The sequence below is a fragment of the Benincasa hispida genome, chromosome 6 (genome assembly GCF_009727055.1).
Source record: "Benincasa hispida cultivar B227 chromosome 6, ASM972705v1, whole genome shotgun sequence".
NCBI lineage: Eukaryota > Viridiplantae > Streptophyta > Magnoliopsida > Cucurbitales > Cucurbitaceae > Benincasa > Benincasa hispida.
The window spans coordinates 18,265,988-18,338,076 of record NC_052354.1 but is presented as its reverse complement, the minus strand read 5'-3'; the positions used below and the strand labels follow the sequence as shown (position 1 = coordinate 18,338,076).

The 72,089-nt window shown below is 34.4% G+C and overlaps 3 protein-coding genes, 1 long non-coding RNA gene and 1 other non-coding gene across 8 annotated transcripts in view; 2 read left to right on the top strand and 3 right to left on the bottom strand.

Annotated features, from left to right (window-relative positions):
- The first annotated feature begins 22,762 nt into the window (after window positions 1–22,762).
- On the top strand, window positions 22,763–26,475 carry LOC120079042 (reticulon-like protein B22). Its single transcript, XM_039033226.1, has 4 exons — window positions 22,763–23,071; window positions 23,320–23,461; window positions 25,737–25,806; window positions 26,135–26,475. Exons 1-4 carry the CDS (start codon window positions 22,836–22,838, stop codon window positions 26,248–26,250), a joined length of 564 nt encoding a protein of 187 aa, XP_038889154.1. The 5' UTR covers window positions 22,763–22,835; the 3' UTR covers window positions 26,251–26,475.
- Window positions 26,476–30,970: 4,495 nt separating this feature from the next.
- LOC120079833 (probable inactive purple acid phosphatase 2) lies at window positions 30,971–33,858 on the bottom strand. Its single transcript, XM_039034251.1, has 2 exons — window positions 32,956–33,858; window positions 30,971–32,554 (listed from the first exon to the last, which is right to left on the bottom strand). The coding sequence occupies exons 1-2, from the start codon at window positions 33,640–33,642 to the stop codon at window positions 31,262–31,264; spliced, it is 1,980 nt and encodes a 659-aa protein (XP_038890179.1). The 5' UTR covers window positions 33,643–33,858; the 3' UTR covers window positions 30,971–31,261.
- A 2,222-nt stretch (window positions 33,859–36,080) lies between these two features.
- On the bottom strand, window positions 36,081–36,944 carry LOC120080358. The gene is made up of 2 exons (XR_005482486.1): window positions 36,624–36,944; window positions 36,081–36,384 (listed from the first exon to the last, which is right to left on the bottom strand). It is a non-coding gene; the product is annotated as an uncharacterized LOC120080358 (long non-coding RNA).
- Window positions 36,945–42,568: 5,624 nt separating this feature from the next.
- Window positions 42,569–42,675, top strand: LOC120080689. The gene has a single exon (XR_005482638.1). It is a non-coding gene; the product is annotated as a small nucleolar RNA R71 (small nucleolar RNA).
- A 19,272-nt stretch (window positions 42,676–61,947) lies between these two features.
- The window catches only part of LOC120079500 (WAT1-related protein At1g68170-like), an 11,648-nt gene continuing 1,506 nt past the window's right edge, over window positions 61,948–72,089 (bottom strand). The window contains exons 3-8 of one of the 4 annotated variants that reach the window (XM_039033705.1): window positions 70,262–70,378; window positions 68,859–69,120; window positions 67,012–67,170; window positions 65,665–65,816; window positions 63,572–63,662; window positions 61,948–63,065 (exon numbers count right to left, since the gene is read on the bottom strand). In XM_039033705.1, coding sequence (XP_038889633.1) covers window positions 63,575–63,662; window positions 65,665–65,816; window positions 67,012–67,170; window positions 68,859–69,120; window positions 70,262–70,378 — 778 coding nt within the window. In that variant the 3' untranslated portion in view covers window positions 61,948–63,065; window positions 63,572–63,574. Of the gene's footprint in view, window positions 63,066–63,571; window positions 63,663–65,174; window positions 65,555–65,664; window positions 65,846–67,011; window positions 67,171–68,858; window positions 69,121–70,261; window positions 70,379–72,089 lie in introns of those variants that run through there. The other 3 variants (XM_039033706.1, XM_039033704.1, XM_039033707.1) reach the window with 3 other exon arrangements.

Genomic DNA, 72,089 nt, shown 5'->3' with positions numbered 1-72,089 from the left:
TGATCCTGTGACACTTAACGGAAATATGATGACCCTCAAATCTCAACGCATTTGCTGGAGGATGTGGCGCACTGTATTTTCTACTTGGCGCAACACTACCTCAACATATGTGCGTTTTTTGCTAAGAAACTAGGCGAAAAAAATTACATACGATGGTGCAACATCACCCCTGCAAGCGCAATTGCGTTTGGGTAAGAATGAATGTGCCAAAGTGTATCTGTTGGTGTAACGCAGATGCACTGCATCAAGCAAATGCACACCGATTTTTAGTTTTTTTCTTTTTGAAATTTCAATCAAACACGCAAGTCTAATGCAGTACCTTGCGTGTGTTCAATCGTTTTAATTCAAGTCATTCAATGGTAAAAAATTTATGAATCAGCACTATCTAATTGCAAATTAAAGTTAAAGAAATAAAACATTGACATGGAAGTACTCAATTGTAATAAATGAAAAAATGAATCAATTAACTCAATAAAAGCTTAATTTAAAGAAAGCAATAAATAACGTAATTGGCACAAAAGCAATTAAAGAAAGCATTAAACTATTAGATTTTTAAGAGATGTGATGAAGAAATTTACACTAACATGATTATTCGCATCCCACAACCTCTGCATGGCGTCCAAATGTGAAGGCTTATACCTGCACAATGCCATCAAGGACAATTGCTCACCTCTTGCCTCAATCCCACAGTGTGTACGGGAAGAGATATAGATTACCTAGTTTCCTTCGGGAGTAACACTATATTGTATGGTAGAATGTGCCAGACATATTTCTTTCCTGATGTGTTCCTAACGCAAAAATCATTTTGATATCTGGGTCAGGCTTAGAATTTCTGGATCAATTCGCAGTATTCATAAACCATCAAACTGCTCTTCGCGAATAAACAGCCAGTAACAAAGAGATCTGTCCATGCAAAATATCAACAAAAAATACTCAACACCTAAACCATTACCAATCCCCGGACAACCGGCGCCAAAACTTGTAAGCGCTAAAAAGAAGTGATTTCCTTTTATGCGGACTGTGCATAAAACTTGAACAAGATGTTTTTATATCCTTTAGTCTTTATGCGATACTACTATCTGGAAATAATGCATTGTTAATGATATGCCTTTGTAGTATGGCAATTGGAGTAATGCATGTACAAGTTTTTCCTTAGGCTGAAAACGAAAGTATAATTCCAACACAAGTTTCTGAAGAATAATCTGAGGTCGAAACACAGGTGATTGTTTTCCGTAATGTGTTACTCATGTGATATATGTTGACCAGTTTTTTTACAATTTGAATAAAGAAGGGTTGTTTTAACAGCAAATGTAAAATTGCGATGAAAATAAAAATTGGCATTAATAAAATAAAGTTTGCGTTGAATAAAAATAAATCCTAAACTAATATGATACAAGAATACAAGATATATATACATGATACTGAGGTCAGACTGATTGTGAAGTTATACAAAGATTGTGGTATGTTGATAGCAAGTCGCCCTTTATGGGATTAATCAAAAACTAGAAGGATTTAAATAGTAAAAAAAACATCAGCAAGTTTGCTAATTGCCGTTAAAAGTGTCAACTAGGTTCCAAAGCTTTTTCTCCTTGCGTACCCTCCTCAAAGTGATGCCGCGTTCCACATTATCTCTATGGTGGAAACAGGGATGAACGTATGGTAACGCAAGGTTGCTTCCATCTCTGTGAAGTACTATCTCGCTTTAAGGACGTATTTCTGTCCAAACTCTCTCGATAGGTGGCGGAATCATACCACTTCATTCTGGGCTCTCACAGGTGAAGATCGCATTAGAATGCTTTACTTAAATTAATTATTTTCTTACCACAAATTAATTTACTTGTCTTAATTCATTGCTAATTACTCCAGGATATTAAGAAAACATAGTGAGAGAAAGGTGGATAAATATGGATGAACGGAAATAGAGCAAAAGGTAGATATGATCTGAAAGATAGATGGAGATGAATCATAACAATTTAAATCTTATAGATTAACCATTGATATCATGGTGATGAAAAGTCTAAGAAGATGGAATACAAGTTTGATGAATAAGAGAATAGAAAAAAATTAACAGAAGAAGTGTCAACATGCTTGTCACAGATTCTGAGCGGGGTTTTCTTTGCCGAGCGTGTGGAGAAAGACTAGAGTGCGTACCCTCTCAGGCTTGCTCGTCTGGTAAATGACCTTCATACATTGAGCTTCAGTGCGGGATGGAAGGATTTTTTGCCCTGAAGACTCACCTCTCGCCTTTCTTATATTTCCCAATCTACTCTGGAAATCTACGTCTTCTCAGAAATCAGATATATATACTACTCCTTCCTATGGTATTCCAAGCATAATTTTTCAGTGGCAATTGGCCTAGCTTATTTATAGGCTGAGCTCTCTTGACTTCTAGTGTCCCCACTTATGTTGGTAATCTGCGAAACATGGTGGAGTGAATTATTCTTTTTGTTTACGCAATAATGCCGTTCAGAAATGCAACAACTGAAAGGCTGTAATTGATCATGTAGAATCCTCCGAAATTGCGTTGCTCTTACATCTTCGATCGATCGCCGTATTGCGGTGGGTTATTTTTTTTTATAACCGCATGCTGTTGAATTGCGTTGATCGCTAAGCTCTTGATCAATTGTCGCATACGCCGTCCATTGCATTGATCATCTCTTACATTCCTGGATGATGGGCGGCAATGTTGACGTAGAGCGTTGTTTATATTTAATCCTTGAGCGCATTAACGCATTGCGGTGACTGATTTCCTGCAAAAAGAATTGAAATACTCTATTCTACCATCGCAATGGTGGTAGTGGGTGTATCGACTAATAATTATAATTCTCGCATGTTCTTTAGCCAATATTCCGTATACCTATCTGACGTAACTTTTCTTTCTTTTACATGCAATATCTAAATAAAACAGTAATAAATAACTTGTATTTCTAACAAGTATAATCAACACCCTCAAATTTAGATATATGCTTGTCCTCGAAGCATATCTTCTACTAAAGCAAATATTGTTCAGTTCTTATCCCTAAATTTTGGCGTCGAATTGGTTGGCTCTGAATGTCCCCTAGGCAAACATTACTTAACAACAACAATTCCCTTTTCTATCCTTGATAATTCAATAAATAAGCCATACTTTATTCTTCTATATCAACAATCTCTACTCAAAAATTCCTTTCTTGTGTTTTTGAAAAAGAATGTTTACCTCTCATACAAAAAAACAACTTGATACGACTTGAATGCGGTGTCGAGTTGCGTTATTTATTAGAAACTGTTGATCATGGTTACACCTTCCGTTTCGGAACTTGTTCCCACGGGTGTCTATGCGAACATCCAAACTACGGTTCTCCAACTTCACTCTTGAATTTTTAACTAAGTTTAAGTTTTTGCTGTCAGAGGAGTTGTCTCTTATATCTTTTATTTTTTCTGCTCAATCATAAATTTTTTTCCTTCATATTACGTCGTTTCTTGGAACGCCACCTTCGTTTTTCGCTTGCTCCGCACAGGGTGTCATGCAAACATCCAACTACAGGCAAGGTTTCCTTTCACAACTTAACTCTATGCAGGTTTGGAATTGGTTTTTGGAATATTCCCTTGCGCTGTTACATTGGAGTCTATATAGATTTTTTTTTTTTGGCAATGAAACATTTTTCTAAAATGACCGCATCCACTTGATCGGCATTCTGCTCAGACCTTTCCTACCCCCGAAATTTAGAGAATACGCAATGTCCCTTCATTGGCATTGTTTTGGACAGAAAATAGACAAAAACACTTAGTCAAAATTTTGAAAGAAGGTTTGAGCGAGTTTGAGGATAAAAGGTAAAGCAGTGTTATTGCTACGAATTGTCTAAGTGTTAGTCAAAAAAATAAAAAAGTGTGGGAAAAGTTTCTAAAGGTATGCAATATAACTCATCATGGCAACGCAATGAATTAACGCAAAAAAAGAAAAGATAAAGAACATCGCATAATGACAAAAAAACGATGATAAAATAAGAGGCTAAAACGCATAATGGAAAGAACTGTTATACTTAGTTGTATAAACAATTAACGCAAGTATACAAAGAAAAATTACAAATAACGCAATACAAAATTTGAGCATGTACAAAGAAATCAAGAAAATAAGTTTTTAAACATAGAAATTAAATTATCGCTTATTTGTAATTTGATTCAGACGGGTGCACGGTTAATGAATTACACTATGCATCCATTACCCCCCCCACGCCAAAATGCATCTTATTGTAGAAGGACGGGCAGACAAACGCATGTATGCAACGCAACACACCCCTGCAACATGCAACGCATTTCTGGAAGGATCGGGCACACTGTATTTCTAGCTGGCGCCAACACTACCTCAAGCATAGTGCGTTTTTGCTAAGGACGGGCGAAAAAATACATACGAGTGCAACACATCCATCAGCGCAATGCGTTTGGGTAAGATGAACGCAAAAGTGTATCTTGTTAGTAAAGATGACTCATCATAGCAATGACACCAATTTTTATTTTTCCTTTTGATTCATCAAACACGCAAGTCAATGCGGACTTTTTGCGGTGTTGCAATCGTTTTATTCAGTCATTCATGGAAATTTTAAAGAACAGAACTACTAATGCATAAAAGTAAAGAAACTAAATGACATGGAAGTAACTCAAATGAATTAAAATGAAAAAAATCCATAAATGCAAATAAAAAGCTAGTTTTACACCGTGAGATTCATGGCGACGCTTCGTGTCCACTCTGAAGTTGACCTTCAATTCGGAAAGTATTTGCATGATCAAGATCAAGGGAATGAGGAAAGTTTTCAATGTAAAATCAAATATACTGATATATTGATTTCACTCTGCACGTCCCTAGAAAGGTTCACCCATGATGATTCATATACGCTTTAGATTCGGCAAGTGTTTTGTAATGGGTCAATATCAGGGTGAAATGGGGGTAAGTGGTTCATAGTAAGTGGGTGAAGGATATATGTCAACGTGTTTGGGCCGTGAAAATTCCTAATGTTGCGCCCTACTTGTTGTCCCTTTAAAGTCAGCCTTGCTAGTCGTTTAACAAACGATTATCCTCTCCGAAAGGTTTGTAACATAGGATGTTCGAAACAATCAAGCTCCAAGAACATGGTATAGGATTTTCTAAGGTCGTTTTCCAACCTTGACTTTTCAATTTGGTAGCAATCGTTGGGCCGACCTCTGAAGGTCCTAACAGTGAAGGGTTACACTTACGGAGTTACTAAAGTGGTTAGTAAGTTCTGAACAAAAAAAATGGTAGCTAAATGACTATCAGAATATGAGTTATTCTGGAGATACTATTTAGTCAAGATTGTCTTGCTTTAGTGAAGGAGTAATTTTGACTGCCCCTCGATAGCACTTATTCTGTCTCACTATAAGTATCCGTTTGCAAAAATAATGATTTGGTCATTATTTACTTTGCTAAAAAAACATGATTGGGGTTAAAAGTAATTCACTAATAATTGGTTTATATTTTCAGAAATGACGAGTTCTTTAAGTAAACATTGCTTCTGAATATACTTTTAGGGGAATAACTATACCTAATGTGGAAATCAAAACTTAAAATACAAATACTAAGTGAATAGAATGACCATAAGGTCAATTATATACAGAGGAGTCCCTCCTCCCATTCCTAGCTCAAATGCAAACGGAAATGTTCAGGATGTAACGACAGACGGTTTAGGGCTAAATGGAAAAGTCTGTGCCTAAATTCCCTTGCCATGCATATCTGATGTTATTGGTCAAAAACATTGAGAGCATGAAGTACTGACAGACAGATTTATGGAATCTTTGTGTGGGATGTTTGGACAATCGTTCTCTCCCTGAGAGGCATGATGCAATCAAAATATTTTTATATTCCAAATATGAAGAAGGGGCCCTCTGTTAAAGAACATGTCGTGGACTTGATGTCCCATTTTCAAACGTGGGCAGATAGTAAGTTGGTGTTGTTGTTTGGATTAGAGGAAGTCAAGTTGGTTTTGAAGGAACTCTTAATAACAAGGAAATAAGTACTCTGAGCAGAAGCGGTCCAATTCCAAACTCATTGTGACAGAATTACCACATTTAGCATTTTAACAGATAAATATGCATAACTATAAATATCGACTTACTTCAAACATCCAATAACAAAAAAGAAGGATACGTACTTAGTTGAAGAACACTTCTCCATAGAAAATCTCATTCTTCCAAAGGGACTGCTCCTCTCGCTCTCGCTAAGAAATGTCCAAGCAATCGTTCACTCAAATCTCCTGGTTGTCTACTCACTGAACGGCCTCCACCGAACACGAGAACAAGAAGGATGACCACCTGAAAGGAAAATCGAACACGAGATTTCCATGAGCAGCGGAAAAGATCATTCCAAAATTACATAATCATATATTGAACTTTTACAATTACAGTCATAACACAGAAAACATACAGTTAATGCATTAATTAACAAAAACTTATAAGCAAATGATAAATACAAATGAATCAAGGAGAAAATGCTACACACATTTTGTAGAATATCACAAAGCTCCTTGAATCAACGAACCCTCGAACACAGCACACCAGATAAACTGCGTTAAACGCTCATTCAACAACAACTGCTACACAGCCACGACACCACGCACTTGAACTCAGCGATCGCGCTGCGGTCAACGAACACCTCGTAAAACCAACACGAACGACCTCCACAGAACCTCGACGGTGGGTCGAGTTGGGTAATGACACCAACAAGAAGGCTACCTTTGGTATTCTCGGTGTGGGAATCCAGATGGTGGGCTCTATGATGGACTTGGTTTTGAGGCAGAAGAACGGAGGATAAAACAATCTTGGTAAAAGATGAGCAAGTGGGAGAAGGTTGAACCTATCCGTATAGGTCGATGCCCATCATTTAGAAAAAGCTAAGCAATCGGTTTAGCAAAAAAGCTAAGCGATCGTTTAGGCAAAGCTATGTGATCGTTAAGCTCATGCGGTTCATGCTAAAGTGTCTGTCGCCTACAAACATTACACGAATCGTTTTACCTTAATCCAAGCTGTCGCTTAGTAATCCTAATTTACCGTGACAAACGTTTATAAAAGCTCTCACGGCTAAAGTGTTTGAGGGTCATCTGGAAAGTCTGGGTCTACGGGACATGCGGCATCTTGTCTAGGTCAAGTGGGAGATGATATTGGGATATAGAGTATGCCCTAGTTTATTGTATATTGTACTTGTATTTTTAATGTATTGTATATTAGTCTCCTGAGGCATTAGGACAAGTGGGAGATTGTTGGGATTGGTGTCCTAATTCTCCCGGAGTCTCGTAGTTTGTAAACTATACTCATTGTTATGAATAAAATAATAGTTATTTTATTTGGCATTTACTCATATCCAATAAACAAAGCTCCATGGTATTGTATGGATCATGCCTTAAGTGATAACCTAAAAAGATCTGTAGTATAAGAATTAAGGACGGATACCTGATCCTGGTGACACTACGGATATGATGACCCCTCAACTCAACGCATTTCTGGAGGATGGGCGCACTGTATTTCTACTGGCGCAACACTACCTCAACATAGTGCGTTTTTGCTAAGAACAGGCGAAAAATACATACGAGTGCAACACACCCCTCAGCGCAATGCGTTTGGGTAAGATGAATGCAAAGTGTATCTTGTTGGTGTAAGATGCACTCATCATAGCAATGCACACCGATTTTTATTTTTCTTTTTGAATTCATCAAACACGCAAGTCAATCAGACTTTGCGGTGTTCATCGTTTTATTCAGTCATTCATGGAAATTTTAAGAACAGCACTACTAATGCATAAAAGTAAAGAAATAAAACATGACATGGAAGTACTCAATTGAATTAAATGAAAAATGAATTCATAACGCAATAAAAGCTAATTTAAGAAAGCAATAAATAACGTAATGCACAAAGCAATAAAGAAAGCATTTAAACATAGATTTTAGAGATGTTGATTGAAAGAAATTTCACACATGATTATCGCAATCCACACCTCTGCAGGCGGTCAAGCTTACCTGCACAATGCCATCAAGGACATTGCTCACCTCCTTGCCTCATCCCACAGTGTGTACGGGAAGAGATATAATCTAGTTCCTTCGGGAGTAACACCAAGTATGGAGAATGTGTTGCACATTTCTTTCTGATGTGTTCCTACGCGAAAAATCACTTGATCTCTGGGTCAGCTTAGAATTTTTGGATCAATTCCAGTATTCATAAACCATCAAACTGCTCTTCGCGATAAACAGCCAGTACAAAGAGATCTGTCCTGCAAAATATCACAAAAATACTCAACACTAACCATTACCAATCCCGGACAACGGCGCCATAAACTTGTAACGCTAAAGAATGATTTCCTTTTATGCGTGCACTGTGCCATAAACTTGACAAGATGTTTTTATATCTTTAGTCTTTATGCGATACTACTTCTAAATATGCATTGTTAATGATATGCTTGTAGTATGCAATGGAGTAATGCATGTCACAAGTTTCCTTAGGCTGAAACGAAGTATAATTCCAACACAAGTTTCTAGAATAATCTGAGGTCAAACACAGGGATTGTTTTCGTTAATGTGTTACTCATGTGATATATGTGACCAGTTTTTACAATTTAATAAAGAAGGGTTGTTTATACAGCAATGTAAATTGCGATGAAATAAAATTGCATTAATAAAATAAAGTTGCGTTGATAAAATAAAATCCTAAACTAATATGATACAAGATACAAGATATATGATACATGATACTGAGGTCGAGACTGATTGTGAAGTTATACAAAGGATTGTGGTATGTGATAGCAAGTCTTTATGGATTAATCAAAAATAGAAGGATTAAATAGTAAAAACATCGCAAGTTTGCTAATTGCGTTAAAGATGCAACTAAGGTTCCGCTTTCCCTTGGCGTACACCTCTCAATGATCGGCCGCGTTCCCATATCTCTATGGGCGAAACAAGGGATGAACGTGATGAACGCAAGGTTGCTTCATCTCTGGAAGTACTATCTCGGCTTTAAGTTACGTATTCTGTCCAAACTTCTCCTGATAGGGGCGGAATAACACTTCACTTTGGGCTCTCACAGGTGAAGATCGCATTGACGCTCACTTTAGCTAAACTTAATTATTTTCTTACACACAAATTAATTTACTTGTCTTAAATTTCTTGCTAAATTACCCAGGGAATTAAGAAAACATCAATGAAGAAAATGGATTATGGATGAACGGAAATAGACAGAATAGATGAAATAATGGTAATGAATCATAACATTTAACATACTAAGATTTAAGCATTCGATACATGGGGTGAATGAAAGATTAAGAAGATGATACAAGTGATGAATATAGATTAGAAAAAAATACAGAAGAAGTGTCAAATGTCTTGACACAGATTCTGAACGGAGGTTTTAGCTTTCCGGCGTGTGGTAGAAAGGAGAGGAGGCTTCCCTCTCAAGGCTTGCTTTTCTGGTAGAATGACCTGCACAGAGCTCAACGGTGGGGATTGGAAGGATTTTTTGCCCGAAGACTCACCTCTCAGCTTTATCTCGTAATTATCCCGGATCTACTCTGGAAATCGCTTCAGATCAGTATATATACACAGTCTCTATGTATTCAAGCATCTCTTTCAGTGAATTTGCATAAGCTTATTATAGGTGAAGCTTGGCTCTTTGACTTCGTGTCGCCCACTTTATGGTTGGGTAATTCTGAAATGGCGGAGTGAATATTCTTCTGTTACGCAAAATACCCGTCAGAAATGCACAACTGAAAGCCTGTACATTGGTCAGAATCCTCCGCAAATGCGTTGCTCTTACATCTTCGATCGATCGCCGTATTGCGGTGTTATTTTTATAACCGCATGCGCTTGAATTTGCGTTGATCGCTAAGCTCTTGATCAATTGTCGCATCGCCGTCCATTGCATCGATCATCTCTTCATTCCTGATGATGGGCGCAATGTTGACGTAGATGCGTTGTTTATTTTATCCTTGAGCCATTAACGCATGCGGTGACTGATTTCCTGCAAAATAGAAATTGAAATACTCTATTCTACCATCGCAATGGTGTTAGTGGGTGTATCGACTATAATTTATAATTCTCGCATTTCTTAGCCAATTTCTATACTATCGACGTAACTTTTCTTTCTTTTACCTGCAATATCTAAATAAAACAGTATAAATAACTTGTATTTCTACAAGTTATCACACCCTCAAATTTAGATATATGCTTGTCCTCAAGCATATCTTCTACTAAAGCAATATTGTTCAGTTCTTATCCTAAATTTTGCGTCGATTGGTTGCTCTGAATGCTCCACCTAGGCAACATTACTTAACAACACAATTTCTTTCTATCCTTGATAATTCATAAATAAGCCATACTTTATTCTTCTATACAACAAATCTCTACTCAAAAATTCCTTTCTTGTTTTGAAAAGAATGTTTACCTCTTCATACAAAAAAACAACTTGATACGACTTGAATGCGGTGGTCGAGTTGCGTTATTTTATTAGAAACTGTTGATCATGGTTACACCCTTCGTTTCGACTTGTTCCCACGGGTGTCATGCGAACATCCAACTACGGTTCTCAACTTCAACTCTTGATTTTTAACTAAGTTTAAGTTTTGCTGGTCAGAGGAGTTGTCTCTTATATTCTTTTATTTTTCTCTCATCATAAATTTTTTTCTTCATATTACGTCGTTCTTGGAAACCCACCTTCGTTTTCGCTTGCTCCCACAGGTGTCATGCAAACATCCAACTACGAGCAGGTTCCTTTCACAACTTAACTCTTATCAGGTTGGGATTGTTTTGGAATTTCCCTTGCGCTGACATTGGAGTCTATATGATTTTTTTTTTTTGGCAATGAACACATTTTTCTAATGACCGCATCCACTTGATCGCATCTGCTCAGACCTTTCCTACCCCCAAATTTAGAGATACGCAATGTCCTCATTGCATTGTTTTGGACAGAATAGACAAAACACTTAGTCAAAATTTTGAAAAGAAGGTTTGAGCAGAGTTTTGAAGGATAAAAGGTAAAGCAGTGTTATTGCTACGAATTGTCTAAGTGTTAGTCAAAAAATAAAAAGTGTGGGAAATGTTTCTAAAGGTATGCATATAACTCATCATGGCAACGCAATGAATAACGCAAAAGAAAAGATAAAGAACATCGCAATAATTGACAAACGATGATAAATAAGAGGCTAACGCATATGGAAAGAACTGTTACTTAGTTGTATTAAAAATTAACCAAGTATACAAAGAATTACAAATAACGCAATACAAAATTTGAGCATGTACAAAGAATCAAGAAATAGTTTCTATACATAGAAATTAAATTATCTTTTGTATTTGATTCAGACGGGTGCACGGTTAATGATTACCACTATGCATCCATTAACGCAAATGCATCTTTGTAGAGGACGGGCAACAACGCATGTATCAACGCAACACACCCCTCAACTCAACGCATTTCTGGAGGACGGGCACACTGTATTTCTACTGGCGCAACACTACCTCAACATAGTGCNCACACCCCTCAACTCAACGCATTTCTGGAGGACGGGCACACTGTATTTCTACTGGCGCAACACTACCTCAACATAGTGCGTTTTTGCTAAGGACGGGCGAAAAATACATACGAGTGCAACACATCCATCAGCGCAATGCGTTTGGGTAAGATGAACGCAAAGTGTATCTTGTTAGTGTAAGATGCACTCATCATAGCAATGCACACCAATTTTTATTTTTCCTTTTGAATTCATCAAACACGCAAGTCAATCAGACTTTGCGGTGTTCATCGTTTTATTCAGTCATTCATGGAAATTTTAAGAACAGCACTACTAATGCATAAAAGTAAAGAAATAAAACATGACATGGAAGTACTCAATTGAATTAAATGAAAAATAAATTCATAATGCAATAAAAGCTAGTTTTACACCGTGAGATTCATGCGACGCTTCGTGTCACTCTGGAAGTGACCTTCATTCGGAAAGTATTTGCATGAGTCAAGATCAAGGTGAATGAGGGGAAGTTGTTCAATGTAAAATCAAATATATGATATATTGATTTCAACTCTCACGTCCCTAGAAAGTTCACACCATGAGATTCATATGACGCTTTGATTCGGAAAGTGTTTGTATGGGTCAATATCAAGGTGAATGGGGGAAGTGGTTCATAGTAAGTGGGTGAAGGATATATGTCAACGTGTTTGGGCCGTGAAATTCCTATGTTGCGCCTACTTGTTGTCTTTAAGTCAGCCTTGCTAGTCGTTTAACAACGATTATCCCCTCGAAAGGTTGTAACATAGGATTCGAAACAACTCAAACTCCAGAAATGGATAGGATTTCTAAGGTCGTTTTCCAACCTTGACTTTCAAATTTGGTAGCATCGTTGGGGCCGACCTCTGAGGTCTGAAAGTGAAGGGTTACACTTACGGAGTTACTAAAGTGTTAGTAAGTTCTGACAAAAAATGGTAGCTAAATGACTATCAGAATATGAGTTATTCTGGAGATACTATTTAGTCAAGATTGTCTTGCTTTAGTGAAGGAGTATTTGACTGCCCCTCGATAGCACTTATTCTGTCTCACTATAGTATCGTTGCAAAAATAATGATTTTTGGGTACATTATTACTTTGCTAAAACATGATTGGGTTTAAAAGTAATTCACTAATAAAATTTGTTTATATTTTCAGAATGACGAGTTCTTTAGTACAACTATTGGCTTCTGATATACTTTTAGGGGATAACTATACTATGTGGAAATCAAACTTAAATACAATACTAGTGATAGATGACCTAAGGTTCATTATAACAGAGGAGTCTCCTCCCATTCCTAGCTCAAATGCAAACGGAAATGTTCAGGATGTATACGACAGACGGTTTAGGGCTAATGGAAAAGTCTGTGCCTAAATTCTTGCCAGCATATCTGATGTATTGGTCAAAAAACATGAGAGCATGAGTACTGACAGACAGATTATGGAATCTTTGTGTGGGATGTTTGGACAATCGTTCTTCTCCCTGAGGCATGATGCAATCAAATATGTTTATAATTTCCATATGAAAGAAGGGGCCTCTGTTAAAGAACATGTCGTGGACTTGATGGTCCATTTCAACGTGGCAGAAGTAAATGGTGTTGTTGTTGATTAGAGGAGTCAAGTTGGTTTTGAAGGAACTCTTATACAAGAGTACCTCTGAGCAGAAGCGGGTCATTCCAAACTCATTGTGACAGAATTACCACATTTACATTTTAACAGAATAAATATGCAATATACTATAAATTATCGACTTACTTTCAAACACAATAACAAAAAGAAGAGATACGTACTAGTTGAAGAACACTTCTCCATAGAAAATCTCATTCTCTCCAAGGGACTGCTCCTCTCGCTCTCGCTAGAATGTCCAAGCAATCGTTCACCAAATCTCCTGGTTGTCTACTCACGAACGGCCTCCACACGAACACGAGAACAATGAGGATGACACCTGAAGGAAATCGAACACGAGGATTTCCATGAGCAGCGGAAAGATCATTCCAAATTACAATCATATATGAACTTTACAATTACAGTCATTAACACAAACATACAGTTAATGCATTAATTACAAAAATTATAGCATGATAATACAAATGATCAAGGAGAAATGCTACACACATTTGTAGACTTATCACAAAGCTCCTTGATCACGAACGCTCGAACACAGCAACACAGTAACCTTAAACGCTCATCCAACACAACTGCTACACAGCACGAACACCACGCACTTGAACTCAGCGATCGCCTCGGTCACGAACACCTCGAACAACACGAACGACCTCCACAGAACCTCGACGGTGTCGAGTTGGGTATGACACCAACAAGAAGGCTACTTTGGTATTCTCGGTGTGAGAATCCAGATGGTGGGCTCTATGTGGACTTGGTTTGAGGCAGAAGAACGGAGGATACAACAATCTTGTAAAAGATTGAGCAAGTGGGAGAAGGTTGAACCTATCGTATAGGTCGATGCCCAATCATTTAGAAAAAGCTAAGCAATCGTTTAGCAAAAGCTAAGCGATCGTTTAGCAAAAGCTATGTGATCGTTTAGCTCATCGGTTAGCTAAGTGTCTGTCGCCTACAAACATTACACGATCGTTTACCTTATCCAAGCTGTCGCTTAGTAAATCCTATTTACCTGACAACTTCCATGAGAATTTTTCCGAGATTGGAAATCTCAAATCTTTGCTTTTACTTTTCTTACTAAAATTAGGAAAACATTTTTCCTTTTATCTCACCGTTACCATGAAACCACCAATAACCTCCCATTCAATTGGTTATTAGAGAAAAAGAGTTAATTATCCAATAGTTAATATTATTATAAATATAAATGATAACCAACTTATCATACTATATTTATAACTTATAATTTTAATATTTCATCTCATGAAACATATAAACCATAGCTCTTTTCTATTCAATAGCACTTAATGTAAATCTCATTTACATTAATCCTCTACTAGATGTATCTCATACATCATACCGATTATATCATATATAATCGAATTTGAACATTTCAAATCAACACCAAGAACTGATCCTAAACTGAATCCATTGAACTACCAAGGGGACCTTATGGACCTGTAAATCGAAGCTCCAACAGTATGTAAACAACTGACTAAACTCTTTAGTCATGGGATCCACCATCCGTTAACTGTCAGGCACTCCACTAAAGACCGATAGCTGAACTCTTCTACTGTAGATATATTATGTGTCCATCTTAACCAACCAGCAGTGCGACAACCCTTCACAGATCGCTCGTAAGTACAGCTGGGCCAATAACGTTATGCCCCTGTAGTTACATCTAACTCTTTAAGTACCACTGAATCCTCTAATGAACATAATTCATAGTCCTACTATGACTGAGTCCTCTCTTCCAAAAAAAAAGTTGTGGTCACTATGTTCAAACCTCGGAATCAGTTCTTAAGGGAGTAATCTCTCTACTTATCCCTGCTTTGAGAAAGAAGTGAATTCCATCTTGTGGATTGAGTTCCCAGCTCCCAGATCAGACAAGTCCCCAAAAAGGTATGCATGTTGAGTTGGCAATCTGGCCACTCTTACCCATACTAATCAAAGGACTGCCTTCAAAGGCAGGAGTTTGCAAAACACTTAGGATTAAGATCGTGTCACCTATGGTCGTTTAGGTGAGATGTAAGTCTCTAGTATCAACGACATTATATACAAGGTCTAGTCATATCGTGGTCTGGTCTTATACAAACTCTTTGTATAGGACACCCCCGCTCGCATCTCGCCACATGAATGGTCAGGATCTACCATCTTAGTAGTTTACAACACTTACAAACCTCTACCAAGCGGGTTGTATCCGTAGTGTTATTAGGATCATGTATCCCACCTTAATCCTTATACTACAGACTTATTTAGGTTATCACTTAAGGCATGATCCACTTGTATATCACATATACATGTTTAAGTTTACATAAGATAACCATGGAGCTTTGTTTATTGGATATGAGTAAATGCCAGAATGAAATAAAAATTATTTTATTCATCAAACAATGTGTAACATTACAAACAACAAAACTCTGGGAGAATTAGGACACCAATCCCAACAATCTCCCACTTGTCCTAATGCCTCGGGAGACTAATGTACAATACAATATAAAAATGTACAATATACAATAAACTAGGGCATACCCCAGTATCATCTTCCACTTGCCTTAGACAAGATGCCACATGTCCCGCAGACCCAGACTCTCCATGTGACCCTTGAAAACTTTAGCCGTGAGAGCCTTTGTAAAGGGATCAGCAACGTTGTGCTCCGATGCGTTGTGACTATCACATCACGCAATGCACAATCTCCCTTATCAAGTGATATTTTCGTTCTATGTGCTTACCCCAACGATGAATCCGAGGCTCCTTCGAATTTTCCATAGCCTCATTGTTATCACAATAAAGTTTGATAGGCAAATCCATATTTGGAATAACTACAAAATCTGAAAGGAAATTCCTCAACCAAACAACCTCCTTAGCTGCTTCACAAGTGGCTACATATTCGGCTTCCATAGTGGAGTCTGTGATGTATTCTTACTTAATGCTTCGCCAAACTACAACCCCTCCATCCAGAGTGAAAACTGACCCCGATGTCGATTTGCAAGAATCTCTATCGATCTGAATATCAAAGTCTATGTATCTTGTAAGGATCAAATCCTGGATCTCCATACACGAGCATTTAGTCCCTCATTCTCCGAAGATACTTGAGGATTGTTTTGACCACCATCTAGTGATCAAATCCTGGATTGGACTAATACAACTAACAATCCCTACTGCATAGCAAATGTCGGGTCTGGTACACAACATTGCATACCACCATTTAGAACCCTCGATATTCTCAGGGTGAGAATCCAGTAGGTGTGGGCTCTGTTGGAATTTGGTAGAGGGAAGGAGGAAAGAAAGATCGTATACAACGACCAAGCAAGTGAGAGAAGGCTGAGTCTATCGTATAGACAATTCTTGATCGTTTAGAAGAAGGTACACGATCGTGTAGTAAATAGGTTGCAATCGTATGGACAATCGTTTAGAAAACGCTCAGGCGTTAGACGATCATTTAGTAAAAATTATGCGATTTTTTTAAAAAGAGGCACGTGTGTATACGATCATGTAAAAACTTTGAGCTATCAAGTAGTCTCTCGGTTTGCTATGTGATAGGCTGTATACAACTCATGAGCAAATTATGTGATCTATTAAAAAATGAAAACGATTTTCATTTTATTCTTCAATTACCAAAACTGTATGAAACCTCCCACTAACACACGGTTACGGAGAAAACGCTAGCACAATTATCCTATTATTAACCTATAGTTTAATATCACATATATATCATAGTGTTTCTTCCTCCACTAGATATAAATCATATTTATATCTATTTTCCTCTGAATTAATGTATCTCATACATAAAGTCAATCATATCATATATAATCGAACTCCCTCTTGTCAATTTGAACACTTCAAATTGACCCAAAGACTTATTCTCAACTTGAATCCATTGAGCTACCAAGGGGACATTATGAACCTATGGCTCGAAGCTTCAACGTTACATGAATAGCTGACTAAACTCTTTAGCCACGAGATCCACCATCTATTAACTGCCGGCATTCCACTAAAGACCAAAAGCTAAACTCTTCTCACCACAGATATATTTTTGTATCCATCGGATATAACCAATCAACAGTACGATAACCCTTCACAGATGCTCATAAGTACAGCTAGACCAATTTACCGTTTTGCCCTTGTAGTTACATCTAACTCCTTAAGTACCACTGATCCCTCTAATGAACAATACAACATAGTCCTACTAATTTTGGACACCTCTCGGGCCATGAAAAGGTGTGCGATGTCATATCATTCAAGCCCCGAGATCATCCCTTAAGAGACCAATCTATCTACTTACCCCTGCTTTAGGGAAGAAGTGAATTTCATCTTGTGTACCTGAGTTCCCAGCTCCCAAATTAGACGAATCGCCAAAATAGTAGGTTTGAGTCAACGATCAGGCCACTCCACCCATGAAAATCAAAGGACCGCCCTCAAAGACAGGAATTCCTAACTCACTCAAGATTGAGGTCATGTTACCTATGGTCATCCTAGTGAAGTGAAGTCTCTGTCATGAACGGTGTTATATAACGAGACATTAACACTTCGTGGTCAGGTCTTATACAAACTCTTTGTATAGGACGCCCCCGCTCGCATGTCCCCTACACGAATGATCAGGATCAGACTATCTATGACAAGTCACAACACTTGTGACCATTTCACAAAGTGGGCTGCATCTCTAGCGTTACCAGGATAAGGTTTTCCACCTATATCTATATACTACAGACCATTTTGGTTATCACTTAAAACATAATCCACTTGTATGTCGCTACATACATGCTTAAGTTACATCTAGATAACCAGGGATTTTAGGTTTATTAGTTTGTGGTAAAGCAAATAAAACATTCAACTGAGAAAAATCAAGAAGTGAAGTAAAAATCATATATTATACATCACAAGCGTTCGTACAAACTGTTTACAAACTACAGAACACGAGAGTTTAAGGCATCATCCTCAACAGGTTTTATTCTTAAATCTCTTCCGAAGAGGTTCTTGCAGTTATGTACGAACGCACTGATGAATAAAATAGAGTATAACTTGACTCCGCTTCTCAATGAGCTACAGACTTACCAAACCATGATGAGAGCAAAAGAACTTGAACCAGAGGTAAATGTTACTATAGCAGAAAAAGAGGACCGCCTTTTAAAAAGCCTGATATTGCTTCTTCTTCAAAGAATAAAAGTATTCCAGTAAAAAAAAACAGCGGGAAAGGGAAAAAGAAACCTACTGGCCGCAAAGGCAAGATGAAAGCTGCAGATAAAGGAAAATGTTTCCAATGTAGTGAAGAAGGACACTGGAAGAGAAACTACTCACAATACCTTGCGAAGAAAAAAGTAGAGAAAGCAAGACAAGGAAACTAATTCCTGGTAAACTCCAAGTTTTGGACAGGGGAGAATTTCTTAGTACAACCAATGGGAGATGTAGTTGTTGTTGAAAGATAAACTTGTTTACTTTTGTTATTGTAATGAAAGTTATTTTATCTTTTGTAAAGCAACTTTTGTTAGAACCAACTAAGTTAAAAGTCATTTGCAAATATTAGATATTTAAAAACAACTAGAAATCAATAAAGGCAAATAGTTATTTAACCTGAATAATAAGTTTAGAATACTTGAAGAGTTCAATGTGTATAAAACTTGTTAGGTAAAATAAATTCGAAATACTTCGATTCGATCAAAGTAAAGAAAATAGAGAGTTTGAGATTTCGGCTATTTTGATAGAACATGAAATTCAGTGAAAACTCTCTACACCTCATTGCCTTAATTATTTTGAACATCATTCCAATTTTAAGATCTTTTCTGAAACTTCTTATGAGATGTGGGGAACTCATAAAAGCTGTTTATGAAATGTAAAAGATGTTTACATAACTCAGAAATCTAAAATAGATCAGCATATATGTTAGTGTCGAAACCTTAAGTATTGGAATACCGTTCAAATAGCATGCTTATCTGTAGGTAACCCAAAAGTAGTATATTTTTCAAGAAGATGAAAATCAAATGTTTGTGTTGACAAATACTAAATTCTGTGGAAAAATATTCGAGAACACCATGTATTATTTATATTCCATAAAAGCAAGTGTATATCAATAAGAGTTATTGATCAAAGCTGGTACTGTAACAAAAGTTGTTTAGACAAGTCAAATGCATCTCACTCAAAGAGTTGAGGGTACCTTGATGTAGTGGAAGGAATGTATGATAGCCTAGCCATTATTTGGGTTTAGTGAAAACTCAAGTCATCAAGTCTCGATGACAGTATAAAGAAACAAAGAGTTGTGAAAATAAGATGCATTCTCTATATAGTTTAATAAGAAATTTATAGTATAACTAAAGTGTTTACAGCAATCCTCTTGGCTAAAGTATTTGAGAATCACCTAATACAACTAGGATTACGAGTTAAATAACCTAGGGCAAGTAGGAGAAAGACCTATGGGTATATGATACCTAAGTTTGGGTATGTGAAACCTAAAAGAAAAACCATTGGCATGTGATGCCCTAGTTTATTGTATATTTCTCCGTAAAACTCAAAAACTCAGCATTATATATTCATATGTATGTTACCACTAGAGTTTTAGTCCAAGTGGAAGTTTGTTGGGTTTGATGTCCTAAAACTCATGGTTTGTAAATAATAAACTCATTCTATAAATCAATAAAGTTGTTGTTGAAGTTTGATTCAATAAAGTTGTATTAACTATATGAATTGCTTATTTCGTTTTAGAAATAAATCAAATAAACTAAAAGATTCATGACTATTACATGAGTACTTGAACTTTATGTAGAGACATAAGAGTGGATCAGGTTCAAGTAAATAGTCTAAATGATCTATAGTATATGAATAAGGTTGGGTACCTTATTCTGGTAACACTATTGGATGCATCCCACTCTGTAGTTGTTACAAGAAGTTGTAAAGTGCTATAGACGAAATGATCTTGATTCGTACATGCAGTGACATGATGAGTGGGAGTGTCTTGTGCAATGAGTTTGTCTAAGATCGGACCAAGAAATAAGTCACTCTTACTTTATAAGTTGTTTACTGTTTAAGACTGACTATTTCAAAACGATGACCTAGGTAACTTGACCTTAATCCTGAGCTAACTATGAATTCCTATTTATTCGAGATTATCCTTAGATTTTCATAGGTGAGGGTTGGCTCAACAACGGCGACTCAATAAGCCTCCCATTTCAGGGATAAGATCGGGTAGATAGCTGGGGCATAGGGTGCAAGATGAAATTCGCTTCTACCTACTTTCAGGGGTAATAGAGAGGTTCCCTTAAGTGCTAACTCCAGGACTTGAACAAGGGGCCCCACCCTCTCATTGGCCCAAGAGGGACTCGGTTTGATGATCGGATCACAAACCAATTATTCATTAGAGGGATCAGTGGGACTTAAGGAATAAGAGGTAATCTCGAGAGGTAAAACAGCCATTTGACAAAGTCGTTATTACAAACAACCTGTGAAGGATTAGCTTACTAATCATGGTTATATCGAGTGAACACAATATATCTATACAGTGAAGGGAGTGCACTCTGGGCTTTAGTGGAGTGACCCAATAGTTAACAAATGGGGATTAATTGGTGTAAAGAGTTTAGCCAATTAATCTCGGATCGTTAGAGCTCATGATCTGCAGGTCACTAGGTCCCCCTACTAGTTCCCAAATGGATTAGCCTTAGAGTAGTGTGATAAGTTGATTTGAAACATTCAAATTAGAATCAAAGGAATTAATAATTATATGTGATATAATTACATGTTTAATTTTGGAATTAAATAAAATTGGAGAATCAATTAATATTTAAATATGATTTAAATATTAAATTCATGAATAGGGATTCATGATAGTGAAATTGATGATTAATTAATTTGATATTTGATATTAATTAATAGTAATTAATTAGATTGTTTAATTAATTATTAATTATTAATTTTATTAGAAAATTCATTATTAAGTTATTTTTTTGTAAAATTAATAAAAACTCAATTTTAATAAAATATTTAAAATTGAAAATTTAATTTTTAATTTTAATTTTGGAAAAGTTTCAAAATTGAAATAAAATTTGAAATATTAAGAAATTGAAAAAGTGGGAATTTCCCCCTTCTTCAACCTAGCAACTCATTCATGGTTCTACAATTTTTACAACTCAAATTCTCAAGCATGAGCTAGAATTCATGTAAGATATTGATTTGCATGAAAGTCATGCAATATAACAATGAGATCTGAGTGGAAATGAGGAGGCAATCAGTTGCAATTTGCTAAAAAAAGTGGTTGAAGAAGTGTTCTTCACATTGCTGAAAAATTCTTCACCTTCAATTTCCCTAATTCAAGCTTATTTTGAGTCCCACAACTCAATCTAAGGCTCTAAGAGAATAGTAGGGAATACTTTGTGGTGGTTCACAACCAAAGGAAAAGGAGATTGTAGCAAGAAATCGTGATTCAAAGGTATCTTCAAAGGTTAGTATTGAAACTCTGTTTTTTAGTTTATGAGCATGCTGAATTTGAACTCAAAATTAATGAATTAGAATATTTAATGATCCTATTTTCTTCTCTGCTTGTTTCCTTAATCCAACAAGTTTCAAGCCATAGTAAAGCCAATAAAAAGACAAATCCTGGAGTCTAGAAAAAACAAGATCAAGAAAGAATATAAGACACTAGAGACTTAGATTGAAAGACAAATAAAGCACCTTTCTATATTGAAGATTTCTATTAAAGGATGGAATCTCATATAAGTTTTATTTTAAATTTGAATTATTCTAATGCTACATTGGAAATTAATAGCAATTCTATTTAAATTTTGCTCATATTATTCATTTATAACTAAATATGCCTGACATAAATATTTTGTTATAATCTTTTTTTCTTCGGTATGAAATTGTGTGCTTTAGAAAATAGTACTCCCAAGTTGATCTTCAAGTATCTAGCTTATATTATATAATAATTAAAAAACTAAACTGTGAATTCTAACTTCGGAGTGGAGGCCAATGTTGTTGGTGAATTTGGACCTCATGAAATAAGTCAAAAAATCAAGAAAAGATAAGTAAAGATAAATACAAGATATAGTGGAATTAATTCAAATAAGCCAAAGTGCTAGCTAATCAGTTATCTTACCATATCTAATTCTAACTTCTTAGGATTAAGAAAGATCCATCTCATCTTTGTCATAAGAGGAAAAAGAAAACTCTTTCTTATTCTCCCATAAATACATCAATATAACTTCGTATAAGGGAAAAAAAACAAAAAACTTGATTTGGAATCTAGATTTTAATCTAAGAACTTCTAACTTTTTCTCTCTTATTGACTTAGGCATCAAAGTTTCTTTTCTTTGTTTTACATGTCCTCTCTTCCCCAAATTACAAATTCAATTGATAGTGTTATATGAGGGTCAGATGCGTTCCCCTTATCCCAAAATTTGCATCAGTATGACCTATTGATGAAACTATAGATCTGCAAATCCCCAGCGGACTCGTTTCAATCATAGATATTGTTTTGTGGGTATGAATATTAAGTATCTAAGATAGTAAATGTAAGGGAGTATTTAACGTAGTCATAAATATTATTGAATATATTATAATATTAATTAATTATTTAATGACTTAAAGAAAAGAATATTTTTATATTAAGCGATAGATGAAATTTAGCTAAGTAAACTTGGAGAATTAAAAAAAAGAATGGAAGGAAAGAGTGGGCATTATGAGTTTGACGAATCATAGAATTTCATATTGGTAGCGTATAGAGGGAGGGTGGAGGATGAGTCAAATTGGGCGAAGGAACGAAGGTTTGAGAGAGACAGAAATGGCGAATCGAACGATCAACTGCAAGACAGAAGTAGGCAAACCCTTTGTAGCTCTGATTTGCGGTTCATTGATTTATTACCATTGCGCCTATCGAAATTCCAGTCTCCTCTCCCTTGTTGCTGATGTTTTCATCGTTCTCCTTTGCTCTCTCGCCATTCTCGGCCTTCTCTTCCGCCATATGAATGTCTCGTAAGTTTTTCCTTCTTTTTCCGCCAAACTAAAGTGTTTTCTTTGAATCGTTTGTTGGATAAACAGATTATCCCGTTCCTTTTGATGCCTATGTGCTTCTAGGGTATTTACTTGATTTGAGAACTTCTTTTCTTGGAGATTGTCTTAAATGGTTGGGATTTTGATAACAGTTCAATGCCAACAATCGTATTAGTCTCGTAATGGTCTTGAATTAATATATTTTGAATGCTAATTCAAATTATCTGTAGGGTACCAGTGGACCCTCTTGAGTGGCAAATATCGCAGGATACTGCTAATTCTATGGTTGCTTGGTTAGCCAATACTATAGGTGCGGCTGAGTCTGTTCTGAGGGTGGCAGCAACAGGGCATGATAAGAGGCTTTTTGTGAAGGTATTGTTCTTCGATTATCATTAATTTGTACATTAGTGGCCTCCTACACAGTTTTGATTGGTATTAGCTAAGCTTCTTTCAGTGAGTTTTTGGGTTATTGTATGAACTCACTCGAATAGGATTTTTTCTTTTTTTACTTTTTTTTTCCTCTTTGAAACATAAATTCCTTCGTTTCAATGAATGTATGAAAGTACAAAAAGAGAGGTTTCCCGTGTATCATACCGAAGGAAATTACAAAAAGCACTTTCACTGGACTTTAAGAGTAGTAAAGACTATAGGTATCCAACAAGTAAGGCGAGAATATACAGTATACACCAAGTAACAGCAAGATTGGAAAGATGTTAAAAGAGCAATCAAAGTCCTTTTCCTTTTCCTCCAAAGTAAAATTTTTTCTTTCAGTCCACCTAATAGACCATAGAAAGGCCCTAATGAAATTCAGCCATATAACTTCCCTTTCTTTCTTGAATAGATGGCCAACTAGCACAGATTCCAGTAATGATAAAGAGTCCCTTGGTAGAGCCATGGACCAATTGAAAACAAAAAATGGTCTTCGAAAAGCCCATTAGCCAAACTTTAAAGTTTTTTTTATCTATTTTACCCACTCCTTGAAATGGAAAGATTATTGTATGTATAGATTGTTCAAAGGTAAAATTTTCCTTTGAAATTACAACCACAGCCCCTGATTAAGCCTGCCTATCTCATCAAAACCCGCCTAAGGCTTTAAAAAATTGCAATTCATTTATCATGTCAATCGTGTAAACTTTATTATAAATTCTATTTCTTTCCTTAGCCACCTTTATTATATATTGAGGACAGGCTCCATATAAGGCATATTATGAAAAGATTGTAAACCCTCTTCAAATAAACTTGCTGCTTCCTTTTCATGAACTTTTCCATTCTTTTCTCCAAAATTTAATTTGAAAATCTCGTAGCATTTCCAGACAATGACATCTCATTTTTCTCCCCAAAAGGACAACAATCCTTCGTTTTCTTTCATTGCCAGAAAAAGTAGAAAATTTAACATATTTACGTAACGATTTGCGCATTCCTCCGAACTCATTAGTCTACGGAGACATTTCTAATCAATGCACATGATTCTAGCTTAATCATTTGCTGTTTTGATGGTATTTTTGCATATTAGACTAACAAATACTCATCAATGTTGGATGCATGAAAAAATAGTGTGCATGTTTCTGTTGCCATCCAAAATCTTTCTCAATTATAGCTTATGTTTAAACTGGTCAATTGGAGGGCTTTTTTGTCATCACTTTGGCCGGAGTTTGGGTTACAGTACGTCATCTTCTTAAATAAATATGTATATCTATCAGACAAATTGCACAACCGAGGTATTTTTTCATTTAGATCAAATAATAAACATTTTGTAATTGGTATCACTTTCATTGATAAACTATGAGGTTTTAGCAGCACATATTATAGGTTAAATGATACAAAATATATCTTTAGTCTATTTAATTATGTCCCTAACTTTGAAAATTTTCATTTTAACCTTTAAACTTCGAAGTTGTTCCAATAAATTTACTTGAAAATTCTCTCTGGGTGTCTGATGATTTATTTTTGTAATCATTTAGTTGGTTATATTTTGTTAGATTGTTAGATTGGAGTCCCTTCTTCTAGGGTGCTTGCTTTTGTGGGCTTCATTCTTTTTTGTATGTTCTTTTGTTCTTTCATTTTAAAATAATAATAGTAATAATAATAATAATGTACACAACAGCTACGGTGTAAAATTTGGAATGCATACCTGATATCATTTACAATAAATGTCATGACAACTGATATGTAAAACTTGCTTTTGTAAATGATGTTAAATGATGCCCACGGTATCTTGTTGTATTAAAATAAATGGTAACAACAATCTTAATAGTTTATATAGTTGAAATTGAGTTGTAAATTATGTTACACAATCTTTCCAATTTATACAATTAATCGCTGCATCATATCCTTCATTTTAACAATAAAAAGAGGAAACCGCTAGAAAACAATTGAACATGAGGGAGGATCCGAACAAATTCTGCTTTCATTTCCCCTATAGAGCACAAAAAGTTCAAGGGTTAAAATGAAAATTTTCAAAGTTTAAGGATATAATTTAAACTTACTTCAAAGTTCAGAAGTATGGTATATGTAACCATTTGCGAGAGCTAAGTTGCTCTACCTAATAAGGTCTTTCAGAGAATCATCTCTTATAAAGAATAGCTGCATAACTGTATATATCTTTCATCTTATGCTTGTAAGTTAAAGTCACACAAATCTTCCGTAGGTTGTTGTTTGCCTTTACGCTCTCTCGGTGCTTGGAAGATTGGTCTCAGGTGTTACAGTTGCCTACACTGGTATGTCTGGCCTTTCTACTTGTCTCTATTTCTTCTCTCTTACAAGAAAATAAATATGCATGACAATTTGATAGGACATTTTTGTATGCTCTTCATAGTTAATTCCTCTACAACTTGTCACGTGGTGGGGCATTGCAGTATAATTCGTTTTACCATCTGATTTGTCGCTTAGCAGTTACACGTACCCTATTTGCAATCTCGTTACACTGTTATAATTTCTAAAGACTATGCCATAGCTCATGTCTGTTATATTAGGGGATAACTAGATCCTTTTTGCATTATTTGTGGAACTAATCTGTCACTGATGCTAGTAGCTCTGGATTAACAGGTTTATGCATGTTGTGTATATACATGGTGTTGGAGAATTCTGAGTCAATTAGTGCTTCTATTTCTCCTTTCATAAGGAGAGGAAACGACCCTACTTCACATCAAGATGCCATCTGATCTTCACTGGCTGTAACACTGTTTTCTCACTGTAGATGGATTCATCTGTGAATATTACCGTTAACAAAATCAGGCAATTATTATGATTGTTTAGGTGGATTTATAAATTTATTTGATGGAAATATAATTTTAGGAGTCACTGTTGATTACTGGTTGACCATTGTGAGTATTTTTTTTTGTGAAGTTGAGTTGAGTGGTATGAAAAAGATTTTTTTTGCCAGGACAGTCACTTGGGGTAATGCAATGTTTGTATCAAGTTACAAGGGGATGGAAACATTTTCAGGAGCTAAGTTTGGTTTGTTTGCACAACCTTACTGGTATCTGTTCTATATGTTTGTATGGTTTTTTTAGAATCTTACAAATTTATTTTTATTTTTATTTATTATTATTTTAAAGTACAAGTAAGTATATAATAATAAATAAAAAATGATTTAAATATATATTTATTTAAGGTTGTTTTCAAAAATAGAAAAATGAGTCAAAATATTTACAAATAATAGTAAAATATCACAATCTATCCGTGATAGATTACGATAAAATAGTAGTCAATCGCTATCTATCATGATCTATTACAAATAGATTATGATATTTTGCTATTATTTGTAAATATTTTTTAGCAGTCTTGTCATTTAAATTAATTTTTCATATATTTATTTATTTGTTTATTTATCTAAAAAGATCAATAAATTGTTGCCTATATTTTAAGTAAAAACAGTATAGAAAATCTGACGGCATATTTGGGAGTGATTTTGAAATTCTTAAAATTACTTTTGTTAGGTTTAAAATCACTAAGAAAACATGTATGTAATCATGAAAAATCATTTTAATATTCAATTTTATGCTTTAAATGCACTGTTTACTAAAAAATCTATGAGAGATTTAAAAATTATAGAAGTGATTTTACAAAATCACTCTGAAACATATATTAAATCACACATTTCCACTCACTTTCGATACAAATTTGACTTCTATTCTCTTTTTGTGATATCAACACTTTTCTGTTGTATTAAGCAACACTAATTTTTCAATTCTGTAAAACAATATTTAATTTCAAAACTTTAATGGATCGTATCAATTTAAACCTTAAATTAACTATTATATCAAATTAAATTTTGAACTTGTATAAGTGCACCAATTTATATTCATTCAAAATTAGTTTCAAAAATATCATGTGATAGGTATAATTTATTTTAATCAAGTGTCAGTTAAATTTCTAAATAGTTCTGAGCGAATCAATTTTGACCATTTACACTCGTATTCAATTTTTACATGTAAATTTCTTTAAATATTGGATTAATAAAATTAATGATTAAAATTGATGCATGAAAATTTTTCGTATATAAATTTTATTAAAGAATTTAAATTGATTCATTTATAACCAGAAGTTTAATTATAACAATTATATTTTTTACACCATAAGTTTCAACCTAAGTCTAAAGGAGTGTAAATTAATACATTCAATATCAAAATTGATATAATTATTAATTAAGAGTTTAAATTTGATACAACTTCTAAGAGGGGTATAAATTTATATTTTTTCTAAATTTACTTTAAGAAAATTATAAATACACACGTGAATTTTCCCTCACTCTCTATATATATGTACGTACTACGTATATACAGTACTTGCCAACTCTTTTATTTTACTTTAATTTTTGAATGTTTATGCTTGTTTAAAATTTATATATATTTTTCATTGAAAGTTAAATTATGTTTTTTTTAAAAAAAAATAATAATAAATACTTAAAATTTGTTAAAGACGTTGAAATTTTAATCTAAATAAAGAGCAGATAATTTAAATTTTGTTTATGATAAAATGTATCATATTTTGTTCAACATGTATTAAAACTTTTAATTTCAGAAAATGGTCAGAAATAACATGTTTAGGTTTTCACCTTACAAAACTAACACGCTTTTTGAAAACTCATAAAAATAGTTTTCTTAGCCTATCTCAAGCGAGATCGACCACTGAGATTTAGTTAAAAAAATCAAAATTTTCTAACTTATCAATTAATTTCGGCCTTCTCAGTACATCTCGCCTAATTATACATCTTGCCTGATTAATAAATTTTACATGGTTTTGTCAAAGTATACTCTAGCACTTTTATGGAACTTATTAGGTGCCAATGTGAGGTTTATCACTTTTTCGTTTGTTCGGAAAGTGAGAGTATCAGTTAAACACTTTTTCAGAGTCTTCTATGTGGTTTTCATAGTTAAAGTGTCATTTAGACACTTTTTAGGAACTTTTTATATTGTTTTCAAAGTCAAAGTTCCCTGGTGAAAGTCAAGGGCCAAAAGGGAGAGATTGATGTTGTCATTTTCTCTAAGAAGTTCTACAGAGGTTCGACCTCTTGCATGGATGGGGATTGGACTCTTCTTGTGAATGGGATTGTATTGTAAAAGTAGAGGAGATTTGTTAGTGAGATCTTCTTCTATGTATTGGTATAGAGTGGATTTGAGTAATAGAGCTTTGACATTAAAAGAGTATCAACAAAATGATTGGATGGTTTTTCCATATAGTTGATGGACAAAAAATGTCATGTGCAGTGAATCTTAAACTATTTAAAAAATAATTTGTAACCTATGTTAACATGCAATTCTTTATTATAGATTTTAATTTCTAATTTTATTTAACTTATGACAAAACGCCTTGTCCTGAAGGATTTTGAAAATAGAGCTCATTCATGCAAAAATAATCAATAAGCAATTTCTACAATAAGTTCGCAATATATTTTCTTCTTAACAAAGCATATTGAATCACAAAAGTTCAAAACAATTGTTTTTTTTTTTTCCATCCAATGTCCAAATGAAGCTTCAAAAGCATCAACCAAATGAATCTTCAACTCTTTCAACTCAACATGTGCCATTTTGTAGGGTGCTTGAGAAATAAGCGTTTTGTTCTTGGAATCAAATCAATCGTAAACTGCATTTCATTGTTAGGTGGTAGTCTTGACAAATCTTCAGGAAACACATCAACAAACTCTTCACTAAGCAAGTTTCTAAGATAAGCAAATCAGGTTTACTATCAATAGATTTCTTCCTTTTAAGGAGAGTATTAGAATCAGTTTCAAACCCCTTCTTATAAATTCCAAGTTTTATCTCGTAGGGATGTACTCATACTTTGTACTTGTATTTTTGTGTTTTACATTGCTATGCATGTTAATTGGGAATTATCTAAACAGTTCCAAGTGTAATGTTAAGTATAAATACTAGAGTTAAGATCAAAAGGGAGCCAACAATGTTAGCCAAGAGTACCTCTTCATGTTACTGGGCAAACACAAGAAGAAAAAGCTTATATTACCTCAAGGATAGACGCTTCACTTCCATCTACTATTCATGAATTCATCCTAATGTGTTGGGCACTTGGCCATGTTATTTTTGCAGAGGGCTTCTAGAAGAGGTTTTGACTCATCAAATTAATCAACATTCATTAACTATCGTTCAATCCACTAAAAGTCGTAGTTGCATTCTTTGCACTGTAAATATATTTTTGTATCTACGGGATATAACCAATCAACAATGTGTTGACTCTTTATAAATTGCTCGTAAGTTTGACACTAATTTGTATATTTTGGCATTAGGATTTGTATTTGATAAACTATTGAAGGCCCAAACGTTGATTTTGAGGTTTGTTGAGCTTTTTCTATGGATCTATGAGATTGAAGTTTAAATTCAAATCAAGAACACGTCATTTAGGTCCCATTTGGTAACCATCTGATTTTTTTCTTTATGTTCTTGAAAATGAAGTCTATTTTATCTATATTTCTTATAATGATTTACATCTTTATTAAATATAATGCTTGAATTCTTAGTCAAATTTCAAAAACAAAAACAACCTTTTAAAAGATTTTTTTTTTTTTAGTTCTCAAAATTTAGCTTGGATTTTAAAAAAACCATGGATGGGAAGTATATAGCAAAGAAAGAAATTTGAAAGTAAAAGTAGTATCCATAGATTTAATTTTAAAAACATTAAAAAAAATTATTATCAAACGGAGCCTTAACTTTTGTTTAGGATAAACGGTGTGTTCGGTTTAAATTTTCAAGTATTTACTTTTAAAAATAAGTCATTTTGAAAAAAAAAATTAAAGTATTTGACAACCATTCAAATTAGCTTTTGAAACATTTTCAACGTGTATTTTAAATAGTTTTTATCAAAAGAGTTTGAATAAAAATAAATTTTTTGAAAAACAATTTTTCTTTTAGTCATTCTAAACATGCCCAAATTGTATATCATATTTTGTTCAACATGTCTTAAAACTTGTTTTTTGTTTTTGAAAATTAAGTCTGTAAACGCTACTTCCAACTTCAAATTTTATAATTTGTTATCTAATTTTTATCAATAGTTTAAAAAATCAAATTAAAAAACAAAAACAAATAAGGAAGACCTCATTTGATAACCTTTTTTTTCTTTTTTTAAGTTAAGCTTATAGACACTACTTCTATCTCCAAATTTCTTTCTTTCTTATCTACTTTTCACCAATAGTTTAAAAAACTAAACCAAATTTTAAGAACTAAAAAAAGTAACTTTTAAAAAATTGCTTTTATTTTTGAAATTTTTTTAATAATTCAACCATTGTATTTAAAAAAGATGTAAATCATTGTAAGAAATGTAAATGAAATAGACTTAATTTCAAAAACAAAATGGTTACCAAACGATGCCGTAATGATTACCAAATAGGACCTAGATGGTTATGAAACGGATCTTGGTCAACCTACAATGTCTCACAAAGGAATATGCCTTAATTAGTTAACATTCCCGACTTCAAAACATTTTCGTGGTTATCGACATCATGACTAATCGGTTCCATCACATCCCATCAAAATATTCTGGTAATTCAAAAGGTACAAAAACCAAAATTCGACAAAATACATACTTCACAATGCTTTTGATCAGCAACACTATCTATTTACAAAGGCTTCCGCTCTTTCTGTATTTGTATTGATGTCGTGATTTAAACATGGAGGCAACTATACAAAGATTATACACTGTAACTTACCTTCCAATTTTATTTCATTGCAATTCTTCAGTCTTCACAGGAGTCCAGTTATTTCTTGATATTGAATTCTTCCTTGCATGTGAAACAAATCCAATAATGTATCCAATGAAGGCTCCAAGAACCAAAAGACTTGCTCCCATCACAAACCAGGAGAATGAAGATTCTAGCATCTCATTCCTAGACGTCGAGTTTGTAATACTACTGTTGATGAATTTTGAACCAACTCCACCATTCAGAACTTGTCCAGACGCCAAGATCTCGACAGAATCGTGTACCTCTCCATCATGATTTCCAACATAAGAGATTGTAAGCTTCTCTTTTGTAGCAACCAATCTGGTGTACCCAAATTCGCCTCCACGGTACATCGACCGTTTCGGTTGTGGGAAGACCGGGTCATCTGGGTGGTTTGGTCTTGGCTCCCAGATTGGTTGCCAATCTTGTCCAGCCATTCCGATGACAAGATGGACAGGTAATGCCTCCCAGTCTTCCCCATCCACACCCATACTTCCACAAGTGTAGTTATTAAGTGGGCAAAACCTCTCATACCTATGGACGTGACCCCATAATGCCAATGTCACATTATTTTTCACAAACAATGGTTCCAAATGGTGCAGCATTTTCTCCCTCAATGGGGTATCTCTAAGTTCGTTGCTTGTTGTATACATTGGTCTATGCCCTTGCACTACTACGAATGGCGTCTTCTTCCGATCAACGGACTCCAAATCCCGCTTAATGAATTCATATTGGCTACTTCCTTGAAGGAAATTGGTTTCTGTTGATATATACACAAAATGCACCGATCCCATGTTAAAAGAGTAGAAAAGGTTTCGAGTAGGCAAACTGTGGCTTTCAGTAGGTTCTGAAGAGTTTCCTGGCATGTTGAACTTCATACTATATGGCACCCCACATTCCCCTCCCCCGTCTTTCCCGTATATCCCATTTGCCCACTCGGGTTTCCATGGCTGAAGAGGCCAGTCATATTCATGATTGCCAATACATACATGGTATGCAACCTTAGATGCCACAGGTTCAATCTGATGGAAGAAAACGTCCCACAACCACGCATGACCCCTTGCGTAGCTGATATCCCCAATGTGAGAGATAAATGCAGGTTTGTCACCAAGCGCTTCAATGTCACGAAGTATCCACCTAACCGTAGATATGCTTTCCTCCTGTGTTCGGACAAAGGTTGTGTATGGTGTTGCAGCTCCCATATCACCAAAAAGGAAAGCAATCGTTTCATCCGAGTCCTCATTACGCGACACGAAGTTTAGAATACGACTCCAACCTTTAGAATCACTACCAACCTGGTAAATGGAAACAGCATTCCATTACAGTTCAACCCCCATCAGTCAACTCAAAACAAGAAAGAAGCACCATCAATCTTATTTCTTATTTGAATGCATCCAAAAATGAGATTAGGCCTTTAACATTTCAACTCTTGATTAGTCAACCAATAGCAATTCATGAAGTAGAATAGAACCATCATATAGTACTAATGTCTTCCATGATTTCTCATGGCTATACCAGAGCAGTGTACGAAAATGAATCAACATTTAAAACAAGCTGCAGAAATCCTCACCAAACAACTATCCTCAAACCAATTTGATTAACTGCTGAACTACCAAGGCCAATGATCAAAACTCAAAGGCAAAAGCATAAAAAATTCCACCAGAATCCAAAATTAGGCAAAAGAAAAAAAAGGTACCTGATAATAAACCTTAGCTCCTTTCTGCAATTTCTTCATGACAGCATCATGAATAAAACCAGGATCTCTCCAACCAATGCTATCATTAGCAGGGGAATCGCACATGTGCTCCCTCTCATACCTCTCAACACGCGCCGCGACAATCTGATCAAGCTTCTCCTTATTTTCCCCATATCTCACGTACCTTTCCGATCCATCCTCCGTCACAAACATCACTCTCATTTCATCATCGTAGTCCGTGAACGCCAGATGGATCTGCTCCGGGCCGCCACCAGGGGAGAATCGGAGCTCCCCCGAGGCGGCAAGGAGGTGCGCAGTGCCAGGAAGAGGGTTGTGGTCGTGGTCATGATGCTTGTGGTCGATCTCCGATTCGGTCCACCGGAAAATCCTGAAGGAGTAATTGGATCGGAGGTTGACTAAGGGGATGGAAACAGATCCAGAGCCGGATTGCCATGAGGGAGAAGAAGAAAGGAAGACGTAGCCGATGAAATGCTTATGGGAAGAATTTGGGGGCGAGTAAATTCCAAGCCAGTCGAGCTTGGAAGGGGATTCAATTCCAGACCATTGGATTTGAACTGAATCACCGGATTTGGAGAGAATGGAAGGGGAGACAGAAATGGAGACCTTGGATTGGATTGAAATGGGGAAGAAGGAGATGAGAAGGATGAGAGGGATGAGATTATTCATGGATAACAGGTATGGAGGAGGAGATTTACAAGAAATTCTTAGTTCTTATTGATGGAATCTGAAACAGAGGAACTGGGCATATTCTTCATCTGGATGCTTCAATGTTTCTTACTTCACTTTCATTCATCAATTTCCGCCATTTTGATCTGTTTTCTTCACAATTTTTCTTTCTTTAATGCAAATAAAGGGGTTTTCGTTTTGGGATGGATTTTATTAAGAGGTTGAATTATGATTATAAACATGGATGTTGATGTCCATTGATATTTGTGGACACAATTTTTTTTTTTTTTTTAAAAAAAGAGTATTCTAAAAAAAACTATAAAAATAAGAAAAATTATTTACATAAAATACTAAAAATTTTGATATTCTTTAATAGATGTCTATTAGTATCTATCTATGATAGAAAGTAATGGAAGTTTATCATTGATAGAAATCAGTGTCTATCAATATTTTTTTTTTCTGTAAATAATTTGACATTTTTTCTATATGTGATAGATATTACTAAACATAATAGATTTCTACTGGTGTTTATCAATGTAACTAATAGATATTGATACAAATATTGAAATTTTGCTATATTTGTAATTGTTTTGGTTCATTTTCTTATATTAGAAAATAACTCATAAAAATATTAATTTATATTTAAGCAAATATCAATTTATGTTTGGAAAATAAATGACCCATTGATATTAGGAGTGTTAAAAAAACTCAAAAAAAATCGATCAACCCAACCCAATCCGTGTGTCTTGGGTTGGATTATCAACTCATTTGGATTGGGTTGTGTTCAAATAAATGAAAATTTTATGGATTGAATTGGTTCATGAGTTAACTAATATAACCCAACCCAACTCAAACCAACTCGAATTTATTATTAACTTCAAAAAATATATTTTTTATTACTTATAACACAATTATTTATACCTATATTGATTTTAATTTATTTGAATTCTAATATTTTTTTTAATAATTTACTCTTCAATAACTTCTTTGCATTTTAGAAAGAAAATTTTCACTATATAAATTGAAATTAAGTCATTAATCTTAATTCAATATACGAAAATAATTAAATTAGATTTTTACATATTTACGTTTTGCATTTTTTAGAATAAAATTTTAAATAAACGACCCGATTAACCAGAACCAACCCAACTTAAATATTTTATGGTTGAGTTGAGTTCATTTTTTAATAAGGATTATTTTGGTTGAAGAAATCCGAACAATTGAGTTGGGTTTAAAAAGTCTTTCAACCCAATACGACCAACATCTTTTTGAGTACTTTTTTAACCGTGTAAATTCACTTTTACCCTCAATTTTAAACAAAGACCTCTCTCTTGAACTTCTTCCTTAAGGCAATGTCAACTGAAAATCCTATTTCCATTGCATTAAACTTGAAATTCATTCTCTGGAAACCTTATCCCGGTTGGAATTTAAAAGCCTTGTAAGCTAATGAGTTATTTATTGATTATTTAATTAATTTATTTGCAATAATAAATTATCTGCTATAGTTAAAATTGAAGGTTATATAAAGTGTTGTAACTTTCACGGTTGACATATAAGTAAATCACGTTAAAAAAATCTATATTAAATATAATATAAATATATAAAATATGTTACGAGAATCTTTTTTTTTTTTTTTTTAGGAAGAGATTACGAGGGTAAAATCTTTTATCTCCCTAGTTTGTCTTTTTTTTTTAATAAATATCTATTTTACCATTTCTAGATGGGACACAAGACCTTGAATGTAGGTGTCAATTGAGTCTAAAACAACATAAAAATCTATCTAAATTATTTCGTGTGTTTTCTCCTATCTTCACACAATTCACCCCTTCCCCAAGCCTTCTTCTCCGACCACTGTAGCTCGACTTCTTCTACCATTTCTAGTGCTTCCAACCACCATAGCTCAAACTCGATTGCCATACTCCCGTCAATTTTAGGTAAGGAATCAAAATCGAGTTTGAATTTATTGTTTTGTAAAGTAATAAAAGAAAGCAATAAAAGTGTTTTGGAAATTAGGGTATTGAATCCATTAATTACTTCATTAGATTTACTCTAATCAAATTTATGGAATCTTGAACATTGTACCTAAATCTAGAAACTTAACTCAAGATTACTTTCTCTAAAAAGTAACCTATTCTCATGCAGCTTAATTCAATAACTATGAACAAGGCATACTCATGAGAATGAAATACGATATCATTAAAAATTAGGAACAACGTATATCAAATAACTAAATATGCCTTGTTCCATTAACTACAACATATGAGAGTAGAAGTATTTAGGAAATTAGGAACAAGTCATTAAGAATTGTCATAAAAAACTTCACTATAAATCTAAATATGGACATGAAAGATTAATAATGATTTAATGATATAGACTTGATAAAACATTCAACCTCTCAATTAAATATTGAACCTAACAAATTATCGATGGCCAATAAATGAGAATGAAATACGATATCATTAAAAAGCAAAGAGTTCAACAATATCCATGAAAAGAACCAACCTAAATTCATAACAACTTCATTAATACCCTAAAATAAGCAAGTTTAGCCACTCATAGCTTGCACAAACATATTTTCATACATCAATTCAAGTATAAGATTTAGAGAGAAAAAAAAAAGGGGATCCGAAGAAGAATCCTTCAAGCTTGCCTTTATCGTCACCTTGGGAGCTTGAACAACCTTCGAAATATCCTTCAATTTCTTTAACTTTTTGAATTGAAAGAATACAACCTCTAGTAATCCTGAAAGATCACAACCTCAGATGGTGTATATAATTATAGGTAAATTATAACAAACATATCATACCACAACATATATCGAAGTTCCCACAACATGAAAACAGAACATATCTCATGAAAATAATATCATGCTCATGCATCCTCTTTAATCATGTAAAACATATATAAGCAATCTTGGAGAAACCAACAATAACATTTTCAACTTGGTACTTGAGATCGTAGAGATTTCGAAGGAACCTCACCCAATAAGTAAATATCTAGTGGTCTCAAGCATTGATGATGGTGGATCTACGATTGAGGCTTCGGGGAATGAACAGCAGCACAGACGAAAGGCGATGCTGAGCATCAGTTGCGAAAGACAATGATGAGATCTGCACGTAGATGGCTGTTCAGAAGTAACCAACGGCTGGGCACGACCTCGCCACTAGTGGACGACATGCGGACTATCTGCAGGTCAACGACGGTGTCTACCACTGGAGCTTTCTGCAAATGGTTGTGAGAAAAAGAGAGATTTTTTTTTTCATGAGGGCTAGGGAAAGGAGGAAAAAGATAAACTCCAAGGGCTGCGTGCAGCTTGGCTTGAGCGATGGCTCCCCTCTTTTTATTATACATATGTACATACAATACATACATACATATATATACATAAATACACACACACATCAAGATAATTCAATTAAAGATCTCCAGTGGTCCAATAAAACGTGGACTTAGCCTCCCCTTCCTTTTAAACCTCAGAACACCCATCATTGGTACTATTTTCAAAAAAACCTTGTCACCCATCTCAAATTCCAAGTCTTTGCGCCGAACCATTGCGATAACTTTTCTATCTATTCTTTGTTGTTTGTATTTGTGCTCTAATCTTCTGGATAGCCTCATTAGTAGTTTGCACTAACTCAGGTTCCAACATTTTTCATTCTCAACCTCATCTTAATATTCAAAGGACCTACAACTCTTTTCGTATAGAGCTTCAAATAGCGCCATAGCAATAGTAGCCTAATAATTATTATTATAAGAAAACTCTGTAAGATGCAAGTGGGAGTCCTAACTCATTGCAAACTCCAATGCGTAAAGTTGAAGGAACTCTTAAACAAGAGTATCCATGAGCAGATGCAGATATTTCTGATTTCATTGTGACAGAATTACCACACATATATTCTAACAAACAGATATGCATTGTAACACTAATTATAGACATGCTTTAACAATTAAAATACAAAATACTAGGTAAATGTACCAGTTAAAGACATTCTTCTCGAACTCAGTCCAGTGGAAGCGAACTCCTCTACGCTCCTTATCGTCCAGCAAACAGTCGCCTAATAGCACCACGGTCGTCTACACGAACGGTAGCACACGAACCAACAGCAACCGGGGACGACACCACCACTCGAAGCCCTCGGTATTCTCAGAGTGAACCTAAAGGGTGGACTTTGATGGAATTGGTAGAAGGAGGAGGAAAAGACGATCCTGTAGAACGAACAAGCAAGTAGGAGATAGTAGATGACTATTGTATAGTCGGGTGCTTATCATTTAGGAAAATATACACAATCGTGTAAGTTTTACTAAGTGATTGTCTAGCAAATAGTAAGCGATTGTTTAGGTCTTCTCGGCGCACTAAGTGATCATTTAGAAAAGGTAAGCGATCATTTAGAAATCGTGTGCGATCGTTTAGTGTGCGGGTGTACGATCGTTTAGGACTATAGGCACTATCGCATAGGCTCTCAACGCTAAGCGATCGTAAAGTTTTCACACTGTGAGCGAATTTTCAAAACTCTTACAAAATGAAAACAATTTTCATTTTATTCTTTAGTTACAAGAACCGAATTCGATCTTTCCATTTCGCACGATTCCAGAGAAATTCTCGGCCAATTATCTCATAACTGCCTAATTAATTAAATAATGAATACAATCATATATCTACTATAGTAATTTCAACTCTACTTGATATAAATCATATTTATATCCAATTTCCTCTAAAATAATGTGTGTCATACATTAAGTCAATTATATCATATATAATCAAACTCCCTCTTGTCAATTTGAACATTTCAAACTGACCCAAAAACTGATTTTCAACATTATCCAAGCTACCAAGGGGACCTTATGAACCTGTGACTCGAAGCTTCAATAGTACGTGAATAACTGACTAAACTCTTTAGCCACGAGATCCACTATCCGTTAACTGTCAGGCATGCCACTAAAGACCAACAGCTGAACTCTTCTTACCACAAATATATTTCTGTGTCCATCAGATATAACCAATCATGAGTACGATGACCCTTCATAAATGCTCGTAAGTATAGCTGGGCCAATTTACAATTTTGCCCCTATAGTTACATCTCATTCCTTAAGTATCACTGATTCCTCTAATGAACAATACAACATAGTCCAACTATGTGTGAACACCTCTCGAGCCAAGAGAAGGTGTGTAGTGCCACATTGTTCAAGCCCTGGAATCAGCCCTTAAGAGAGCTATCTATCTACTTGTCTCTACTTGGGGGAAGGGGAAGGAGTGAATTCCATCTTGTGTAGTTGAGTTTCCAGCTCCCAAATCAAACGAATCTCTAAAGTGATAGGTTTGAGTCAGCGACCTGGCCACTCGCACCCATGCAAATCAAAGGACCGCCCCCAACGGTAGAAGTTCCCAACTCACTCAAGATTGAGGTCATGTTACCTATGGTCATTCTAATGAAGTGAAGTCTCTGTCATGAACGGTGTTATATAACGAGACGTTAATACTTCGTAGTCAGATCTTATACAAACTCTTTGTATAGGACATCTCCGCTCATATGTCCCCTACATGAATGATCAGGATCAAACCACCTGTAACAAGTCACAACACTTGTGACCATTCCACAAAGCGGGCCGCATCCGTAGTGTTACCAGGATAAGATTTCCCTCCTATATCTATATACTACAGATCATTTTGTTTATAACTTAAGACATGATCCACTTGTATGTCACCATATACATGCTTAAGTTACATCCAGATAACCAGAGATTTTAAGTTTATTGATTTGTGGTAAAGCAAATAAAACATTCAACTAAGCAAAATCAAGAAGTGAAGTAAAATATCATACATTATACATCACAAGCGTTCGTAAAAACTATTTACAAACTACAGGACACGAGACTTTAGGGCATCAACCCCAATATAAGTGCGTAACATATCCTTTAAAGTTTGGTTCAAATGCTCTATTTGGCCATCAACCTATGGGTGAAAAGTTGTACTAAAATCTAACTGAGTACCTTATGCTAATTGGAGACTCATCCAAAAAGTGGATGTGAAATGAGAGTCTTTATCAGACACAATTGAGATCGACACCCCATGTAGTCTCACCACCTCTTTCATATATATTTTTGCTCGCTTATTCACTAATAGTTAGACTTTCCAAGAATAAAATATGCTGACATGATGAGTCTGTCTATTGTAACCCATATCATATATGACATTTTCTTGCCCTGGGAAAACCCACAATGACATCCACAGACACGTTTTTCCCACCTTCATTCTTGTATGCTTAAGGGCTATAACAACACTGTTGGCTTCTGTCTCTGGCTTTTACCTACTAACACACCACACATCTACTGACAAACTCAACTAATTCTCTTTTCATATTATGCCACCAGTAACAATGCTTTAATTCTTAATTCATCTTGGTACTGCTAGGATGTATCCAAATCGGGAAACTATGTATTCGGTTGTATGTCCTGAAACTTATGATTTGTAAACATTAAATATATTCTATTTAAAACTAAAGTTGTTATTGAGGTTATTTAATAAAATGATATTGAATATATAAATTACACCCTTTTAACCCTAAATCCAATAAACTAAGAACCCCTAGCTATAGCATGAATACTTGAATTTTATGTGGAGAAATAAAAGTTTATAAGGTTCGAGTAATAGCCAAAATGGTCTATAGTATAGGGATAAGACTGGTACCTTATCCTGGGGACACTATGGGATGCAACCCACTTTGTATTTGATACAAACGATGTGATCCTGAATCGTTAATGTGGAGATATGCAAGTGGAGGTGTTATATGCAATGAGTTTGTATAAGACTGGACCACGAAATAGTCACTTTTACTTTATAACGTCGTTTATTATTAAGACTGACTTTTTTAACTCGATAACCTAGATAAATAGATCTTAATCCTTAGCTAAATATGAAATTCTGTTTATTCGGGATTAACCTGTAATCTGCATGTGTGAGAGTGACTCAACATTGTCGACTCAATAAGTCTTCCATTTTAGGGGTAAGACTGAGTAGATAGTTGGAGACATAGTTCTGCAAGATGAAATTCATTCCTGCCCAATTCTAGGGATAGTAGATAAGTTGTTAAGTACTGATTCCAGGTCTTAAACAAGAGGCCCCACCCTCTCATTGGCCCAAGAGGGACTTGGTTTGGTGGTTGGACCACAAACCAATTTTTCATTAGAGAATCAATGGGACTTAAGGAGCAAGATGTAATTACAAGGGTAAAACAGTAATTTTGACCAACTATAATTACGAAAAGCATGAAGGATCGACTTACTAATCATGGTTAAATCAAGTAGGCGAAAATATATCTACAGTGAGGAGAGTGCAGCTACTGGACTTTAGTGGAGTATCCCGGCAGTTAACCAATGTTGGTTGATTAGGTTAAAGAGTATAACTGGTTAATCTCAAATCATTGGAGCTCATGATCTTTAGGTCCATTAGGTCCCCATACTAGCTCATACCAGACTTAACATTAGGACAGTGTGATGTAAGAATTTAAAACGTTCAAATTCGGCTTAGGGAATTATATATGCGATATAATTAACGTATTAGTTTAATTGTGGAATTAAACTAATTGGAGAGTTGTAAATATTTAAATTCAATTTAAATATTGTATACATGAGTGGGGATTTATGTTCGGGATAGGTGTTTTATTAATTTAATATTTGGTATTTATTTAATTTACAATATTGTATACATGAGTGAGGATTTATGTTCGGGATAGGTGTTTTATTAATTTAATATTTGGTATTTATTTAATTTACTTAATTTAATTGTTTAATTAATTATTTAAAATTAATTATTTGAATTAATTTTATTAAGCTTAATTTGAATTTATGAAATTCAAAAATTAAAAAAATAAAATGGTTTTTAAATTGATTTTATGAAAAATAATTTAAAAAGAAAGGAAATTTGGAAAGTGGGAAAATCCCACATGTTCCACTCATTTAAACACCTCAATTCTCACTTTGTATATGTCAATTTGGTGTCAATAAATCATGCAATTAGGTTGCATGTATTTTCTCCTTAAATTGGACAAAAATCTAATGGAAAAGGGTTCATGCAAAATTTACGATTTGGAGAGAATTGTTCTCTCAAGTTTGACACACCAAAACTATCAAGTTTCTCAAAATTCCCTTAAATTTGTTAACAAATTGGATCCCACAATCCGTTCTAAGGCTGAAAAATAACGGAGAAGACTTTAATAGTGGACCACAACGAGTTTTGTGATCAGAATTTGGCAAAGGGTTTCTAAATTTTTTAGTTCTTCAAAGGTTTGTATCTCAAACCCTAATTCCTTGATATAAACATGCATGCATGATCTTCAAAATTAATGTAGTTAAAGTACTTAAGATCCAAATTGCTTCCGCATGCTTGTTGTGAAGTCTTTTAATTGGTATTAAAGCAATTTTAAGCACTCAATTTGCAATAATTTTGGCTTTATGGGTGCTGATTCATGTGATGAATGTTGTGGTGGCTGAAGTAGATATATTTCAGTTTTGGCATCAAAATTTACCTTCAATTTAGTTGTAATTATTGTAATTGGCCCCCTTGTTTATTGGCTTTAATGTGTGAAGAAGGATCAACAAATTTTTTAGAGTCATTAGAGTTGAAACTATGCTGTAATTTGAAGTTTTTAGAGCAAGGTGCAGCAGAAAATGCAGCAGGTTGCTGCTTCTGTCAAGCAGCGTCGCGACGCTCCTTCAATAGCATTGCAATGCTGTCCTTCAAATTTTTTATGTGCGCGAGAGAAATGGTCCAGCTGGACTGTTTTGGGTCAGTTCAAGCATATTCCAATTGGTTCAGCCTATTTTGGTCCTGTGAAGCCTAATTTCAACCCTTGGAAGTCCAACATTGGCAGCGGTCTGCGAAGAGGGATTCAGTCCTTGGTAAAAACTCTCCATCTGCAGGCAGCCTGGTAGGCTATTATGTGGACAGTCTCTTACCAGTCGCTTAAACCTCGCCCAAGCATTGCTGAGAGATTCTTCATCTTCTTGTTCAAAATTTGTTATTAATTTCCTTCTCCTAGCATTCTCAGTTGGTGGGAAATACTTCTTCATAAACTTTTCCACCACTTGTTCCCATGAAGTTATCTTTTTCGGTTTGAGAGAATATGCCCATTTTCTTACCTGATCACACAAAGAAAATGGAAACAGAGTTAGTAAAACTTCTTCGATAGAGATATTCGGGAACACAAAAGTGTTGCAGATTTCTATGAAGTTCCGAGGGTGGGCGTGCGGGTCTTCGCCACGCCTTCCTCCAAACTGCCCAGCAGCCTGGATCATCTGCAACATTACCGACTTCATTTCAAACCTCAATCCATCTAACGTTGGCCTCATGATTCCTGGAGAGAAATCATAAAGGTTGGGCGAAGCATAGTCCCGAATGGGTCTATTACGGTCATTCGCCAGAAGGATGGGGTTGGCCATTATGTTGTTCCCGTTCGCGGCCTTTTCTGTCGGTTGTTCTGCCATTCTTGGAGTTTTGTCTTATTGCTGGTGGTTGTCTCTCAACCTTCGTCTGAACATCCTCTCAATCTCCCGGTCGTAATTCGCCAGAGATTGAGAATCTACAAAGATATTAGAAAAATTACCGTTAGAACACTATTTTGCCAAAGTCCTCGGCAACGGTAACAAAAACTTGATGTGTTATTTTATGATGTGAAATTATGGAGCAAAGGCGATGATGGAATTGCATTGAGCACTCAAGTTTTCTCAGTGAAATCCAAGTGTAAACCCCACTAAGTTCTTGGTAAGTCCAGGGTCGAACTCAGAGACTTGGGAAAACAGGTTGCGGTGGTAATTTTTAGAAAACTTTGTGGTAACCGGTAACTCAAATAGTTGTTTGGTTTTATTGATTGCGGTAATGAAAAATAAACACATGCGACGGATTTGAGAAAAGTATGATTGTGTGATAGATGCACTAAGTATGCAGATGAACGGGTTGAGAAGGTCTTTAGCTAGCGTTACTTGGGAATGCATCAGACTATGCGATCATGCTACACCCATGCACAACAAGTCATTTCCCAATGCAAATGCGGTGCTCCTAAATCTAGGACGCATGTGTTGAATGCAAAAGTGTCCATAGAGCTTATTCCTAAGTCTCCACTCTTTTCCTATTCGGTGATGCAAGATGCACAAAGGTAAGGTGACCGCATACAATCATATCCTATCTCTAAGATGCATGCGATGTGTTAATAGCAAATAGTGCTTATTCCTAAGCTCTTATCTCTTGATTATGCATTCTAATCTGACTCTCCCGAGCCTAGATTCTAACCTGACCTTTCCAAGCCTAGATCCTGTCCTTAGACTACCCTCCCAAGTATCTCTAATGAACGAATGAAGCATACATAATACATGATAATCACATAGAATGAAGATCCCTAGTTAAGCTAGCTAAGTGCTTCTTAACCCATTCAACAGATTTAGCTACTCGTGCGTAAATAACAGAGAGTGAACAGATATAGAGAAGTAAATTCCATTTCTATAAATGAGTTTGAATACAAAATAAAAATGGAAGATAAAGGTAGAAAGCTTGGTAGTAATCCCTTGCTGACCAAGGCTTTTACACTGGCAATCTCTATTCGGTTCAAAAGATATTCCTGCTTCCGCAGAAGTTGGCCCTCTCTCTGATCTTGAAGCTTCCAATGCTCTCCCAAGCTTACCGGAACGATTTATCGGCACAACTTCCTTCTCTCGCTTCCGCCTTAAAATAAAAGAAAATCTAAGAACAAGCTAAACTATCTAAGGAATAATTTTCTAACTCTCCGAATTTTGGGACTTTCAAACCCCCTTTTCTGGAGGATGCCTTTAGTATTTATAGAGCTTCGGGTGAAAGGCGGATTCTCTCTTATGATTGCACAGATGGGATGGCTTTAATTCTCTGACTAATGCGCCGAATATTTATCACCGAAAAGTTGAATGTACTTGTTATCGTTAGCGGCTGTCAACTTAATTCAGATTCAACCGTCATCAGCTTTCTATCCCATCGTGATTAATTATGTCTTTTACCTAGATGCGCCCACCAAGTTGCGCCGGCTCTTTGCGGCAGTCCTTCTTGAGCAGATGTTTGCAAACACAACTCAACGCAAAGTCTTGCGATAATGCTGCGCTCGACCAATGATTTCCCATGATCGCTCTTTTTGTCTTGCGTCAATGCATATTCTGCATAAAAATACAAAAATCAACTGTTTCTATGCGATGAACGCATGCGACCGCAATATTATGAATTTGATGTTTTTTGGATATAATCTAACATGTTTTATCAAAGCAAGCCAACATTGTTTAAGAACTTAGCACTATGATAACGTGCATTCCTGCCCATTAAGAACTTAGCACTATGGTATAACCTTTTATCAGTCAACACAACTTATGATCTCCTCCATTAGGTTGCACCATGAGATTCCCATGTTTCACCTACGTGTCATGTTTAGGCGACCAACTATTCGAAGGGTTGTGACTTGGGGATCGAAACAACGGAAACTCCAAAAATGGACAGGATCTCTTAGGTCCACCTTCAACATTGTCTGTCCCTCGGTAGCTTGTTGATACCGATCTCTGGGATTTGAAAATTGTGGGTTACACTTACAAGAATTACTAACACTTCTTGACCAAAGAGCGATAACTGAATATTGTAGGAATAAGAGTTATTCTGGTATTAGTAATTAGTCAAGGATGTCTTCATCCAGTGATGGAGTAATCGACTGTCCCTTGGTAGCAGTTATTCTGACTCACTAAAGTATCATTGTAAATTAATGAGATATGGGTACCTTATTACTTTTGCTAAAACTCAATTGGATTTAATAGCATTTCACTAATATAATTTGTTTACATTTTCAGCATGTCAAACTCAATAATTCAGCTACTCACTTTGGATAAGTTTAACGGTGAATACTCAACATGGAAATCAAATATAAACACAATACTAGTAATTAATGATCCGAGGTTCATTTTAATGGATGAATGTCCTCTAGTTCTTGGCTCGTCTGCAAACCAAAATGTTAGGGATGCTTATGAAAAATGGGTAAGGGCAAATGAAAAAGTCCGAGCCTATATTTTAGCAAGTATATCTGATGTCTTGGCTAAAAATCACGAGAGCATGTTCACCACTAAGGCGATCATGGATTCGTTGTAGGCAATGTTCGAACAACCATCCACATCTTTCAGGCACAATGCTTTTAAGTACGTTTACAACTACCGCATGAAGGAAGAAACCTCTGTTGGAGAACATGTTCTGGATATGACGGTCCACTTCAATATGGCGAAGGCAAACGGTGTTGTCATAGACGAAAAAAGTCAAGTTAGTTTCATCATGAAATCTCTTTCGAAGAGTTTTCTGCAGTTTTGAACTAATGCAATGATGAATAAGATTGATTACAATATAACCACTCTTCTAAATGAGCTCCAGATTTACCGATCTCTTATGAAGAGTAAGGGACATGAAAGAGAAGCAAATGTTGTCACCTTCAAAACGTTCTAAAAGGGATCGCCCTCAGGAACAATGTTTGGACCTCCACTTCATAGAATAAGAGTATAACAATGAAAAAGAAGGATAAAGGGAAAAGAAAGGCTCTTACAAAATACAAGGAAAAGAGAAAATTTGCAGACAAAGGAAAATATTTCCACTGCAACGAAGATGGGCATCGAAACTGCCCCAAATACCTTACTGAGAAGAAAGCTAAAAAGGTAAAACAAGGTAAATATGATTTACTCCTTATTGAAACATGTTTAATGGAAAATTATAACTCTACCTCGATACTCGATTCAAAGGTCGCTAACCATATTTGTACTTTTATTCAAGAAACTAGTTCTTGGAGACAACTTGCAGAGGGTAGACAACTTTCAAGGTTAGAACATGAGAAGTCATCTCAACTAAAGTAGTGGGACACCTGAAGTTGTTTTTGGAGATGGGTTCATTTTTCTTGAAAATGTATTTTATGTTCTTGATATGAGAATGAATTTAATATCTATATCTTGTTTGTTAGAACAATTGTATAAAGTATCCTTTGATATTAATGAAGTATTCATTAGCTCAGGAGGTATTCAAATATGTTTTACAAAGCTTGAAAACAACTTATATGTATTAAAACCAACTAAAGCTAAAGCTATTTTGAATACTGAGATGTTTAAAACAGTTGCAACTCAAAGTAAATAACAAAAAATTTCTCCTAATGCCTATCTTTGGCACTTGAGACTTGGACACATTAATCTCAATAGAATTGGGATATTGGTAAAGAGTGAACTCCTAAGTCAGTTAGAAGACAACTCTTTACCTCTGTATGAACCTGTCTTGAGGGTAAAATGACCAAAAGATCTTTTACAGGAAAAAGGTCTTAGCCAAAGAACAATTAGAACTAATATATTTAGACCTCTATGTCCTAATGAATGTTAAAGCACGAGGAGAGTATGAATATTTCATCAGTTTTATTGATGATTATTCAAGGTATGGCTATGTTTACCTAATGCTCATAAGCCTAAAACTTTTGAAAAGTTCAAAGAATATATGGCTGAGGTTGAGAACCTGTTAGGTAAACCAATTAAAACACTTTGATCGATCGAGGTGGTGAGTATATGGACTTGAATTTTAAAAACTATTTGATAAAATATGGAAGTCAATCCCAGCTGATAGAATCTAGTACACCTCAGCAGAATAGTGTATCAGAAAGGAGAAATAGAACCCTGTTAGACATTGTTCGTTCAATGATAAGTTATGCTCAGTTGCCTAGTTCGTTTTGGGGATATGCAATACAGACTGCTGAATACATTTTGAATATGGTTCCTTCAAAAAGTGTTTCTAAAACACCTTATGAATTATGGAAAGGGCGTAAAGGTAGTTTACGTCATTTCAGAATTTGGGGATGCCTAACACATATATTGGTGCAAAATCTGAAGAAGTTGGAACGTCGTTAAAAAATGTGCCTATTCGTAGAATACCCCAAAGAAATTAAAGGTGGTGATATTTTATGATCCCCAAGATGATAAAGTGTTTGTATCGACAAATGCTACATTTTTGGAGGAAGACCACATAAAATATCATCAATCTCGCAGTAGACTAGTATTGAATAAAATTTCCAAAGAAGCTACAAATAAACCAATAAGAGTTGTTGATCCGGTTGGTCTTTCAACAAAAGTTGTTAATGGAGCTGGTACTTGTCAGTCTCATCCTTCTCAAGAGTTAAGAATGCCTCGACATAGTGGGAGGGTTGTTCAACAACCTGACCATTACATGGGTTTAACAAAAACCCAAGTCGTCATTCTTGATGATGGCATTGAGGATCCATTCACCTTTAAATAGGCAATGAATGATGTGGACGGAGATCAATAGATCAAAGCCATGGACCTCGAAATGGATTCTATATACTTCAATTCAATCTTGGAACTTATAGATCAGTTGAATGGGGTAAAACCCTATTGGTTGTCAATGGATCTACAAGAGGAAACGAGACAAGCCGGTAAGGTACGGATCTTTAAGACTCGACTAGTGGCAAAAGGTTATACCAAAAGAGAGGGGGTGGATTATGAAGAAACCTTCTCTCTTGTTGCCATCATAAAGTCGATTAAAATGCTATAACCGCCTTTTTTATTATAAAATTTGACAAATAGATGTCAAGACAGCCTTTCTGAATGGCAATCTTGAAGAGAGTATCTATATGGCTCAACCAGAGGGGTTGATTGAATAGGATCAAGAGCAAAAGGTTGCAAGCTAAAACAATCCATTTATGAGTTGAGACAAGCTTCTAGATCCTGAAATATAAGTTTTGACATTGTGATCAAATCTTATGGCTTTGAGCAAAATGTTGATGAACCTTGTGTCTACAAGAAGATTGTTAATAAACTGTAGCTTTCTTAATGTTGTATGTTGATGTTTTCCCACTCATTTGGAATGATGTAGGATACCTGACTAATGTTATGCAGTGGCTATCAACGCAATTCCAAATGAAATATTTGGGAGAAGCTCGGATTGTTCTTGGAATCCAAATTGTTTGGAATCGCAACAACAAAACGTTAGTCCTGTCTCAAGCGTCTTATATAGACAAAATGTTGTTTAGATATAAGATGCAAAATTCCAAGAAAGGATTTTTACCCTTAAGGCATAGAATTCACTTGTCTAAGAAATAGTGTCCTAAGACACCTCAAGAAGTCGAGGATATGAAATGTATTCCCTATGCATCAACAATTGGTAGTCTAATGTATGTCATGTTATGTACACGATTTGACATATGCTATGCAGTAGGAATCGTTAGTAGGTTTCAGTCTAATCCTAGATATACTCATTGGAATGCCACTAAAAGTATACTCAAGTATCTTCGGAGAATGAGGGACTATATGCTCGTGTATGGCAGTAAGGATTTGATCCTTATAAGATACACTGACTCTGATTTTTAGACCCATATAGATTCGAGAAAATCATCTTCGGGATCAGTGTTCACTATAAGCAGAGGAGCTATAGTTTGGAGGAGTATAAAGCAAAGTTGTATTGCTGACTCCACCATGGAAGTAGAGGATGTGGCTGCATACAAAGCAGCAAAGGAAACAGTATGGCTTAGAAAGTTATTGACAGATTTTGAAGTGGTTCCAAAGATGCATCAGCCTATCACCCTCTATTGTGATAATAATGGAGAAGTTGTAAACTCTAAAGAACTTAGAAGCCATAAGCATAGAAAGCATATTGAGCACAAATACCATCTCATTAGAAAGATCGTACATCAAGGAGACGTGATTGTCATGCTGATAGCCTTAGAAGACAACATTGCTGATTTGTTTACTAAAACACTCATGGCTAAAGTGTTTGATGGTCACTTAGTGAGTCTAGGAGTACGAGTTATGTAAATCTAGGGCAAGTGGGCGAAAGTATGGATATGTGATGCCCTAGTTTATTATATTTATGTTTTTTCTTTGACACTCAATATTGTATATATATCACCTATTGGAGTTTTGGTCCAAGTGGGAGTTTTTTGGGTTGTATGTCCTAAAACTCGTGGTTTGTAAACATTAAACATATTCTATTTAACAATAAAGTTGTTGTATTGAGGTTATTCAATAAAAATGTTATTGAATATGTGAATTGCACCCTTTTAACCCTAAATCCAATAAATTAAGAACCTCTGGCTATAGCATGAATAGAACATGGTTTTGTATTCATGCTCTAATCTTTTGGATAGCCTCATTCGTAGTTTGCACTAACTCAGGCTCCAACATTTTTCATTCTCCAACCTCATCCTAATATAAAGAGGACCTGTAACTCTTTCTGTATAGAGCTTAAAATATCGCCATGGAAATAGTAGCCAAATAATTATTATTATAAGAAAACTCCATAAGATGCAAGCGGGAGTCCCAACTCCTTGCAAACTTCAACGCGCAAGCGCGAAACATATCCTTTAAAGTTTAGTTCAAATGCTTTATTTGGCCATCAGTCTATGAGTGAGAAGTTGTTTTGAAATCTAACTGAGTACCTTATGTTGATTGGAGATTCATCCAAAACGTGGATGTCAAATGAGGTCTCTATCAGACACAATCAAGACTAGCACCCTATATAATATCACCACTCTTTCATATAATTGAAGGAACTGGTTAAGGTCCTTGAGCGGAAACGTGGATCGTCCCATTTCCCCAATTTTCACAGAACTTAGATTTTACAAAAACATACAGAAGATTATGCAATTCAAACAGAAATTACAACATGCTCATTAATAAAAATACAAAATAATAAAATGGGTTCAATAACCCTTACCTTTGAAGACCGTTCTTTAATGGAAAATCCTTTGTTTAATGAACACTACCACAATGGCAACCTCAATATTCTCTGGAAAAGAACCCAAGAGTTTGTGGGCTCTGGCTATTTTGGTAGAGAGATTTTTTTTTAGAGAGGAGATGGGAGGAAAAAAAGGGAATTACAGAACTCTTCTGTATTCTCTGTTAATACTATTTTTTTTTTTTTTGTCAACCGCACAAGGGAAAAAGAATAAGCCAAAACAAAATTCCAACTAACGTGATGAAGAGAAAGAGGGGGAGGAGTTACAACTCCCTCCCAAAAGTTATTTTTTTAAAAAAAATAATTAATTAAATTAATCAATTTATTTAATAAATATATATGCATATGATAACTACCTTATCATATATACATATTAAACTCTATGTTATATCAAAATAACATATAACCTATAGTTTCAATATTGTATCATATACAATATAACCTATAGTTTCTATTTTCTCACCAATGACATTTAACATAAATCCCATTTATATTAAATTTAATTATATGAATCCAATTCACATAATTAATATTTGAAGCATATTCAAATATCTATTTCCTCTCAAATATACTTTATATTATAATGTATCAAATACATTATAGTAATTATATCATATATAATTAAAATTAAATTAATTATATCATATATAATTAATTTCCTCAATTAATTTGAATAATTAAAATTAATCCAAAAACTGATTTTCATTAATACCTGTTGAGCTACCGAGGTGACCTTATGGACCTAAAGCTTGAAGTTCCAACGATACGTGAACAATTAATTAAACTCCTTTAATTAAATTACTCTCCATCCGTTAGCTGTTGGGGACTCCATTAAAGGCCAACAACTGCACTCTTCGCACTACAAATATATTTTTTTGTCCATTGGATATAACCATTCAACAGTATGATGGCCCTTCACAAATTGCTCGTAAGTATAGTTGGGCCAAAATTACCATTTTGCCCCTGTAGTTAAATCTAACTACTTAAATACCATGATCCCTCTAATGAACAATAAATTATAGTCCAACTATGACCAAATCCCTCTCGGGCCAGGAAAGGGTGTTGCACAACATGTTTGAAGCCCCAAAATTAACCCTTAATGGAGCAATTTATCTACTTGCCCCGAGCTGGAGAAAGAGTGAATTCTTTCTTGTGTAGCCGTGTTCCCAACTCGCCAATCAGATGAATCCTTAAAATGGTAGGCTTATTGAGTCAGTGATCTGTCTATTCTCACTCATACAAATCAAAGGACCGCCTTCATAGGTAGGAGTTCACAACTCACCCAGGATTCCAGTCATTTTACATATGGTCATCCTGGTGAAATGTAACTCTTTGTTATGAACGACGTTATATAATAAGACTAGTCATTTCGTGGTCCGGTCTTATATAAACTCTTTTGTATAGAATACTCTCACTCACATGTCCCCACATGAATGATCAGGATCATATCATTTATAGCATTTTACAACAATTGTAACATTTGCAAAGCGAGTTGTACTCGTAATGTCACTAGGATAAGGTATCCAACCTTATATATCTACTACAGACCATTTAGGTTATCACTTAAACATGATCTAACCATATGTCTCTACATACATGTTTAAGCTACAAGATAACCTTGGATGTTAGTTTATTGGTTTGTGGTTAATGCAACAAAAGAAGAAATAAAACATCATATATTTTATTAAATCAATAAGATGTTTGTACATTACAATTACAAACTATAGAACCCTACGAGATTTAGGGTATCAACCTCAATAACCTCCCACTTGACCTAAAGCTAGTGGGGTGTACAATATAAAAGTCAAAACTAATATGCAAAATATCTCAAACAATAAACTAGGGCATAACACGCACCCAATACAAATCTCTCACTTGCCCTAGTCTAAATGTGGCCTGTCCCATAGTCCCATATTCTGCAGGTGACCCTCAAACACCTAAGTCGTGAGGGCCTTTGTAAATGGATCAACAACGTTGTGCACCGGAGCTATCTGCGTGACCATCACATCCCTCGATGCACAATCTCTCGAATGAGATGATACTTATTATCTATATGCTTCTCGCTCTTGTGAATCCTAGGCTCTCGCGAATTAATCACTGCACCACTATTATCACAATAAAGTGTAATGGGTTTTGACATGTCTGGAATGACTTCTAGATTAGTTAAGAATTTTCTGGGCCAAACTACTTCCTTAGTAGCTTCACAAGCCGCTACATACTCAGCCTCCATGGTGAAGTCAGCAATGCACCTTATCTTGGTGCTCTTCTAGACTATTGCCCCTCCATTAAGAGTGAACACTGTTCCTGATGTGGATTTCCTAGAATCCTTATTAGTCTGAAAATCAGAGTCTATGTATCTTGTAAGAATCAAATCCTTAAAACCATACATAAGCATGGAGTCCCTCGTTCTCCGTAGATACTTGAGGATATTTTTAATGGCAGTTCAATGATCAAATCTTGTATTAGACTGATATCTACTGACTATCCCCACTGCATAGTAGATGTCAGGTCTAGTATGTGACATCGCATACATCACGCTGCCAACAGCCGATGCATAAGGGATCCGTCTCATTTTCTCAAACACTTGAGGTGTCTTAGAACACTGTTCCTTAGACAATATTACTTCATGCTTGAAGGTAGTAATCATCTCTTGGAGTTCTGCATCGAATACTTGACAAGCATTTTGTCAATGTAAGATGCTTGAGACAGATCTAGCATTTTGTTCTTTCGATCCCTAAAGATCTGAATTCTCAAAACAAACTAAGCCTCTCCCAAATATTTCATTTGGAATTGGTTCGCTAGCCAGTTCTTAACTTCAATCAGTAGACCTATGTCATTCTCAATGAGTAAGATATCGTCTACATACAACACTAGGAAAGCTACTGAACTGTTGATGATCCTCTTGTATACACAAGGCTCATCAATATTCTGATCAAAGCTATAAGATTTGATTGCAGTATACAATCTTATGTTTCAAGATCGAGAAGCTTGTTTCAGTTTATCAATGGATCGATTAAGCCTGCAAACCTTTTGTTCTTAACCTTGAGTTATGAATCCCTCATGCTACTCCATATAAATGGTCTTCTTAAGATTTTCATTCAGAAAGATAGTCTTGACGTCCATTTTTTAAATCTCATAGTCATAATATGAGACAATGAACAAAAGGATCCAGATATACTTTAGCATGGCAACAGGTGAAAAAGTCTCTTCATAGTTGACTCCCTCAACTTGGGTATATCCTTTGCCACTAGTCTAGACTTGAAGGTTTGCATCTTCCCATCTGCACCCCGTTTTCTCTTGTAGACCCATTTGCAACCTATAGGTTTAACCTCATCAGGTTGATCTACAAGATCCCAAACAAAATTGAAATACATAGACTCTATTTCGAGATCCATAGCTTTGATCCATTCATCTTTGTCTACATCCTCCATTACCTTCTTGTAAAACAGTGGATCCTCAACATTGTTATCAGCTACCATAGCCAAGATTTCTGTTAAACCTATATAATGAATAGGGGGTTCGCAACCCTTCAACTACGTCGAGGTTCCCTCTATTGGGTTTGATGCCCTAAATCTCGTAAGGTCCTATAGTAACCTTGTATGAACAAACATTTATGTGTTTAATAATATTTGATATTTTATTCACTTTGTCTATGAAATATATGATATTTTAATTGCATTAACCACAAACCAATAAACTAACATCAAAGGTTATCATTGTAACTTAAACATGTATGTGGAGACATACAAGTGGATCATGTTTAAGTGATAACCTAAATGGTCTGTAGTAGATGGATAAGGCCAGATACCTTATCTTGGTGACACTATGAGTATGACCTGTTTTGTAGGTGTCACAAATGTTGTAAAGTGCTACAATTGATCTGATCCTGATCATTCATATATTAGACATGTGAGAGGGAATATTCTATACAAAGGAGTTTGTATAAGACCGGACCACAAAATGTTTAGTCTCATTATGTAACGTCGTTCATAATAGAGATTGCATTTCACTAGGATAATCATAGGTAACATGGCTTTAATCCTGAGTGAGTTGTGAACTCCTATCTATGAGGGCGGTCCTATGATTTGTATAGGTGAAAGTGGTCAGATCGCCGACTCAACAAGCCTACCATTTTGGGGATTCGTCTGATTGGGGAGCTAGGAACTCAACTACACAAGATGGAATTCAATCATTCTCCGAAGTAGGGGTAAGTAGATAAATTGCTCCCTTAAAAGCTGATTCCAGGTCTTGAACAATGTAGCGCCACACCCTATCTTACCCCGAGAGGGGTTTAGTCATAGTGGGCCTATGATCTATTATTCATTAGAGAGATCAGTAGTACTTAAGGAGTTGGATGTAACTACAGGAGAAAAATGGTAATTTGGCCTAGTTGTACTTACGAGCAATTTGTGAAGAGTCATCGTACTGTTTATTGGTTATGTCCAATGGACATTGAAATATATCTATAGTACGAAGAGTGCAGCTGTCGATCTTTAGTGGAGTGTTCGACAGTTAACGGATGGTGGATAAAGTAATTAAAAAGTTTAATTATTTATTCACGTACCGTTGAAGCTTCAAGCTACAGACCATAAGGTTCTCTTGGTAGCTCAAAAGGATTTAGTTGAGAATGTGTTTTTTGGTTAATTTGAAATGTTCAAATTAATAAGAGGGAATTTAATTATATATGATATGTTTAAATTGATTCAATTATATATGATATAATTGATATAATATATTTGATACACTATAGTTTAAATGGAGGAACTAATATTTGAATATGATTCAAATATATCTTCTATGAATAAGATTCATAGTTGTTAAATTTAATATAAATATGATTTATATTAAATGCCATAAAATAGAGAAAAATAACTATGGTTTATATATTGTATATGATGCAATATTAAAACTATAAATTATAAATATAATATAATAAGTTGGTTATCATATTTATTTATATTATTAATTATATTTAATAATTATCCTCTTTTTTTCCCTCCCTAACCACCTTAGTAGGAAGTTAATAGTTTTTATGGCAAAATGGAATAAAATAAAATTTTATTTTATTATTCCAGATAGAAGAGTTACACGATTTGAGAGATTCTACATGACAAGATTGAGAGACTATATGATAGCCTCATCGCCTAAACGATTGAGTGTTTTCTATGCGATAGAGAGTTGCTTCCTTCAATCGTCTTCCTCTTCCAAACCACAAACTCCCTCCTAACCAAAATAGCCAGAGCGCACCACTTCTGGGTTCTCACCCCGAGAATACCACGGTAACTAAGTGGTAATGTCTTCCCACTTTGGTTCAAGAGTTGCTGTTTGCTTGAGGAGAGTTCGTGATTGTTCAAAGTGTTTGAGTTGGTCGAGGATTAACGAGAAGAAGAGTTCTTTGAAGGTATAATATCTTAAACCTTGTTTCTTATTTCAAAAGCATGCCATAATTTATGTTTTTGCATAATCTGTATTATCTACTATAAATGTTTATGTTCAATCGAAATGGAATTTGGACGATCAGCTTCCACTTATAGGTTCTCTGTAAAACGTGTTTCTTCACCCTCGACACTTGAGGTAAATGCGACCTACTAGATGAACCAATTTCAACAACTCTTGTTGAGGTATCAAGTTCTTCAAAAACTCTTGTTGAAGGTTCCGTAGAATCTTGGGAAAGTTCATTCAACATAATCTTTCCACGAGACTTGTGCTCCCTTATGTGCTCTTCTTCTAGAAAAGTATTGGGATTGATGTCCTAATTTTCCCGGAGTCTCATAGTTTGTAATATATACACATTGTTATGAATAAAATAAGAGTTATTTTATTTGGCATTTACTCATATCCAATAAACAAAGCTCCATGGTTATTGTATGTAAACTTAAGCATGTATATGAGATATACAAGTGGATCATGCCTTACGTGATAACATAAATAGGTCTGTAGTATAAGAATTAAGGAGGGATACCTGATCCTAGTGATACTACGAATACGACCAGCTTTATAGAGGTTTGCAAGTATTGTGAACTACTACAAATGGTAAATCCTGACCATTCATGTAGAGACATGCGAGCGGGGGTGTCCTATATAAAGAGTTTGTATCAGACCGGACCACGAGATGACTAGTCTCTAAATATAACGCCGTTGATACTGGAGATTACATCTCACCTAAATGAGCATAGGTGACATGACCTCAATCCTGAGTGTTTTGGGAACTTCTGTCTTTGAGAGCGGTGCTTTGATTAGTATAGGTGAGACTGGCTAGATTAGCAACTCAATAGGCCTACCTTTTTGGGGATTTGTCTGATTTGAGAGCTAGGAACTCAGTTACATAAGATGAAATTCACTCCTTCCCCGAAGTAGGGGTAAGTAGATAGATTGCTCCCTTAAGGGCTGATTCCGGGTCTTGAACATAGTGGCCACAACTTCTCTTTGGAAGAGAGGACTCAGTCACAATAGGTGATAACTTATAGAAATACAAGTTATTTGTGCCACCTTATCTAGATATTGTGGCCAAAAGTGAAGGATTATGCGCTAATTGTATGAAAATTAACTTAGTTTGTTAATAATTTCGAATGCTTGCAATAAATCCCACTAACGCCAAAAGAGGGAGAATATGGCGGAAAATCGAAGTCACCACTTGCGTCCAAGGCTCAAGAGAACTTCATCAACACATCTCTATCATCATTGCGCCCATCGAACGTCATCGCGCAGATAACCACTGAAGAAATGGCGCAATGCGATAGTCGATCTTGATCCACATGACAACTGCATGTGGTTATGAAAATAAACGCCGCATGTGAACCTATGATCGATTGATGCAAATGAGCAACGCAAGAGTGGGAGATTTAGACGCGTGTACAGTTAACGGTTGTGCACAATTGACGGTCTGATTGCATAACAGAAGGAATAAAATCCCTCCATCTTCGGAATTTCCATAACAAATGTGGGGACCACTTGGCCGGAGTCAAAGATGTTCACCTATAAATACCCCCATGGAATTCAGTGAAAGGATTGGGTAAATTCTAGTGAAAGGGAATTTCAGTGACAGGGGATTCCATTAAAATGGGTTTTCTCCAGTCATATGCTATTTGGTGCTGGGCAAAGTGCTGCAAGATTGAAAAGAGAAGAGAGCTTAGCTGAGTGCTTCAAAGTTAGATCCGGGAAGAAGAAGAGATAAGGTCAAAAGGTGTAATCTCAGATCCTGTCAACCAGCATCCCCGAGCGAAGCTCTGTTCAAGGATTTTGCTATCGAAGAGCCAGCCTGAGAGGGAAGCACTTCCTATCATCCTTCCAACCACAAGCTGCAAGTAGATTTCCACCGATCAGTGACCAAGACATTGGCACTGATCGTCTCTACTCTACCCTTTTCTTTGTATTTCATGTCTTTCTCATCTATTTGTTCATTCATCATGTATCAAACGGTTAATAGAAATATTAGTTGTTTTGATTATTATCACATACCATATTCTGTCTTCCATCGTTCACCCATTATATACTGTCTTTATAATGTTTCCTTAGTCCTCCGATAAGTGCTATAAACATCCTAGAACTTAATTTAAATTAAAGTTATGTAATACGTTTAGCTAAAGCATGCTGGACAACATCTTCACCTGTGAGAGCAGAAGTGAAGATGTCATTCTGATCTATTGAGAGAATGTCAGGAGAGTGCATTAATTAAAGCGAGAAGTACTTCCAGACATGGAAGCACCCTTGCGTTCATTACGTTTAACTCACATGTGGGAAACACGATCAATCACTGAGAGGTGTACGCCATGAGAAGAACGAAGCAGTATTTGTCTCTTTACTTTCATTAAGAACTTGCGATGATTTGTATATTTGTCTTTCTTTTCTTTTCCCAACACAATTCATGTCCTTGCACAGACTTCACAGCTAGCCCAACTTTTAGCATATTTTACACTGTGCTTGTATCAAATACATCTAGTTTAGGTTTACTGTATTTTTACTGTATTATTTTACTTTCCTGTCATTCTATTGCTTTTTTATATCACACAATTTAAAGAATTGAAAAATTGGTCGCATAACATCATGGAAACACCGCATCAAACTGGTACCGTATTTCCCCGTGTTGACCTCGGATCATACCGAGAAACTTGCGATGGGGAAACTTGTGATAGAGCTGAGCGTACTTCCTAATCCTCATAAATATAGTATAATAAGTAGTAGTGTCGCATTGCATGCATCGCATATCATCTCCACCAGTCAAAAAATTTATATATGCATCAAAATCTGCACAACAATAGGATTATGACTTATGTTCATTAGAGGGACCAGTGATACTTAAGGAGTTAGATGTAACTACAGGGGCATAACGGTTATTAGCCCAATTGTACTTACGAGCGATCTGTGAAGGGTTATCGCACTGTTTATTAGTTGATATGGACACATAATATATCTGTAGTAAGGAGAGTTCAGTTGTCGGTCTTTAGTGGAGTGTTTGACAGTTAACGGATGGTGGATCCCGTGACTAAAGAGTTTAGTCAGTTATTCACGTACCGTTGGAGCTTGGAGCTACATGTCCATAAGGTCCCCTTGGTAGCTCAATGGATTCAAGTTGAGAATCAGTTCTTAGTGTTGATTTGAAATGTTCAAATTGACAAGAGGTAATTCGATTATATATGATATGATCGGTGTGATGTATGAGATACATCAAGTGGAGGATTAATGTAAATGAAATTTACATTAAGTACCATGAAATAGAAAAGAACTATGGTTTATATGTTTCATGAGATGAAATATTAAAACTATAGTTTATTGATGCATTGTAAATGTGATGAAATAATAGTATGAGATTGCGGTGATGAATTATGCGCTGCACATGCAAGTTTTCCTAGTAAAACTCAAGTATAAATCTTACTAGGTTTCCTGGTAAGTCAAGGGTCGAACACAGGGACTACTGAGTTACTATGCGACGGAAATTTTGATTACTTTGCAGTGACAAAAACAAATAAGTTGGTTGGTGTGTTGTTTAAGTATAAATCCTATGCAACGGATTTGAGTAAAAAGTTGATGAAATTGAGAATACAATGAGTATGCGATGAACGGGTTGAGAAGGGATTTAGCTAACACTTCCTAAGGTTACGTTCACGTTATGCGATCATGCTACACACACAACAACATGTCATCTCTCAATGCAAATGTCATAGTTCTTATTTTTAGGACGCATGCGATGTATACGATGATGTCGATAGGACTTATATCTAAGCCACTATTCTTATCTATGCGATGATGAATGATACATACATACAGAAAGTGACCGCATACTATCATATCCTATTTCTAGGGTATATGCGATGCATAATAGCAAACAGAACTTATGTCTAAGTTTCAATCTCTTGCTTATGGGTTCTAATCTGACTCTCTCAAGCCTAGATTCTAACTTGACTCTCTCAAGTCTAGGTTATTTCTTTAGACTACTCTCTCAAGTATCTCTAAAGGGTAAACGACACATACATAAGACAAGATGATCGCATAAAGTGAAGATCTTAGGTCATACTAGCTAAGTACTTCTCAACCCATTCGAAAATTTAGCTACTCATGCGAAATGTGAAGAGATTGAACAGATGTTGAGATGAGGATTCCATTTTATAAATAAAGTCAGAATACAAAACAACAATTGAAAGTAGGGATAAGAAGGTCGGTAGCAATGTCTTGCTTCCCGTGGCTTTTACATCGTCTTTTTACTCTACTCTATCCAGAAGAATATCCTTGCTTTCGCAAGTATCGGCCCTCTCTCCTTCTTTAGCGCTTCCCGGCAATCTTTCGAGCTGTCCAAGAATGTCCTCTCGACGTCTTCTTCTCTTTGCTCGTCTCCGCCTTCTAATTTTCTTCAGGGTATAGGATGCTAACTTGGATGGAGGCTGAGGAGAGACTAAAATTCCTTCTTCTTCCTTTATCTTTTTAGCATTTTAGCTTGCGATTAGCTTAGGGTTTTTTTTTTTTATTGTAATCATGGATTGAAATTCTCCCCTCTTCTTTCTTTGTCTATGGAGAAGTTAAGGTAACTATTCTTGTTCTTGGGAGTAAACCTATGTAAATACTTTACGACTATTCTATATTAATTTCATGCTCTAATTTATGCATCTTTGAATCTTTTTAATCTCTTGATGTATGTTCTTGGTTGGATTGTCGCTCTTTACCTTGAATGTATGTTGTATGCTAAGGATCTTAGGCTTGCCCATTGTCTTCATTCTTCATCTAGCTTAGGGCGATAAGTGGCAATAATTGAATCTTGTATGCTAGGTTTTGTAGTCTAATCTCAAATCTTAGAGTGCATGATTTAATTAGGTTCAAAAAAACTTGGTTAATTAGGTTGGGCTTTCTGACTAATTAACCACACAATAGAAACCTAAGGCTTAATGCGAAGGTTAATTGATTCTTCTTGACCGCTAAGGATTTAATGGCGTGATTGATTGGATGGGACTGTTTAGAATTTTAGCTTAGAATTAGCTTAGGGTTTTTTGGGTTGTAATCATGGATTGGAGCTCTTTCCCTCTTCTTTCTTTGTTTATGGAGAAGTCTTGAGTACTATTTTCTATTAATTTCATGCTCTGATTTATGCATCTTTGAATCTTTTTAATCTCTTAATGTATGTTCTTGGTTGAATTGACGCTCTTTACCTTGAATGTATGTTGTATGCTAAAGATCTTAGGCTAGCGCGATGTCTTCATTCTTCATCTAGCTTAGGTCGATAAGTGGCAATAATTGAATCTTGTACACTAGTTTTTGTAGTTTAATCTCAAATCTTAGAGTGTGTGATTTAATTAGGTTCAAAGAAACTTTGTTGATTAGGTTGGGCTTTTCGATTAATCAACCACACAATAGAAACCTAGGGTTTAATGCAAATAGTAAACAATTCTTCATGACTACTAAAGATTCTGTAGGATTGATTGCTTTTAGATTAATTAGAGTTCGTTGGAGTTTTAATTATTACTTAGATCGCTTGCATGGTTCGCTCTTAGTTAGTTGTCCGCCATTGTAGAGACTAGTTAGGTCAAGCCAAGCATGTTGTTCTACGAAGCATGATCGAATATGAGTTAAATCAAAATAGCCTAATGATAGGAAATTGCATAGGAACCCAATTTACTCCCAAGGATAGTATCTGTGATCCTCAATTATATCTACTCGATTTATCTTTACTTTTCTTGCACACTTATTCTTATCCACACCAAACCCCTACGTTTACTGCTATAACTATTAAATTAACCTAACGAAACGAATATCGTGCCTCCCTACAGATCGATCCGGATTTACTACTAGTCCTACGTTTTTTTAGTAATAGGAATAGATTCGGTATTATAAATTTCCTTTTGGTTTTTAGGGGTTCGTAAATATTATTGAACTCCTATTGATCAACTCCATCAAACAAGAAGGGAAAAAAACGGAAAAGAAGTTGATCGCAAACCTTATAGCTTTGATACGATTTCAGTAACAACAAAGAATGGAAGAATAAGAGAAAACCTTTATGCACTGTATTGCATTTTTTTTATTGAAGATTTCTATAATACTTAATACAAGAATAGTGCTGAGTTTATAGAGTACGAGGTGACAAAACTCCTAAAAATCTAAACAATAATCCTGTGGAAAAAGTTGCCCTCAATCTTTCTTTGAATAACAAAGGTGAATAAAACCTAAAACAACTAAGTGGGATATGGGCTTGTCGTAACACCAATAATAGTAAAAGAATTTTGTGCTAAACATTAGTGGGCCTCTTTAACATTCACGATCTCCTACCAAATAATTTTCAAATTTCAATTAAATAAAATCTTATCAAAGCTTCCCTTTTCATCATTCTTATTCACAGATTGATCTTTGTTCCAAGCATTATAATTTGAAAAGGTACGAGCTTTAGAAGTATATCTTTTGGAATGTTCATTTTCTTCTCTCAATTGATCTTCAATTTTGATTACATAATGATACATCTCTTCCAAGTAAGGTTGTGGATTTCTATCAACAGAATGAGCAATTTCTCGATTCAAACCTCCAAGAAATCTAGATATAGTATCTTCTTCTCGAGTTTTTGCTCTTTCCATTAAAGTCTTCTTGATAATATTAAGCCACATTTTTTATTCTCAGCCTCAAAGTTTGCAATTTAGTTTTTAGATCTCTTTTATAATGTGTTAGAACATACCTCTTTCTCATGGCTTATTTAAGTTATTCTCAAGTCTCTATTGGATCTTCTTCTTTCCTTCTTCTCTCGGATTTGAGATGTTGATACCAATTTTTAGCATGCTTGGTGAATTCGCAATAACAACTCTCATCTTCTTATTCTCACTATATGTGTTGTAATCAAACACAAGTTCTATCTTCCTTTTCATTCTAAATATGCCTCTGCATTCCCTATTCCACTAAAGGTGGATTTTAAGGTTAACTTCGTTGTCTCTATCTTCATGAATTCTTTCTCCTCTTCTAGGTTTCATAAAATTATTTATTCCTCTTCCTCCAACTTTTCATTCTTGTTAATCTAAATCAAACATACCTTCTTCTTCATGTAAGACTTGTTCTTCTCTTTGTTGCTGTCATGGTAGACTCGTTCTTCTCTTTGTTGTTGTGCCCTCATTTTCTTATCTTCCCTTGTCATTTCCATCATGCCTTGAACGGTTTGAAGAATAGCCATGTTAGTTTCTTGTACTTGTGGTACTCTTTCTTCACCCTATGACATTTTGAAGTTAGTAATAAGGGGAACTTTCCACAGTTTTCACAAATTTCACTCAAGGACACTCATGTTTATCACTCAAGGGTAGACTTTTGGTACTAGATCAAAGATGTCTAGGTTGGCTTAAATTTTGGTGCAATCTTATTAAAAGTTTGACAAAACTGAATCAAATGATCAACATAAGCTAAGACTAGATTAACTAAACCTTAGGATCCACAACTCAAAATTTGATCAAAGTAAAATCTAATGACAAGAACTTTTCATGTGCCTTCGATTTTTTTAACACTTTTGCTAATGTTTTTTCTATTGTTGATGTTTTCTTCTCTTTTGTTACTATTTTTTCTTCTTTTTTATTATTGTTTTTTTGAATGATCCAAGAGAAAATTTGATGATAATTTCAAGACAATTTGTAATATAACTTGTATTACATGATGAAAGCAAATGCTCTGGAAAGGAAAAATAATGAAATGAGAACAAATTGAAATAAAGTAAAGATATTTCACCTCTTAAGTTTGCAAAGGACGTTGGTCAAATGTTTTGATACTAAATTCCACAATGCTCGAATAATACAAAGCTAGAGGTCCTTCTAGTATCCTTGCAAACACACACAAAAAAGACTAACTTAACAAATGATTCGAACTAAGAGCTTAGTCGGAAGGATGAATAACTCTTATATCGAACTTGGTCATTCTTAGATATAAGACAAGTCCATAATTAGCTTGATCAAGACTAATCTAATGAATTGGTTTAACATCAAATCTAAAGCAAGATTTGGAAAGCAAAAGGATAACACCAAAGAGGTTGAATAAACACAAGGATTTTAATATCATTAATATGAATTTTGAAGAGTATAACAAGCCATTTTAAAGGCCAAAAGAAGGTGCAAAGTTCCAAGAACTCAAAAGTCATTCAAACACATTAAATGCAAATTGTAGAAAATAATAACTAGGAACTTGAAACTTAATTACATACTGATTAATAAGTCAAAATGCAAAACTAAAAATGTTGAAATGCTCCAAATTGTCTCAAATAGCTCTCTTCTAGAAGGCGAAAATCTTGATGTACACATTTTACAAGGTTGGACATCACGAATTTTAATGCAATGCATTTTGACAGTATTTTCTTCATAAAATTTACAAATTTTTCTTGTCCTCCATACCAACTTCCAAACTATAAGACTTTTTTCGTGTCATCTTCCACTCCAATCCCTTCTTGAATCATTGAATTAATATTATACATAAATTTGGGCCCAAAATTTTTTTTGTCTTGTCTTGTGAATTAGCTAGCTTTAAGTGTGGAGTGGGGGAATCGAACCTCAAACTACAAGGTTGATAATATGAACACTATGTTAGTTGAGCTACACTCTTGTCGGCAAATAATAGTTTAGTAGTTGAATTCACATCAAGCTGATGTGGAAGTATGTGATTGTCTATTATGTCTAAGAGAGATAGATCCACGTAGCTTCCTCATACATCAGGACAAACACAAATGCGCAACAACTATTTTCTAGTGCTACCTATTCAATAATTTGTGGTTTTATAGGTTTTATTATTATTAATATATTATTGAGCCCTGGAGATTTCCAAAAATATAAAAAATAACCGTTATAGTAAGATTAGTGGAGTCCTGGAGTTTACTAAGATGGTATGTTTCCTGAAGAGAAGATTGTTAATTTGTCTAAGTGAAACAATATCGACTGCGAATGGAATTTTATTAAGAAATTTCGGCATGTTATTTAGTATTCGTGCGCCAGTGAGAAAAATACCTGAATATTTTTTATGGGGTTTTGATGTTTATCTGTTGATAATCTCAGGATATCAAGTTACGAAATTAAATTAATGAAATTTCAAGGATTTGATTTTTCAATTTTCAAACCTCAAAACTAATTTTACACAAATTTCCATATTTAGGGATCTTGTTTTTTGTTTTTGAACATTAAGTCTATAGACACTCTTTTCACCTCTAAATTTCTTTCTTTGTTATCTACTTTTGACAAATTATTTGAAAAACCAAGCCCAGTTTTGGAAACTAAAAAAAATAGTTTTTAAAAACTTGTTTTTATATTTGGAATTTGGCTAAAAATTTAACCATGGTACTTAATAAAGATGCACATCATTGTAACTGTAAGAAATGGAAAGAAAATAGACTTAACTTTAAAAAACTAGAAGCAAAAAACGAAATGATCGTCAAACGAGGCTTAACATTCTTAAGTTTAACATGTCAAACCTACGTGACAAAAGCCATGTTAAAGAGTTTAAATTCCACTCATTAGGAATAATACTTTTCCTACTAGTTACATAATATTTAAAAACATGACCTCATACATTTAGCAAGTTTGCTAGTAAATGTTCTACTTTCCAAGTGTTAGAGAACATTAGGCTGTTTGTTGAAGGTCTTGAGATGATGTTATTGTAGTCTTCACCTCTTTACTCTTACCCCATAACACCATATACAATCCACAAACAATCAAAGTTGCCCCTAATATACTGCCATCAATGGAAACACACACATATATATAACATTTACTTCCGATTTTAAAGGTTGAAATTACTGTAACACCTGAGGAGGTAAGCTCGAGAGAGGATGTGGCACATACCTTTCCAAATGTAATTTTTCATCGAGAATTAAATAACCAACTATAGCCATCACAACAATTGCAAGCGGGTTAAAGATCGACACAAATAGTGGCCCTCTTTTGGTAAGACACCAAGATATAAATGCAATCACTACTCCTGATGGTATAATTCCCTACCAAAAAGAGGAAACAAGAGAGTAGTCTTTTTTTTTTTTTTTTTTTTTTTTTTTGTAAATGTCAATATAAATATAAATATAGTACTTATTAAAATTAATTCATATATGTAACATGTTTTGAGTTCTTGAAGTTTTTCTAAACTAGTATCCTGAATTTTTAATTTTGAAAATGTTTTAATTTTTTAACTTTTAACATGTGAAAAGTTAGTATTATATTTCAAAATTTGTAACAATATAATTTCTATATTTTAAAAAATATCGTTAACATTGAATGAAATTTCTTTTATACATATATATGAATTGATTAAGTAATTCGATCAAAGGTGTTTAGGAATTATAAATAGTAATCAAATGGTTATCTAATAAAAATTGACACAAGAATTTATTTTAATTTTGTAGGACTGGAAAAATTTTAAATACAAAACTCAAATCATTAAATATTAAAGTTTTCTTTTAGACCAATTTGCTTAAAAAAGGGTTTTTTTTTTTACCAAAATTTTATTATTTTCAAAGTATAGAAAACCTAAATAATGTAAAATTATGAAACTACATGTCTCATTTTATAATAATTCCGTTTTTTATTTTTTTATTTTTTTAAATTATATTTGTTATGTCACACAATGTTTTAAATGGTTTTATCTAAATTCTAAAAACCAAAGAAAGTTGTTAAAAACTATTTTTTTTAAGTTTTTCTCATAACTAAAATAGTCTTATCATCAATTTTCTTTAATTTTTTTTTTGTAATTTATAATTTTAAATAATTATTTACTATGATAAGTTTTGTTTGTTATATATTAATTTTTAAATATTAAGGAAAATAGTTTTACTTAAAAAAATATATATCAATATGATATTTTTTTTATAAAAAAGAATAATACATTTAACTCATAGAAAAAAAAATTTGATTAGATGAGAAATATATAAAAATTAAAAATAATACCGAATTTTAGGAGAATTTAAAAGCCAGTAGGATATTGCTTTTAATGTAAACGTAAAATTAACGTGTTTTTAAAAGTGATTCTAACATATTTAATTGAAGAGAAAAAAGAGGTTAAGAATGTTTCTAAATGACTTTCTGATAGAGCTAACCCAACGTAAAACTTAAACTATTTTTAATAGGAAGTGAGCAACCAAAAGTAGTTTTTTAAGATTAATTATAAATCCATATCTTAGAAACGAAGTGCAGGGATACCGAATAAGCAGCAGAAAGAAGCCTAATGTTGAAGCCCAGCCTCCATTGATTCCAATCCCTAACAGTGCAGATTGCAAGAAGAAGCGACTGAAGAAACCCCATGACCGTCATCAAAGCAGTGCTTGAGTAATAGTATGGGTATGACTCGTTCATTTTTCCCTGCATTTATATTACCAACCTCACTTTAATCCCCTTCTGTTTCTTCTCATTCTTCTTCTTTTTTTTTCTTTTTTTTTCATTTTTTTTATTTTAGTCCTCGTACTTTAATAAATCTATAATTAGCTATCATCGATAGTTTGAAGTTCATTTTTATCTAACTTTATAAAATAATTACAACAAATTTCATTAACATGTCAAAAGTATTGTACTTGGAAGAATGTCGATAGAGAATTTTTTTCCTTTTAAAAAATTAACCATAAACTAATACGCAATGTATAGATGCAACTTCCTATGCATTCCATTTTTCTTGCATAATTAAAAAATAAAAATAAATATATTTTTTTTAAATTGCCACATGGCAAATGTTCATTGAAGTGTTGTCTTGGCCATAATTTTTATTCCTAAACTAATTGTAGGGAACTAATTGGAAGACTTATTGAAAATAGAGTGCTACATTTAAATATTTGAAAATACACGAACTAAAATGAAATAAATCTCAAAACACGAAAACCAAATTGATATTATCAAACGTCCATTTGGTAACTATTTCATTTTTCATTTTTTTGGTTTTTGAAAATTAAGTCTATTTCCTCCGATTCTTACAATGATTTACATCTTTCTTAATGGTTGAATTTTTAGCCATATTTCAAAAACAAAAAAGTTTTTAAAAGAAAAATTATTTCAAATTGTAAAACTGTTGAAAATATTTACAAGATAGAGCAAAATTTTAGAACTATCAATGATATCTATCAGTGTTTATCAATGTCACTGATAGAAGTCTATCAGTGTCTATCAACATCTATCATTGATAATTCTAAAATTTTTCTATATTTTGTAAATATTTTGGTTCATTTTTCTATATTTGAAAACGACCTTTTTTTAAAACTCTTTTTTGTAGTTTTCAAAATTTGGCTTGGTTAAACTATTGGTAAAAAGTAGTTAAGTAAAAAATTTAGAGGTAAAATTAGTGTTAATAAGCTTAATTTTCAAAAATAAGCAACTAAAAATAAAATTATTATCAAACAAAACCTAAGTTATCTAAAATTAATAGATTTATTAATCATAAAATTAAATAGTTTGTCTAATTGACATTATTAAAAAGGCTAGACGTTTCCAAATATAGAAAAATGAACCAAAATATAGCAAAGTTTTAGAACTATCGATGATAAACGTAGACACTGATAGACATGGATAACGGGACTGTTTGGGGCACTGAGATGATATAGAATGTGGGAACGGGGCTATTTGGGACGCTGAGATGATATAGGATGTAGGAAATTCTGATGTCTGGGGAGTTCTGATCGAGTATGATCAAGTATGTTCAAGCATATGATACACTGAAGAAATATAACAGTAAGATACGAAACACATTCCGAAAATGGGCCCACAAATAATTAAAATCGGTGAGATAGGATAATAGATCTCCAAACACTAAGAAGATATAGGATGTGAGGATATACCATCTCATGTTGAGCCTCAAATAGTCCTGAAGTCTATCAGAACATCTATCATTGATAATTCAAAAATTTATTATATCCTATAAATATTTTCAACGGTTTTATCATTTGAAATAATTTTTCATATTAAAATTTGAAGAGGTATTAACAACATATTTGAGCGAAACCTTAAACCGAAAGTAATATTGAAGGAATGTTGTGAAATACGATACAAAATTTGGAGTAATTAACCTGGGCTATCAACCAGAGTGCGTAAGCCGCACAACTGGCAAGAGCAAAGATGGAGCCCAAGAGGCGTCGGGTGAAGGAGTCGTAAGATGATGCCACGTGTACTTGTGGGGCCGGGTTGTGATGCAATACGTTGAAATGTGTGGTGGGGATCTGAATTTGAATGCCTTGGTAAAATGTAGAAATCATGGCCCCACCAATCCCCACCACTGTCCCCACAACCTTCGCCTTCCCTCCCATCGTTCCCACCCTCAATTTCTCAACCCTATTCCCAACGTACATTTAATAAGTACATACATCACACGATTTTTAAATATAGAAAAATAAATCCAAATATTTATAAAATATGACAAAATTTTAGAATTATTAATAATTAACGCTAGACACTTATTAAAATTTAAATTTTCTATATCTGGTAAATATTTGAAATAATTTTCCTATAATATTTAGTGAGTTACGGTAGTCTTTGTTTGAGGTACTGACTATTTTAATATGAATTAAAATAGTCTGTGTTGAGGATATATACCATTTTTAATCTGAATATTAAATATGGTGACAAATAATAAAGATGGTAATAAATAAAGATTTGAAATAGTAATATTTTTAGCTAATTGTAAGTCATAATAATAGGAAAAATCAAGTATTATAATTGGAACCCAAAAATACAGGGTGAGGTATAATAGCTAATTCTATCAACTTTTAAAGTTGGTGGTCCAAATATTCCTTAGTTTATTTCTAATACCTACTTCAATTTAAAGTTTTCTAATAACTTTCAATTTTATGAAAAAATAAGTTATTTAATTTTTAATTTTGTTTCTAATATATCATTCACTTATTTAACTTTTTCTTTTGAAAAACTCATTAATTAACGTAGTGGACACAAAATTTAAAGTTTATATCTAATAGATTTTTACATAAATTTTGTAGAAAAGTGAATGTTGAAGGACGACCTATTTGATAATTTTAAAAGTCATTAGGATCCATTAAACGTATTTTGATGATTTAAGCATTTATTATACATAAACATGCAATTTCATTTATAAACTTGTAATTTAAAACTTTATTAATAATATTTGAGATTTGTTTATTTAGTTAGCATTACAATATTTTATTGTTTATGAAAATATACCATTGAACAATCTTTCAACAATCTTCTAATATCTAATTTTTAAACATGCTATCGTTTATATCTCCAAATAATGTTATTAATTAAGATAGATTACAATAATTTTTTTCTATTTCATAATTTTTTTTGTATTCAAAATTTTGTGTTCAAATCAACTAACCAAACACATTTTTATTATGAAAATTTTCTAAAGTTTGATGATCTAATTATATGTCTCATAGGGTAAATTAAAAGGGAAAAAACGAGACCACATTTGGAAACTAAAGAAAAAATGGATTACCGAAAACAAACTGCAAGGATGAATGTAAATGCAGGATTGAGATTGGTCACAGCTACAGCGAATGTTGTAGAGGTCAAAGCTAGGCCTTCAATGTATAAGTTTTGTGCAAGTGTTACCCTGTATATAATTAACTTTGAGTTGATAACATCTCAAAAGTAATGACATGTAAATTATCGTTGAATTATATAGGGTTGTTTTATTTATATCCAAATCATGGTAGGATATATAAAGAAGTATCAAAAAATAAAGACGACAAGAAAAAAAAAAAGTTATACTTTTGGTCTCTAAGATTTAGATTAGGTTGTATTTAGGTTCCATATATAGTTTTCAAACTCGACATTAATTTGGTAGCACCTTTGATCCACCCTCCAATTATCTATTAATTATGTAACAGTAGTAGACACCATAACATTATTTTAGAATAAAAAAAATATGTATGCTTTCAAAATATAGAATATGATTTTTTTTACAAAATATCCTTCTTTCGGATTTAATACTGATATTTTAACAACAAATCCAATAAATCTAAGCGTAGTGCTTGGTGTATTGATTTTTTTTTAAAGGGAGTGTGTGCGAGTCAGCTCCGGAGAACAGAGCAGCAACAAGACTTACGGATTCAAGAGTATCAGATTTAGTATCAGAAGGACAGTCTCATCCCTTGAGTATGAAAGTAAGCTCTTCATTAAGCTCTTTTTCCAGACGGGAAAGAACTCTTTTATGTTGAAGAATAGGATTTCGCCAAAGAGGTTTTTTTTTTTTTTTTTTTTTTTTTTTAAGAAAAACTTCATTACTCTCTCTTCTTTACTCAACTTCTTCTTACTCCTCAATATCAGCCGAGAACTATTTTGGAGTGATTTTGATATGATTATAATTAACCTATTTTTTTTTCATATTTAAAATCACCCCAAATATATTTTTAATTACTCAAAATCAATTCAATGTTTCATTAAACGCAATTTTCATACTATTAAATTGATTTTGTATTATTAAAAATATTTTTTTAAAATGATTTTGACCATTTTAGAATCACTCCCAAACACATAGTTTTCTTTCTTTTATTCTTTCTTCTCTCTTTCCAATTCTTCCCCAACCACCATATTAAACGAGAAAAACCAAGAATAAGAACCCTAGATCATTTGGAATATGCTTGTATTCCAGTGTTATTATCGAATTGCTATTGAAAAATATGGTTTTCTATAGCAAATTTTTAGTATCTTATTCTTCATGTTATATCATGAATCACAACAAACTTTTAATGCGTGTTTTACATATTCTAATGACTTTATCTTGCCATTGATCTCACAATGGTTTTAAGCACAACACCATCACGACTTTCATTACACATCGTGACGATAGAGAAAAAAGATACAGAGACCAATCAAAATAACACAAAAGAATGAACATATTTGAAAAGTTCTTTAGACGAATCATGATACTCTGTTCAGTCACTTCGAGATCTAAATCAACTCGTGATGCATAACTAGATAAATGCAAAGGAATATTGGGGATTATTCACTCATTCGCAAGTAGTTTGTGACTCATCAAAGGTTAGTCTCAATATTCGAGTCAATCGACATTTTCGTGTGAAATTTAAGTTGTCCATACAAAAGAAAATTCAAGAAGGAGATGAAGGAGAAGAATAGGGAATGAGAACAAGAGGGAAAGAGATATAAACTGTTATTTGAAAACAAACTTATATTTTATTAAATTTTTTATGAAAAAATAATTAAAAAATAGGTGTCATGTCAATTTTTCGTTAAAAAAAAAAAAAAAAAAAACTAAGAATGCTACCAAAAGCAATTCTCAAAGGATAAAAAGTTGAGCTAAC

Coding starts and splice junctions, on each gene's coding strand:
- LOC120079042 (XM_039033226.1), top strand. CDS start 22,836: ATGAGTCAAATTGGGCGAAGGAACGAAGGTTTGAGAGAGACAGAAATG. Junction 23,462..25,736: donor ATAAGAGGCTTTTTGTGAAG/GTATTGTTCTTC, acceptor AATCTTCCGTAG/GTTGTTGTTTGCCTTTACGC. Junction 25,807..26,134: donor TGTTACAGTTGCCTACACTG/GTATGTCTGGCC, acceptor CTGGATTAACAG/GTTTATGCATGTTGTGTATA.
- LOC120079833 (XM_039034251.1), bottom strand. CDS start 33,642: ATGAATAATCTCATCCCTCTCATCCTTCTCATCTCCTTCTTCCCCATT. Junction 32,555..32,955: donor GAGCTAAGGTTTATTATCAG/GTACCTTTTTTT, acceptor TCCATTTACCAG/GTTGGTAGTGATTCTAAAGG.